The 72,089-nt window shown below is 39.1% G+C and overlaps 1 protein-coding gene across 1 annotated transcript; it reads left to right on the top strand.

The window, feature by feature from the left end:
• Positions 1 to 37,608: 37,608 nt before the first annotated feature.
• Positions 37,609 to 57,396, top strand: LOC139478981 (cysteine protease ATG4D-like). The gene is made up of 8 exons (XM_071261703.1): positions 37,609 to 38,428; positions 41,781 to 41,879; positions 42,184 to 42,399; positions 43,604 to 43,790; positions 45,159 to 45,235; positions 47,278 to 47,648; positions 48,796 to 48,915; positions 56,730 to 57,396. The coding sequence occupies exons 1-8, from the start codon at positions 37,654 to 37,656 to the stop codon at positions 56,919 to 56,921; spliced, it is 2,037 nt and encodes a 678-aa protein (XP_071117804.1). The 5' UTR covers positions 37,609 to 37,653; the 3' UTR covers positions 56,922 to 57,396.
• The last annotated feature ends 14,693 nt before the right edge of the window (positions 57,397 to 72,089 follow it).

Raw genomic sequence — 72,089 nt, 5'->3', positions numbered from 1 at the left:
AACACATAGGAATTCAATACAAGCTTTGGGTGTGGCACTCGTGGCCACAGCTCATACGGAGACAGGTATTTATGACGCAGAGAAATAGATTAATTATTGTGTTTTTCATTGTGTAATATGTACAATTTCCATTATGTACATATAGTTAAGAATTATAAGATGTAATTAGTCATACATAACCATGTACATATCAAAATGCTGGCATATTGGTTAGAATAAGAATGATATAACATATTTTCAAAATGGTCCCATTTTCACCACTATTTTGCCTTTAACACCCAATGGAATGTGTTTCGACAGATAATCGAGGCTGATTTTTCTCTGCCGTTGACGTTTTATATTTAAATAGCTAGGACATAGTTAGTGTCGCTATGTGGTTTAAACAAACTATTAATCAAATGTTGGTAAAACTATTTGAAAATCACTGGTCTTTAGTTACAAGTATTTTGCATAAAAAGCAGATTTTACCCATGTACTAAGATTACCCCACTCTTGGTCTTCATTTGAATAAATTCGTCTTTAACAACTCGAAATATAATTGATTCAAAGTATCGTATCGTACAGTCTTGGAATATTGTTTCCATTAAATATTGTTTCATTTAAAAACAAGCATCATGACGAATGTGTATAAATTATAAACGTGTGAGTTACGTCATTGCGCCCCTCTAAGTTACAGAAACACCTGGTGAGACATGGCGGTTAGCACATGTGGAGACTTTATTTGACAACATTCTCTCACACAACAGTTAAATCAAACTTTGCCGATTGGATTTTCCCGTAACACTGACGTAACAAATCTTGCAATCCGCCGTCCGACATCGTGACCTTCATCGCATCAATTGTGACCTTGAATCTCTCGCGTTGTTTCTCTGTTTAGACTTCTTTGTTGTCCTAACTTAACAAAGATGGTTTTATGTTTGAATCTCGGTCCCCGATCGATAGCAAAAGCAGAGGCTGGAAGATACTTTGTAATTTTAGATTTCCTATGTGCTTTGTTGAGATTCCTTGTTCAGCTTGAAACATTCTCTGGAAAGCACAAGAAGCAACTTTAACTTTATTTAACTGCTTCTCAAAGCCGATGAAATATAGACAAGTAGATAAGCAAATACACTAATTCAAACAGTGGTAATTTTATGACCCAAGGTTAGTTGAAGAAGAAAGAAAGATCGTCTTGTTACAAATCAATGGCATTTGTTGAATGAATTAGCACACAAAAACCTCACGTACCCATTTCTAGTGTAAGTAACATAAACGAAAAAATGCATTTTAATTTGACCACAGTCTGATCAATATCAAATCACGATAAAACACAAATGTAAAATTGTTGATGATTGATGTTAGCTGAACATAATTGAAAGTACTTCAAGGATATCATGTGACAATTTTTTATTTCACCACTTTACCTTTTTCATCAGGACTATCATTGGAAGTCTATTTAAATTCTATTAAACACTGCTAATTACCAACAAGTATGTAAAGGGATACAGCAAATATGAAGCGCATAGCAAAAGACAGTAATTTGATGTCTTGCGGTGACCTAAGAATTAATCAAGACGGAAGGAGAAACCATTATCAGCCATCGGTTGAGACAGTTGCGTGAATCAAACAATTAGCCAGACGGATTATAGAACAAGATTCTTAACAGAACAGTATCCCTTTCACTTGGGTGGTGCCGAAAACTGCCATGAAACTGTTTCAGCAGATATTTACATTTATCATTTATCAATTTGTTGAAATATGGCTATGAAAGCTATGATCAGCATGATACTATTTTCATAACCTTATGATACATGGAAAAGAGACTTCTTTGACAATATTATATATTCTTTCACAGGTTTATATGACGGCGGTCTGTAAATAATCAAGTCTGGACCAGACTATAAAGTGATTGATGTCATGAGCATCGATCCACGTAATTGGGATACGATGACTTGTATCAACCAAGTCACCGAGCCTGACCACCCGATCTCGGTAGGCGCCTCTTACGACAAGCATAGTCGCCTTTTTTTTACAGGTTGATAAACAGCATACGGGATATGGTTGGTTGATGGACTGGGAGTCATAACCTCTATAAAGTTTGTCAGTTATAACACCCCAGTTATAATTAACGTTACAATTCGTGTATATTTTAGCGATGAAACGGGCCATGCTGTATGACATTACACAGAGAAATCGACATCACAACACCTGTCAAACAATCTGAATTAACAATAATAGGATTCGATCGAATTATTATTTTTCAATTTCAAATTTAAACTTACAGTAGAGTAGTTTGATCACAAGCATTTTAAGGTTTGCTTTGACAAATAGTTCTTATTGCAAAGATAAGACTTGAGGAAAACGAACACTGAGCCAGTCGTGGGTAATTATTGACATATTTCACTTCCTCTTGCTAATTTACATTTTCTTTGACTTACATTTGTACAAAAGTAAAACATTCCTCAAACGTCCACCATTGCACGTATAATCACAAGTATAAACACAGTGAGAATATTTATTCAAATTAAGCAAATTTACAACAAACGGCCTCCGTGGCTGTAGTTGCACAATATTTGACCAACAGAAAACCCAAATGTGTTGGACGTACAGTGTGGGGCTGGTCATCACCAAGTTCTCCTGATGTCTCTGTCCTCACTAATGATAGTTGTCCGGGTAAGGGTTTGTTTGTCTGTATGTCTAACGCGCATGTCTGGAAAGTAAACAGTCGAAAGGAAACCTCATTTACTGTTGTCGTTAACCCTTCAGATCAAAGGTCGTAACCTGAAGGTAATAAGGTTAAGGTATCTTTGAGAATTTGAACAATTTAAGTTGTCCTTATTTCGTCAATAGATTGTCTTTAGGTCATTTATGTCGAGAATACACAAGTAGCGTGATCATTATAATTGCATGTTTAGGAAAAGGGGATACACGAGTTAGAATGTACGTCTTGTTTCACAACTTTGTGTTAATATGTATAGATTAAAATCTTATTGGTCCAGTAACCCTTTTCTACAGACGATTACTCTTTGGGGTTGTCTATATGTAAAGATAGATCATTATCGCCTGGCATGATTAGTTAATCCGGACATTTGTGAATCTCGGCGATAAACATATAACTCATGTTTAAGAAGAATTTGAAGGGGGAAAAAGGATATTTTTCTTTTACTTCTGAGAAACAAATTATTTCATTTTTTTAGAATGAACTATTGTGTTTTTGTTCTCAATTTGGTTAACCTCATATTTATTATGCAAAACAACAACAACAACAACAACAACAACAACAACAACAACAACGTCCTGAAAATTCGCATTGATTGGGCATCTGGTGACTTATTTACATTGAAATATAGTTTCATTTTCTTTTAGAATGACAAATGATTCAAGAGTTGCCAAGACCAGGAATATTAATATTGGTATGCATTGTAAGTTGGACACATGATTGTCTTGATGCTTCAATTCTTAATATGTTATATGCTTTAGGGAAAGAGTTTGGCTAAGATAAACGTTAACTTCTGGACATGCATGTAATTGAACAAATGGCGTCAACAGGAACAGATATAGTGACCGTGAAGATCCGGGGTAGAATAGGTCTTCAGCAATCCATGCTTGTTGCAACAGGCGACTATGCTTGTCGTAAGAGCCGACTAATGGGATCGGGTGGTCAGGCTCCCTGACTTAGTTATAGCTGGGATATTGCGAGTGCAACAAACAACAAACAAGGTATAGTTCTTTGTTTTACTTATATTTTACTTTTTGAAACTAAAAACCTGGTTCTGTATATCATGTAGTAGCATAATGACCTACCTGCACTAAGAAATGCTTTGTATGACGTTAATTATTTTGGAAAATGTCATATTTAAACTTTATGGAAAACGTGAGACATTTAGAAGTAAAAGAGTCACAAAAATACATTTCAGAACAGAAGGACAGTGCATAATGAACACGGGATTATTCTTAAAGGCATAACCTTCAAAAACAGAAATTCTACATTTAGAAGCTTCAGGGTAAAATAGCAAACTGAAGGATGCTTGGTGACTCAAGTTTATTTTGGAGATGGGATTCACAGAAAGGCAAAGGAACCAGAAATAACAGAACTAAAGCCTGGCGTTGGCCTCATTTAGGATATGGAATGGCGCCAAAGTCCACGCAAGCTGGTCTGTCCCGGATATTGGCATGCGGAAAAGACGTTGACAATGTCAAGGCTGTTGTTTTGTTCACACGTTGAAATGTATACATTGCTCGGACCATGTTGACCAATACAATCCTGCTGAGGGGGGACTACTTAAGCAGGGGTCTTATAATACACTGGACAATAGCATAGTGCTGTTATAGTCAGACAATTTGTTTCTAAATATACTTCGTGTTAAGTGGGTAGTTTAGTGGATGGAGTTAGAATGAACTTCTGAAACCCTGAAACACGCTCAGCCAGTAAACCTTTGTTTATACTCATTTCTAACAACCGAAATCACTATCCTACAAATTGTACAAAGGCAGGTAAGATCCAAAGGTAAAGCCAAAGATAAAGGCTTTTATTTGTACTATGACCACCGTCCCCTATACAATACATACGTTTGAAATAGTGGGTTCAGATAGAAACAGGTAATGCCAGGTACAATTTTACAGATTTAAATGTTTTTCATAATTACGGTTTCTTTCGTGACTGTAACATATGTAATTACATAGTTTTCCAAGTAATTTTTTTCATGGGGTCGACAGCAGCATTTTAAATTTGTAAAGTGGTAGCTGTTATTCGAACTCCATGAGACTGGAATCCTCGCTTTTCCGAATGATCCTTACAGAAAACGATTGTCTACGTATTATTGAAATGACAAGGATGTTCTTTATGGTAGATGTAGCCAATTCAAAAGTATTATGAAATAAGCCAAACACCATTTTATAAATTCTGATTTATTGTCATCTGTTGAAATTATTACAAAATCGTATCACTTTACGATTAACTTATCGATAATCATTGATTGTAGTAACAGATGGGTTGGATTGTCACACTGGTTTGTACAGGGGACGTGTTGCTTCTGTGCTGCTATGTCATACATACAGAAGACCTTGCCACGAATAACTGCAATGCTGCTGATGTGGCTTAAACCAGTTTTATTCACTCATACCCTTTACGATCTTAGGTCGTGCACTCACTTAATAACACATTCAACTCACTCGCTTACAAAAATTGATATTTATGCATGGATGAATGGTATTTAATGTACACATCATTATTGTGGTGACCATAGTTATATTGGGGTAATGCTTTGGTTATGCTTATTAACCCTTAGCGTTTCAGAGATGTTGAACATTTGAACGTGTTTTCAAGACGGACACTCAAGACAGCTATAATATAAACTAGACAAAATATACGTGTTTTGATGAGGTTTGCTACATACTTATATGTGTTCTACATTATTGCACAGGGAAAGTTAAAAGCGGGGTACCTTAGCGGGTAAAGTGTTCGTTCGTCACCAAGGTTTGACTCCCATTCTGGTTATCCGTCGAGCGGCGTTAAACCATACTTATTCAAACTTAGAATCAGTTCATATTCTGCCTAGTATGTACTAATGTTATAAGAATGATTATACAAGCATACAAATGGTCTTAGATAACTAAACCCTTTCCATATTCATGAGAGTTGAGAGTGAAAAACAGACTATATCATAAGCATGCACATGAGATGATGATACATGATATGATAATATCACGTTCATTTATGTATCAACAATATATTTTGTTTCACATTTTTTCTATAATCGTTTTAAATACATATCATTTTTGGACCACCGGATATATTACAGGAATTATTGTGACTTAAGAAATGCCTGTTATCAGAAATGTCTAGATATATTTAATTTAAGTTCTACAGGTCCTGAAGCCAGGAAAGTATTATCAAATACTGTAAAACGCATTAACCTAATATATAACTGATTGATCATCGTTGAAACAACTAATGACAAAAAGGTAATACCTTAATCTTAACGTATTGATAACCATTAGTCGCAGTAACAGATGGAATGCATTGCATCACCGGGATGGTTGATGTCCGAGATGGGAACCTGCTGTTCTGTTATTTCCGACACAGATAGAGAAACACGATGGGCATTTCCTATTCACGTGGAGTGTTGCGAAGTAAAATGATTTTGTTTGTTTGATATAATCGGATGGATTCATTAGTGTGTCATTTCGGTAGATTTTATCATTAATTAATAATAGTGATCACATTGAATGTCATTCATATGCAAATGCTTGTTTGATGGGTTTTTTAACAAAACTAATAAAATTTGATTATGTTTCTTCTTGTCATCCTGAAGTAATGAAAACAGGAAATATATAATGTAATCTCATTCTATGATAAATTAATAACTTATTAATATATTTCGCTGCTTTAACAACTGCTCAGCGGTTCTTGACATGAAAAGATATAGATGAGATTTAATAGGCTGTGGAAAGTTTATTTGACGTATTTGAGAAAACCTTGAATTAAGATACAAAGCTTTGGATTTCCAAATGACAATGAGCATGCAACCAATTTTGTTTTGATATTTTGGGGAACAAAAGGTTGGTGGTTTTTTCCCCACAGCAATGGCCGCAATGGCTTGTAGACGTAAAAAAGCTCATTTATTTCGATTGAGGAGGTTGCAATATGCAAATCTGTAGAGGTCAAGGGACAATATCTTGGCATAATGGTACGCATAAAAATATCCCATCGAAACCACCCCAACCTGTAACATTCCTCTACCATAGCACATGTAGCACTTTCGGGACATTTAGGAAGCATCAGGTAAAAATGATCATCACAGTAACTATAATGAACCTTTTTCAGTCCCGGCTCATCTTCTTCAACTGGAACGTTCAGAAACGATGGGAACTATGTCCACAGAAACGCACAATTTTCAAAATCGGATAGTGTCAATTCAGGACAGCCTGAAAATGAGGCTAAGCAAAGATGAACTCACGAAGAATATGAAAGGTGACCGACAATGTGACAATCCACATAATTTAGTAACCTGCTCGACCTGTCTGAGAGCTTTTGAAATGTATATAAACAACATTGATACACATGAGTGAAATTCGTCGCTTTGTCCACTAACATTTCAACGCAGGTGTTCGGTCAGAGAGATACCTGTGTCGCGCTCTTTAAGACTCCAATTAGGTCAACAAGAAATCTTGGTCAATGTTCTTCACTGTGAGTGTTTGTCCCGCCGCGAGTGTCAAAGTGATAGTATAAATTGATTGATGGAGATAGGCATTTGTAAATATCTACAGTGTGATACCTTCCTCCGATTGACCTGGATATGCCGCATCAATACATTACTTGACATACTTTACATATATCGTACAAAGTTCTTTGTAGTTTTGATAGTTGTATAGACGGACTTGAGAAATACATTTATGTCCAGGGATAACACCTGCTGATATGAGACGGTCTTTAAAGGAGAAATACCCTTTTCCTTCAACTTTGTCCTATACCTACACTAGTATATACATTATAACGTAAAAGTGTCTAAATCACTTACGTATGTCATATGACGTCTGGATAGGACAATCCAATTATTGACATTATGAGCATCTATCTACGCAATTGGGATACGATGACATGCATCACCCAAGCCCGCGAGCCTGACCATCCAATCCCGTCTTCTCGTACACATTGGTTGCTAAAGACCAGTTTTAACCCAGATCTTCACAGAGGGTACACTAATGAGTATATCCAATTGTACTGATATCTATTTTAGTAAAAATCACCTTAATTAATATTTTATGTTTAGTTACATATATAGCAGCGATAAAAAGAATGAAACCGTCCTTTAATTAAATTCTGAAACGTTTTTTTCTTGGTTCATTGTACATGTTGCTTTCATGTAGATTTATTATTTTTCCATAGCTGTTACTTATTTGAACAAATAAGTGATCTGAACAATACCATATTTCTTTAAAATGGATTGTCAACACCCGCAATGCCTATTTGAAGACCTCTCCGAGGTTAAATATTTAGTTTCAGGATTTAAGGACTCATTTTTATTCCCATGACATGTTGGTTGACCTTGCGTTTTGATTGAGACTATAAATATCTTATTTTGGAGCGAAAAGCAAACACATTCACGTGTAAACCAAATGGAATGGTTCTTTATGGGCAACCGTATATTTTATGGATGCCAAAGAGGTCGAAAAACTTGTAAGTTTAGGAACAGTGCTTTTAAAATTTAAATTCTGAAACCGTTTCAAGCGGTGTCGTGATATTGACATTGAGCCGGTGTTGAGGACCAAAGGCCAGTGAGACAATACAAATCGATCTCACTATGTACATTATACTGGCTTACTTCTATGGCGCTTCTACCAGGCTTGTGTTTGGCAAGGACGAGCAGCGATTTACTTAGACAACAGAAATCCACATTGAAAGGTCTTTGTGAGGAAGGAAAAGCAGGAAAAAAAGATTTCTGGCTGCATCAAATGGGTCATGTTTGCCCTTTGGCTTTGAAGCTCTATTTCCAGTTGAGAATTCGGCATTTTTATGCCTTTTCCTCATTCATGCCTTTTGGAGACACATTTTAGCTCCAAGCAGACTCGGAAGAAGATGACTGTGGGATTTAGCATGAATTACTGATCTAATTGTTGCATTGAAATCTGTTTGCCAGGGACTTTCAGGACAATGGAAACCAAGAGGTGACATTGAAAGAACACCTGACTATGTCCTCGATAAGGGGAGCCCATTGGGTTTAGGGGCTTCTTGGAACCCGCTTTGCTAGGAAATATGAAAGAATCTTGTCATGTCCAAAGTCTCGCTCTCTGTTTTAAGTTTGAATATTACTATTTCAATGAGGCTGCCGTACCTTGGAGATATGATTGAGGTTTTCTTCTTCATTCTTGACCTGCTCAGTATCCAACTAGCTTCTAACTTGCATTAAACGTCCTAAACGAAAGCAATTAGTAGGTGGTGTTTATTTGCGTTGGTGCGTCAAAGGAATGAAGTAAATGTTTAGTTTTTATCGTATTACGAACTATCAACATGATGGAAAATCAAATTCCATTAACATAAGAATTTTGTACGATTCCGATTATAATAATAATAATAACTATTTATATTGCACATATTTCCGCACCACTCAGGGGCGTGCTCAACGCAGTATTATTAACCCGGTCAATATGCACTCAAGAATAATTCTCAGCTCCCTGGGGAGTATACAACCCAAGCTGCCTGTTAGGTGCTAGAAGGCTAACATCCACATCTCATCCTACCGGGTATCCATTCACTGCCGGGTGATTAGTGGCACATTCCGAACACGGTCACCTGCCCAAGGAGACGCCGCTTGTGGTCATCCATCCAAGTATTCAACCCGACGGACGTTGCTCACCTGATTTGTGACCCTTTGCGCTGTGCATGTCACATACACACACAAAGGCAAGTCAATTGTTCACCCGACAAAAAAACTGTCACTGTTGAGTCAAATGTTGAATGTCCTCTATAAAACGTTTTGAAAGCCTTTATAACATCACTGGAGGGTGTAACCTTGGTACAAAAAACTTTTGAGCAAGAGTGGTATGACGCTCTTTAATATTTTCGTTAACAAAACATGCTCGATTGTATCTCAAAAGTTCTGTGGGCTGGAACTGCTGGAAAATTGCCTGACATTTAGGGAAAGTTGACTTTTGGAAAGTTGAAGTCATCCCTCTTGTTGCATAGGCTGTGGATAGTCACAGCATAAATATAAATATGAAACAGATGATGCTTATTCACTTTTCACTGTCTCTTTTATTTTTTAGTTCAGGTGGGTCAATCATTGGAAGGGAATTGGCTATTTGACCATTAGTGAACCATATCATAATACCTGAAGCTTAAGTTTAACTTCTTGGTCAAATTACTATGTTTTGTAGTTGCCAAACCAAGCAGAAATTCTGACCAAAAGACATCAACATTGGCACTAAGTTACGTCTCTACCCAATAACTGACAGCTAAGAGATGTCGTGCTGAAGCCTAAGTAATACCAGTATCAATAGTAATTATGTTTGGCGAAGGTCACAATAGGATTCTTCAGTCGTCCTTGGCAACTATTGTTCACCTTCTGAAAAACAAAACTGCATCTGTATGCTTTTTCATAAGTATGTGATGCTTTAAAAAATGCAATAACTCAACCTGAATATTTTCATTAATGGCTTCGTCTTCCGTTCGGCTGAAGATGGACCTTTTTAACTTTGAAAGAGGTATATTCCCTTCAACTAAGTTTAAACAGTTTTTTGTTTCAAATTTACTTGTTGCCCAGAAAATCTGGTTTTGTGTACATACGTTATGAGTGAGTGAGTGAGTGAGTGAGTTGGGTTTAACGCCGCAACGTATTGCAATTATATCACGGCGTGCAAGTTTGATGTGGAGGGAAGGCCCGAAGTGATGCCGGCTTCAGATGTCTACGAAACCAACAAGCACGGGTAAACAAACCTGGAAACATAATTGGAGCGAACCGGGATTCGAAACACACGTTATGGTGAAATATCTAATCATGTTCCCGTTACTGAAGTGGAAGAGTGGAAGTAAGTTTCTTTGATTCTCAAGTGTGTGTAGAAATGATTCCAATATCGAGAATGGTTTGTTGTTTGCACAATTGTAGAACTGACCAAACCTCAATGCCATATTACCCATGTAGCCATCAGCACTTTGCAGTTGTGCAGATTCCATGCTGATACACAGAAGCAACGTAAGTCAGATTGACAAACCAGTGACCACGTGAAGCAGTGTGTATAGTAAATTCAAAACTCAACGCCAGAGGACCGCCTCCGTGCTCTAGTCGTAGAGGGACCGCCCTGAGAGCGGAAGGTCCAGGGTACGATCACCGGCGCGTCATACCAAAAGACGTTAAAAGATGGTACTTGTTGTTATCGTGTCTGGCGTTTGGCATTAAGGGGCTAAAACAAGGACTTGCCGGCTCGGAGTCTGTATACTGTGTCTGAGTGGGGTATTCATGTTAAACCTGCGGCATAGTATCTCAGTGGACTAGCACTATCGGCATTAGTCCGGACTAGTACAAGCTCACACACACACGCACACACACGCACACACACGCGCGCGCGCGCGCACACACACACACAAAAAACAACAACAACAAAAAAACAACAAAAACAAACACACACACACACATGTGCCTGAACGTCGCCCTATAAGTGTAATAATCTAGGACGAGACGTTAAGACGTTAAACCCCATTTCACCTCACCACCTCAATGCCAGAGAACAACCAGTGATGACAACTGGTGTTAGCACAAAGGGTAGGCATGTCCTGCTCTATCGGCAGCAACCGCCACTCACATATTTTTATGAAAATGGTAAGTGTTTGTTGTCGTACGCCGCACAGCCCAGCTGCAACGGCGGGTGGTAAACAATCGAGTGATCAGTATCATGAGCAATGATCCACGTCGTTGAGGTAGGACGCCACGCTGTCAACCAAGTCACCAAGCAACTCATACATGAAGTAAGTGCCTGTAAGGAAGTGTCAACACTCCCTATAAAGGTTATAGTATGAGGTAGCATCACACATCATGATATTTAAAAAATATTTTTTTGATTTGAAGTTTACACGATATACGGCTTTTCCATTGGACGAGAGGTCGGTCACATGACCGCGAAATTGACGTTCACAAGTGTATGAACGACACAATTTGACGTTCATAAGTTTTTCACGAGACCGTTTTCTTGAAATGACGTAAACACTGACGGACTACTTCCACATTCCTGGGGAAACCCCTGGGAATTCCCTAGCACGAAAACATGCATAAGCGTTCTTTCTGATCATTTAGAACCTTTATTCTTGGTCTCAGTATACTTTGCGTTTCAGTATACTTTGAGAAATGTCAGAGAGCGCGACTGCATGATTGTTCACGAATATCCTCGCTACGGCCCATCCTAATGAACAAACGAAGAAATGCACATCTAAACTATCGTAGTATCGACTCGATCCGTGCCTAGGCTGACATTGTCCGCCTCCAGCAATCTATGAATTTACCTTTGTGTCTGTTTGACGCATCTTTATTCACCTTTCAATGATCGGCCAGTTGATCAATGATGACTAACACATGTAACCGCAAAAGGTTCATCAACAACTTCGGAAATCTCTCCCGTCACGTTTATCGTGTCGGCCATTTTGACGTCTTGTACTTGATGTAAATGTATTACGACGCGTTGTCATTGTGACTGACTTACTGAGGTAGTTCTTTACATACCTCTCTCATCTAATGAGGATATGATTTGAACACATGTGCTGCGTAAGATACTTCTGGAGAGCAAGTTGTGCATCCATACGTCCATGTCACCTCTCTTTTTGAGGAACTATTTTACTCCGCGATTTAGCTGGTTGTTGTATGGCTGTCAGTGTAAACATGAAGTCACACGTACTAAATAAAATTGTGTTTAGATCTAGGCCTACATCTTTTGAGGTAAGAAATTGTGATAATTTTTTTTATAAGAATCGCAGGTTCCGACGTTCATACAGTTTGGCCCTGACTCTATGAAGGTTCATACGCCAATGAACTCTAAGTGAAGGTCAATTCTTAAATAATAACACAATATTCCTATTTTGACATCACTGATATTCAGAGTATCATTCTTTGCGTTTATGTCACATTCTACCATATTTAATATATGTAAGCGTCATATAGGTATTTCTGAAGCTGTAGTATTAATGTAGACAGGAATGACTTAAAATTGCTTTAGAAAGGTTCCAGCATCAGCACCGAAACATCGCATTGAAATAATATGGCCTTTGAAATCCATGTCACCACTGTCATCGACATACGTAACATTGTCACATCTACGGCTCACGTGAACGCTTTTACAAAGATAGATGCCTTAAGCGATGTAACATGAGTATCATTCTTCATCCAACACGGATAAATAGTGCATCCTTCAAACTACAAGGATAAATAGTACACCCTTCAAACTACAAGGATAAATAGTACACCCTTCAAACTACAAGGATAAATAGTACATCCTTCAAACTTCAAGGATAAATAGTACATCCTTCAAACTTCAAGGATAAATAGTACATCCTTCAAACTTCAAGGATAAATAGTACAATCTTCAAATTGCAAGGAAATATAGTATATCCTTCAAACTGCACGGATATATAGTACATCCTTCAAACTACAAGGAAATATAGTACATCCTTCAAACTGCACGGATAAATAGTACATCCTTCAAACTTCAAGGATAAATAGTACAATCTTCAAATTGCAAGGAAATATAGTATATCCTTCAAACTGCACGGATATATAGTACATCCTTCAAACTACAAGGAAATATAGTACATCCTTCAAACTGCACGGATATATAGTATATCCTTCAAACTACAAGGATAAATAGTACATCCTTCAAACTGCAAGGATATATAGTACATCTTTCAAACTACAAGGACAAATAGTACATCCTTCAAACTGCAAGGATATATAGTACATCCTTCAAACTGCACGGATATATAGTACATCTTTCAAACTACAAGGACAAATGGTACATTCTTCAAGCTATAAGGAAAAATAGTACATCTTTAAAACTACAAAGATAAATATAGTCGAAGGAAAACATCTCATTAAAATGATTCCGTCTATTCAAAGCCACCATTGGTTTGATATTGGCTGCTATACCGTCTTGAATATGCCACAGCTACGTAAAACTGGTGCTATTCTAAGTATTCTGCTATAGCATATATTCTGCTGAGGTACGAGATAGATGTAGTTAATTAACGGGCATTTGTGGATTGATGTCCCCGGTTCGATACGTCTTCAAGTGGTGACTTATACAGCACAGGGGATAAATGTATTTTTGGTCTCCGAACACGCAAAGGATAACGGGCTGATTCACGTGAATTGAGTTCACGTGTGAGTAGACCTAGACTTTCATCGATTTCGTATAATTGGTAACTAAATAACGATTAAGTTTGATTGTGGATGGTAAATGGTTAGAATGACTTGGTCAGTAAATAAGTAGTCGAAAATCGACATTCCTGTTATTTATGTGTATGTATATATATATTTACATACAGAAGGTACCTATTCCATGTGTGTGTCTCGTATGTTCTTACATAAGCATGCACTAATAGTGTGAGACTGATTCATTAGGTTCTGTTCAACAGTGACACAAGGGAATGAATAACCTCAGAAAACCTACGTCAATGCCATATGGTTAAGGTCGTGCCATTTGTCATGAAGCCACGACCATGACATATCACAGCTAGTTACACAGAAAACTTAACATAAACATACACAAGTATTCAGCTTGTGTAAACATAAGATCTGTTTTCCATCTATAACATCCACATGCGTATGTCTTTAATGTTAAAATCTATTAATATAAATAATATCATTGTTTCTTAAATTGTAGTGAGTGAGTTAAAATGTAACTCCACATTGTCAATTAATCTCAGAATTCCGTTGTAATATCGTGTAGCCATGTTACGGTAAGGGTGAATATATCCAAATGAAAACATTGTTTCAAACAGAAAATCAACCCAAAGATAAATAAAAGAAAATGCAAAGCAGTATTAAAACATGCATGAACGGGACATGTTACAGTCGGTCATCCTGTAACTCTGATTTTATAATCTGTTAAAACACATCATGATTCCGTTTTTAGTGAACATCTATGAACACTTCAAAAGCGCATGGATTCAGATTTAGACAAACATCATACCGTATCAAAATAAATTATGCCTGAATCAGATACCAAACGTTGGAAATAAACAGAACATCCATTGCTTATTTTACATGTAACATGCCCATGTCGTGACCTAGAGTATTGTTGGCGACATCGTTAGAACAAACAAATCATTGTTTATCTCTGAAACTTGTATCCACACACGAACACAACAGACAACAAAGACACAACAGCTTCACAGATCGACCATAGCCATTCCGCGTTTGTCAACGTTGTTTGCTTTTGCGAAGAACTTCAAATTTTTGGCGGGTTTCAATAGGCTCTTTACTCTTCCGTCAAGGTCGCCCAAGGTCAGTGTTGGCTTCCGCGTTGGATTGAAGAGAAGCCAGTTCCTTGTTTCTTCCTCCAACTGGCTGGCAGGTAGTGCAATATTGAATCAGAACTCACAGTCGGAAAGAACAACATTGCTATTCAGGGGTAACGCTAGCTATAGCATTTGCTGCGTATTAGCGATATGAATATGCAAATATTGTTTCACCTCAGTTTAAGATGGCGTCGTTCAAACAGACAGAATTGAGTTAACTATTTCTGTTATGAGTGCCATGGTCGTTTGAATAAATGCTTTATCTGTGGTCGTGATAAAGTCTCACCACAGAAGACACCAACGAAAATTGAATCTGATTGAAATCATGACATTATTGTCCTTTATGAAACCATACTGATTCAAACTGGTGCAGTATTTTTGCTGTTGGATCCCGATTCGTTGATGTCTTAGTATCCCAATAAGCAGGTCATTTCGTACGTGTGATTCATCATTCCAACTAATTGGTTGTGAGGGTATTACTGGACAGATTCACCTATTTCGCAGTCACTTGATGACGTTAAAGAACGGGATCAACCTGACACTCCTCGCCGTCCACACGTTTGACATTGAGCACGTGAGAAGTAATCACTTACATTAGATCGATCTACAGAACATAGCTCAAGCACCATCTAACGCATCAGTTAGGTACGGAATGGCGGATTGACATGTGCTGATCTCATTATACTGGCGAACGTTGATAGGAAGTGGCTTTTACATGTCATTTGTCTGCTCACGAAACAAGCGTTATGTATGTGAATATTTGCTTTGATTACACTTATTAGACTGAATTGATTCTACACAGTCTTTGAAGAATGTGATTCATGTTTTAAAAGTATTTAACATTTTTTTTAATTTCGGTATATATATATATGTATTTATTGTGTTCTTTGATTTGATCAACAAGTGGTATGTTTATTGTTATGCCTTAATACTGACATGATTGCATCTATGAATGTATGAGTTTATATTAGAGATTTCGGACACCTATTATTGCATTGGAAGAAATAAAATTGGTTGTTGTTGTAATTTCATATAGCATTTTAAAGATTACTTTCCCTAAAATAATCAATGTTCTTGATGTTCTTTAGCAGGCCCTTGTTTTGATGCGCAAATGTTAGTTAACCTGTCCGTTTACATGTTGCGGTGTACGGCAACGTTTGTCGTCGTTGTCAACTATGTAGCATGGTAAATATCTACAAGTTCCACGCCTTAAATGTCAACGTCGAAGGATATAAACGTTGTCACTGGCGTCGATCCAGTTAACATGGACTCGATAAAGCCAGATTGAGAATGCCCTTAGTGTTTTGCTGGCTTCTGGCCATGCTATCACCTGTAAATATTGCATCGAATAATCTTCCCTCGGGGACTATTTTCAGCAATGCTAAATCTGACAAAATGTATTTCGAGTATGTGCTTTGTATTTTTTATTGTGTTTTGTTTCAGCAAATGTTCTGTTAACATTGATTTAAATACGGGTATTACATTGTAAAGCTTGTGTGTATTTACAATGCATAGTTCTTGAACAGCTCTAGACTTCAGGCTCGTATACGAAAATAGGATCTTTAAGATTGTGGCATATTTGGTGCAGAGATCCGTCCATTCAGAAAAGAATATATACGTGAAACTGCCGAAGTTGCATTTTTCTATGAACAAAGCTTTTGCTGATTTTTTATGTTAACGGGAAAAACGTTTACCAGAATTAGTTAAACGTGTATCACCACATTTGCAATTAGAAAGCATGTTCCCTAGCTTTCGTGGACATTATTAGTATAGTGCAAAACCAAACAGTTAAATCTAGAGCCGCTTTTGGTGAAATTGCGTTAAAACTTCCGAAAACATATTTACGGATTAACTAATTGTTGCCGAGTATTCCCCTTTGTATAAATATAAACATTCCTGACGGTAACCATCCTGTTGGGTTTTCGGATTAATGGGGTTCAGATTTCTGGGATTTCTTTGTATCTGTCAACACCTTTCCATAACGATAAGAAAGCTTCATGCTAAAAGCCATTGCACGATTACGGCTATGTTATAAGCATGTGTTTATGAATTACTATCATACCTATGATACCAGATGTTCGCGAAATTGTGAGCGTATCCTGCTCCACCGGAGGCACCCGTCACAAACACATGTAAAGGCAAGTTCGCCTGAACAAATACGGAAACATTTGGTACAAGTCAAAGGAGGGAATTGCATCGGACATAATTTTTTGTCACAAATAAATTGTGCTGATTGGTTGTGTTTGTTTATTTGTCATACTGGATTGTTATATGCTTGCTGCAGGAAAGTAAAGGGCAATTATAATAAATTATCACAATAAATTAAACAAAATGTAAACATTCCGAACACCAATCAAATTCAACTTTGCTATACATTATTGTAACATAACATCTTAGGATTCCAGTCACTGCCGGTTGACAGTGCGGCTGTGCATCGCCTGGCTTTGACTACTCATATATCATATATTAGTTTCAGTGTTTTTACATTAATTCAATTTAATGAAATAATATTTATTTTACTTCTTCTAAATGGATATGTTAGATAAAATCAATTAATTACATGTCCGTCTTGGTATTCAAAATTTGTGTATATTTATTATTTATCTACCTTCATACATATTACAATGAAAACAAGTAAATAGATGCCTGTTGGAAGCTTAAGAAAGTCGGATTGTCATTGCATCTGGTATTTATTCAGTAATAAAAGAAGGTTTATAACAAAACAAATTTTACAGCCCAACAGAATGCATGCTGATGCAAAATGTGATAGCTGAGCAGCGCCTTATCAAACATCCGTGCGACACGCTCAGAGCTATTTATTGAGGATCATCTGATGATAAAATTTATGACCAATTGTCTCTTTGGCTCTTTTCAAGGCGACGCAGCTCTGACTCAGATTTAAACGACCGGAGATAAAATTTGTCATTATAAATACGACACATACATTACAATGTATCCGTGTAACGTTAAAATGGCTTCTGTGTCCGTCAAACGTGGCGGCCATTTTGTACGCAAGTGACGTCATCGTTTCTTGTGTAGAACACATCAACGGTAAAATGTCGTACGTAAGCGAGTTGTAGGACATACGTTCTGACCGTCTTGCTGATTCATTAAGAGATTAACAGGCAATGATCCTTAGGAAGCGTTCAAGTTATTGTAAACACATATGCTGGGTGATACACAATTGACCTGAAGCTCTGTTCATTTGTCCTCATTCTGGACTGGGGCAAACTCTATCAACTATCGGCTCAGATCTCTGTCCCAGTAATGAATACAGGAAAGATTGCTGGCAAACTCTGGCGACAAACACTGTCACCAACCTGTTTGATAAGGATCCCATTTTGGTGGGAAACTCACGTACAGGTGACTCATTCAGTGTAGATGCATGAAGAAAGACTAACCTCAGTTTTGAGAAAGTTAAACAGAGTCAATGTCCAGTAATCAGCGGCGTAAAGTGGACATAAAACAAACATATTGTTAACGTTCTTGACAGGATAATGACAATTAATCCGGCTGTATGATTGAATGTCAGGTAGACATTAATGAATACCATAACTAGTTTCATCAATTACCATTGTCATTTCACTCCTCTGATACAGATATTGTTAGTGGACGAAATAATCACCCCAGAGACAGATGGCGAATTGGTTTGTTTGTGGATGGGCTGTTCGTGGATAAGATGTTAGTTAGTGATGGAAGTGTGGTGGATGAGAGGTAAATTTGAGATGGATGTGTGGTGGATGCGAGGTGGATGTAAGATGGATGTGTGGTGATGTGTGGTGGATGTGAAGTAGGTGTGAGATGGATGTGTGGTGGATGTGAGGTAGGTGTGAGATGGATGTGTGGTGGATGTGAGGTAGGTGTGAGATGGATGTGTGGTGGATGTGAGGTAGGTGTGAGATGGATGTGTGGTGGATGTGAGGTAGGTGTGAGATGGATGTGTGGTGGATGTGAGGTAGGTGTGAGATGGATGTGTGGTGGATGTGAGGTAGGTGTGAGATGGATGTGTGGTGGATGCGAGGTAGGTGTGAGATGGATGTGTGGTGGATATGAGGTAGGTGTGAGATGGATGTGAGGTGGATGTGAAGTAGGTGTGAGATGGATGTGTGGTGGATGTGTGGTAGGTGTGAGATGGATGTGTGGTGGATGTGAGGTAGGTGTGAGATGGATGTGTGGTGGATGCAAGGTAGGTGTGAGATGGATGTGTGGTGATGTGTGGTGAATGCGAGGTGGATGTGAGGTAGGTGTGAGGTAGGTGTGAGATGGATGTGTGGTGGATGCAAGGTAGGTGTGAGATGGATGTGTGGTGATGTGTGGTGAATGCGAGGTGGATGTGAGATGGATGTGTGGTGGATGTGAGATGGATGTGTGGTGGATGTGAGGTAGGTTTGAGATGGATGTGAGCTGGATGTGAGGTAGGTGTGAGATGGATGTGTGGTGAATGTGAGGTGGATGTGAGATGGATGTGTAGTGGATGTGAGGTAGGTGTGAGATGGGGTGTGTGGTGAATGTGAGGTGGATGTGAGATGGATGTGTGGTGGATGTGAGGTAGGTGTGAGATGGGGTGTGTGGTGAATGTGAGGTGGATGTGAGATGGATGTGTGGTGGATGTGAGGTAGGTGTGAGATGGATGTGTGGTGAATGTGAGGTAGGTGTGAGATGGATGTGTGGTGGATGTGAGGTAGGTGTGAGATGGATGTGAGGTGGATGTGAGGTAGGTGTGAGATGGATGTGAGGTGGATGTGAGGTAGGTGTGAGATGGATGTGAGGTGGATGTGAGGTAGGTGTGAGATGGATGTGTGGTGAATGTGAGGTGGATGTGAGATGGATGTGTGGTGGATGTGAGGTAGGTGTGAGATGGATGTGTGGTGGATGTGAGATGGATGTGTGGTGATGTGTGGTGGATGTGTGGTGGATGTGAGGTAGGTGTGAGATGGATGTGTGGTGAATGTGAGGTAGGTGTGAGATGGATGTGAGGTGGATGTGAGGTAGGTGTGAGATGGATGTGAGATGGATGTGTGGTAGGTGTGAGATGGATGTGAGATGGATGTGAGGTAGGTGTGAGATGGATGTGTGGTGGATGTGAGATGGATGTGTGGTGGATGTGAGGTAGGTGTGAGATGGATGTGTGGTGAATGTGAGGTAGGTGTGAGATGGTTGTGTGGTGGATGTGAGGTAGGTGTGAGATGGATGTGAGGTAGGTGTGAGATGGATGTGTGGTGATGTGTGGTGGATGTGAAGTAGGTGTGAGATGGATGTGTGGTGGATGTGTGGTGAATGTGAGGTAGGTGTGAGATGGATGTGTGGTGGATGTGAAGTAGGTGTGAGATGGATGTGTGGTGAATGTGAGGTGGATGTGAGATGGATGTGTGTTGGATGTGAGATGGATGTGAGGTAGGTGTGAGATGGATGTGTGGTGAATGTGAGGTGGATGTGAGATGGATGTGTGGTGGATGTGAGGTAGGTGTGAGATGGGGTGTGTGGTGAATGTGAGGTGGATGTGAGATGGATGTGTGGTGGATGTGAGGTAGGTGTGAGATGGATGTGTGGTGAATGTGAGGTAGGTGTGAGATGGATGTGTGGTGGATGTGAGGTAGGTGTGAGATGGATGTGAGGTAGGTGTGAGATGGATGTGTGGTGATGTGTGGCGGATGTGAAGTAGGTGTGAGATGGATGTGTGGTGGATGTGTGGTGAATGTGAGGTAGGTGTGAGATGGATGTGTGGTGAATGTGAGGTGGATGTGAGATGAATGTGTGGTGGATGTGAGGTGGATGTGAGATGGATGTGAGATGGATGTGTGGTGGATATGAGGTAGGTGTGAGATGGATGTGAGATGGATGTGTGGTGAATGTGAGGTAGGTGTGAGATGGATGTGTGGTGGATGTGAAGTAGGTGTGAGATGGATGTGAGATGGATGTGTGGTGAATGTGAGGTAGGTGTGAGATGGATGTGTGGTGGATGTGAGGTAGGTGTGAGATGGATGTGAGATGGATGTGTGGTGAATGTGAGGTAGGTGTGAGATGGATGTGTGGTGGATGCGAGGTAGGTGTGAGATGGATGTGTGGTGGATGTGTGGTGGATGTGTGATGGGTGTTTGGTGGATGTGTGGTGGATGTGTGATGGATGTGTGGTGGATGTGTGATGGGTGTTTGGTGGATATGTGATTGATGTGTGGTGGATGTGTGGTGGATGTGTGATGGGTGTGTGGTGGATGTGTGATGGGTGTGTGATGGATGTGTGGTGGATATGTGATGGGTGTGTGGTGGATGTGTGATGGTTGTGTGATGGATGTGTGATGAATGTGTGATGGGTGTGTCATGGATGTGTGGTGGATGTGTGATGGGTGTGTGATGGATGTGTGGTGGATGTGTGATGGGTGTGTGATGGATGTGTGATGGGTGTGTAATGGATGTGTGGTGGATGTGTGATGGATGTGTGATGGATGTGTGGTGGATATGTGATGGGTGTGTGGTGGATGTGTGATGGATGTGTGATGGGTGTGTGATGGATGTGTGGTGGATGTGTGGTGGATGTGTGATGGGTGTGTGATGCATGTGTGGCGGATGTGTTATGGATGTGTGATGGATGTGTGGTGGATATGTGATGGGTGTGTGGTGGATGTGTGATGGATGTGTGATGGGTGTGTGATGGATGTGTGGTGGATGTGTGATGGGTGTGTGATGGATGTGTGATGGGTGTGTGATGGATGTGTGGTGGATGTGTGATGGATGTGTGATGGATGTGTGATGGATATGTGGTGGATGTGTGGTGGATGTGTGGTGGATGTGTTATGGATGTGTGATGGATGTGTGATGGATGTGTGATGAATGTGTTATGGATGTGTGGTGGATGTTTATTTTAATAGGTGTTTGGGTGGATGCTTGCGAGCATGCTGGATAACTATGGTAAAGGGATTGGTGTACGTAAACTTCTTATATAGTTGTATTTAACAGTAAAGATGCTCAACATCGTACCACAACATCGACTGTTGTTACCATCCAGTTGATTCATTGGCACGTTAACTGGATAGATGATGTAGTCATAGCTTTGTGGATTGTTTAACAACAAAAGCACCCTTTAATATCACCATAATGGAACAATATAACCACTGTTTCGCTATAAAACATCTGTCTGGCCAATGGGCCCGAACAGTGTGGCGACAGAACATAGTTAAATAAGGACGTTTACAGTGTATTCACCTTTAATCAGAGAATCCCACAACTCCGTTTACAGGTGGACAATGGAGATCATCATGTCTCGAGATGTTCACTTCTTCTTAACGCGACAACTCTCTTCATGTATTCTAAAGATGAGTCTTTTATTGTAACTGTTCATTAATTTTATTGACAACTCTTTCTAATTATCGCGCGCTAATCCGTTTCATTGAGTACGGCTTTTAAAAACGTCATAGCTCTCGTTCTTCAAGGGGAGTTGATATAGCGAGGAAAGCTTTTGTCCATTTACAATGCATCAAATACAAGACTCCCCTCATCAAATGGCTGGAGAGATTGAGGTTAAAGCAGAGTAAATTGAACGCTTTTCTGCGCCGTGCTCCCAAATAAGCCATCGTGCCGTGACTGGATTCAACATATGATTCAATTAGAGCCATAGTGAGAAGCACCCTTGTGAACCGCCATACCAAGAAAGACAGGTGAAAAAAGGAGAAACTAAATACAATTTCACGTGGGGAAATATCAGCTTTGTCAGTGACCTTTATAAGGGTAACGGGCCCAGGAAACAGGCAAGTCTGCCAGACCATCCCCTAAACCTATGTTAAAGCACGTAGACGTCCCGTTGTCCGTTGAAAGCCATCATCCCGTAAGCGTACCCTTTGAACCAGAGGGGAAGGGGGAGTGTAACGGGTGGAAAGAGGGAGGAGGGATGTATAGGGGGTGGAGAGGATGTAAGGAGGTGGAGAAGATGTAAGGGGTGGAGAGGGTAAGGTGAGGGCGACTGCGTGGGAGAGAGACAGGTACCATTGAGGAGTTATATATAGAATTGTTCCTCATCTTGCAAACAAGTCTTTAATCAAGCTGTACACGTAAAGCCGATGGGTATATAATGCCTTCGCTAAATTTAGTTTTCGGTTGCAAAGGCCCTATGTTTGGGTGTTTGCTGACTTGACTATGTATACTGTACTTATACGATTTCACCGACCTGTATGTGTGTACGCGCTATGACAATAAGTATGGACAGGTGGCACAGGTATTCTCTGTGTACCACCCATGTCCATCTCTACCTGCTTGAGAATCTCGTTATCTTTTCCTGTTGTGCCTGTATTAGCATCAGCACGATTTATAGTAAACTACGGTTATAACGAACTCGAAGGGACCACAGATAGTAGTTCGATATAAGCATATATACAGCACATATACAGCAAATGGTCAGGACCAATAAATATGTTCGTTATATCAGTCAGTTCGCTATAAGCGTTTTCGTTATGAACGTAGTTTACTGTATATTGACAGTTTAACATTAAAGCTTTAAAAAAACGATGACCAGGTGTTATAACAGCACGATAAACATGTACATTGTACATATGCCGCGTGGTGGCGAATAATCAATCACGTAACAATGGTCATTTTTTCTCTCCCTGAATTATGCACAGGCAGATACCACGCGGTCAGACTGTCCTGATAACGCTGGAAACAAGGGCGAATCATCAACCTATTTTTTCTAGGTAGTTTCACTGCACATTACAAACCAAGAAGCATCCCATGCATAAAATATGTTAGCAAATCATTTCAAAATCGGTTGTAATAATAATGGTGAATTAAGCGTATTCAATTCCGAAATAAAACACATATACATTCACATTACAAGCCTGTTGACTGTGAATATTTATCGAATTTATGCTGGTGGTATACCAAGGTAAAACAAACACTCAAATCGCAGATTTCCAATACAACTTTTTAATGAGTAGCAATATAAATGGCAATAATGACATAAATAAACAGCTTAAATCTTAAAGTGTATATCGGGCTCATGCTGAAAGAAAAAATCTAATGCATTTGTTATAATGTTGTTGTTTTACTGATGTTATCATTTAGAGACATTGGCGGATGTGTCCATTTCCGCATTGTCGACATTTTGTTATTTTCGAACTCTTTTGTTTCGTATCCTCGTTCTTTGTCTTTATGACGTCAGGGTTTATCTAAAAATCTTCATTTTAGCACATCGGGGACAGACAGAATGACTCGACGAATATTCTAAAAAACAACCATAGGTCTGATTCACGGCTGATTGGGTTGAGTTTCGAGACACCACTGTTTGGGACATATACCATAACGCAGCACTGTTGGATACCATATACACATGCGCCATCGGCGGTAATAAATATTGCAAGGGAAGTAGAAAAACTGTACTGCTGTACTACTAATCTGAATGTTAACGAAAATATTGTTGTAAGATTTCGACTGTTAGTGAAAGGTAGAATTTAAAAAGATCGCGCTTTCGTTTGATTTTCGTAAGCGAAATAGATTGTGAAATGAGGTGTGACTATTAGATCTAATTGATATCAGGTAAATATGAAAATGAGAAAGACGCTTGTCAGTCTTAAGTGGATTGCTTAATCACGAACAAGAGGAATAATACGGAGCCGTTATACATTCTGAAAACTTATAAATTGCTAGATTTCATCGATATATGCGTGTCAAATAAACGATATGAAAAATAATTTAAAGCTAATTTTTCAAAATAAGTGAAATTCAAAATGATCCAATAATGTAGTTTAATTGCATTTATTCCTTGCTTCTACTTATCATTATGATTGCCATCGACACTCGAGGCATCCTTTTCCAGACGCTATATATCGCCATAGGCGTGTTTCAATCAGACAACTAAAACTTAGACGATGAGTCTGCATGCACAAATTAAACCATGCACAGCTGTTGTAACATGAACAATGTGTGCCAATAACCACTTTAAACCACCCTTGTCAATTTCAGTGTTGGTACATGTCATTGATTGAAACATTTCTCTCCAGCAATTTGAACATAAAGATAAAGGATTGATACCACAAGCTTTGTCAACGTTCTATAAATCATATGTAACGCCACGTGGCTATGCAACTGACCTTATATGGTGAATAAATCCTTTGAAAAGAGAATATTTCAATATCAATAACACCCCTGATATCAATGCTAATATCAGTATCAGATCTCCTTAAGCTTGTTGTCAATTTCAACCCATCAGTGGCCAATTACAAGAGCCAGATGTCCGCTGGCTTGTCATAAACTTGATACACCACATATAGAACACAATGTTATGTACTTGATAAACATTTGATGTTTGCTAGGATCTCGTATTTCAGGTCGGCTGTTTTATATGGGCAGTTATCAGTGGTCCACGTTGTCTGGTAGGGATATGATCTCCTAGGGGCATACCTGAAGCAATAAAGTGATATAAATTTATCCAAAATATATATTACTATATCTCGTTATTTATTTGGTGATGGTATAGCCCTTGTTACACCTTGTAAATAAAAGTAAAATACATAAGAAACGCATGCATAAATTGTGAAATATAATCATTTATTTGAATCTGTGGACAAACTGTCGAATATGATATTAACTCAAACGATATTTGTTCTCGATCGTTTTCTGGAGAAGGGATTTGGTTCAAATTTGTGAAATAGGGCGAATTATTAATTGCTGGAGAAACATGCACTTTGAGCAAGTCTGGTAGAAATGCTCACCTAGCGTCTGTATTGTCCTTTAATCTAAGGCTATAGGGGAGTACTGGCTGATGTTAACAAAATTATTACTTCCAGAAAACCTCGCGAAACCCATTTCACCCACTTCGCTATACCTCTGCACTTGATGTCATTGTAAAATGTAGTTATGTAGGAATTAAACAGATGTTAGATGGTATTACCATAGAAACACTTTGGATCATTTTCATAACAGGTTTTACGGGTTTTCCTTCACTCTGAAATGAGTAATGTTCCCATTTTCAAGTATTCAATATCATTACAAAGCATTATTACTTTAATACTCAATACCTCAAAGTACGTTTTTCACCTTTTCTTTTCAAGCTTCATGACAGGACTCTGATTGAGTGAAGAATTAATGGGCTTTGCGCCATGGTTAGAAATATGACGCTACTTAACGTAACGAAATCAGTCTAGGCCTTGCTTACACAAAGATTTTGGTTTGGTTTTTTGATTAACGGCGCACAAAGCAATGCTCCAACTATGTTTTGGCGGTTTGTAAAAAAATCGAGTCTAACCAGACAATCCAGTGATTGATATTATGCGAACCATCCACGCAATCGGGGTTCGTTCACACGTTACCAACGAGCTTCATCAATCGATCCATTGAGACGCTCGTACGACAAGCATAAGTCAGTGGGGACTAATTCTAACCCGGATTCCCAACCGGTTGTAACACAAAGCGACCTCGAGACCTAGCCCAATGACTAGAGTGATAACTTTATTCAAGCACAGACACACAGTTTGCGAGTGAGTGAGTAATATTTTACGCCGCTTTTAGCTATATCCCATGTACATAACGGCGGGGACACTGGAAATGGGCTTCACACATTGTGGAATCTATCCCGTGTTGTCAGTGTGACGGGTGAACACTTTACCCAATAGGCTACTCCGCTAGGCTGACACTGTTTTGGTTCGTGAGCTATCCGGGGGCACGGGGGGCCCAGTCGTCTAAGGCGCCGCGATTCGCTGTGCAGAGTTGCGTCCCTTGGGCACGCCAGAAACCTATGATTGTGGGTTCAAATCCCGGTTCGCCCCGATTATGTTTCTAGGTTTGTCAGCACCATACCCGTGCTCGTGGGTTTCACGTGACACCATCCTCTGAAATAATAAAAGTTTAGATAAAATATGCCCAAACGGAAATCATGCCATGTTGAAGTGATGCCACAGGATGCACACATTAAACAAGACATTCTAAGTCAGAAACACTTAATACATATTACTTCTTAACTGCCCCGTGTAATGGTTTAAGGTTTAATCGTGACACTCGTCCGTTCATTAATTGCCATCATTCGTGGACTTTATTGTGTGTCAGTGAAAACTTCTAACTCTTAACAGGGGCACGGGTGACCCAGTCGTCTAAGGCACCGCAATTCACTTTGCAGAGTTGCGTCCCATGGACACCGGGAACGCCAGAAACCTATGATTGTGGGTTCGAATCCCGGTTCACCCCGATTATGTTTCTAGGTTTGTCAGAACCATACCCGTGCTCGTGGGTTTCACTGAAGTGGTAAACGTCTGAGACCTGCATCACTTCGGGCTTTCCTCCCACATTAAGGTGGCACGGCGTGATATAACTGGAATAAAGCGGCGTTAAACCCAACTCACTCACTCACTCGTGAGCTATACTGGAGGCTTCATTCCCGGATTCCTCACAGGGCGGAGTCCCCTGATTCAGCATCACGAGTAAGACGTGGGGTCTTCTCGTGGCATTAATCAACCCTGTCTTACACCATCAGGAACAAACAGCCTGAAGAGGTTTTCCATCGGTCCTTAACGTCCAGCTGACAAGAGTGTATTCTTTATGTTCGTTCCACATAGTCAATTTGTAAATTTAATGTGTTTATTATAAAACAGGATTTGCTTTGTTGTGACGATTAAAAACACAGTAGGCTTCATTTTATTGCAAAGGGATCATGGTCTGTGTAAAACGTTGCCGGAAGCAACTTAAATGTTTTAATTGTGAACAAAACCCGCTAGGCGAGTACATGTATGAGAGAAGAGTGGTACATTGTATCGCGTAGAGCCAGGGGCTCAAATTAGTCATGATAATAACAGTGTACTTTATTATGAATTAAAAGTGTTTTAATTTGTCTTTTTATGGAACTAGAGACATTTTGCACGTAAATTGCTTTTGAAATAAATTGTTTTGCGCTGCGTGGAATCATGTTTATTTTGTTTGTTTGTTGTTTAACCCCGCACTCAGCAATATTCCAGCTATATGACGGCGGTCTGTAAATAATCGAGTCTGAACCAGACAATCCAGTGATTGACATCATGAGTATCGATCCACGCAATTGGGATACGATCACTCGATCGTATCCCACTCGACCACTCGATCCCGTTAGTCGCCTCTTACGACAAACATAGTCGCCTTTTACGGCAAGCATGAGTTGCTGAAGACCCATTCTACCCCGGGTCGTGTGGAATCATGGCTTTAATACATGTTATACCTCAGTCTTCAAGACAAAATGTCATTTTGCGATTATTTGGCTTCCTTAGACGTATCGGTTTCCTTGATCAATATCAAAGTATTCTCCTAAATCAAATATCTTCATCCCTCCAAACTCGGCCTTCTCACGCGCATCTTATACATTTTTAAATCAAAGTTTTTCCTCATCTTTCATGTAGGACAATAATTGTTATCTCGGACACTGGGGATGAAATGGGTAGAGGTCAGAACTCGAGGTGATTTCCCGGATGCTCTGTTATATCCCTAGCCCACTACACCCGGATCTCATATCGTCATAGACGAGCTGTTTAACGTCCGGAGTCTCGACTAGGAGTCTCTCAAGCGGGTATGACGAGGGCATTTAATCTGCAGGGATCCGATCGCAAGAACTGCGTCAGGCCAACCACAAACAGATTCTCACTTTTGAAATATGTTCTTATAATTTCATCACAAACAGAAATAGATATACGGTGACATTCTTTAAATTCCCGGCTCACGGATGTATCAGTGTGTACACAATACACACGGACACGTCTTTCCACCCGTTATAGTATTTGAACATCCATTTTCATCCTACCCCTTATAAAATCCAATTGCACCTTTTTTCCCTGCACTTGGGTGAAACGTGTTGACATCTCACGTGATTAAAAAAACAAACAATCACAACACACGGGAGGCACATAAAACAACAGAGAACATATTCCGTCCTTTTCCTTAACTTAATCGTCGTTTCTTCCCAATGTGAAGTTTATGTTTAACATGAATTTCGTTGTTAATAGCAAGAAATATATTTCATAATGAAATGAATGTGTGTTGTTCAAATTATTGGGTTCGTAGTGAGTGAGTGAGTGAGTATGGTATTACGCCGCTTTTAGCAATATTACAGCAATATCACGGCGGGGGACACCAGAAATGGGCTTCACACATTGTACCTATGTCGGGAATCGAACCCGGGTCTTTGGCGTGACGAGCGAACGCTTTAACCACCAGGCTACCCGACCGCCCCTTTGTGTTCGTAAACCTCTTACATAGGCTATGTAAATATACGGACATGCAACTTTAGACAATATTGTGCACATATAACAATCTCAAGGTGAAATGTCTTTAAAACACTTAATAATAAATATATATAAGTTTCCATTGATAAAAAATAAACAAATAGTCGCACAAACATTATGAACGATGTTGCCTCACATAAACTGGCCGTCAAAGGAAAGTGTACATCCATGTGTGATGTTGGCTAAGCTTTAAATATACAAGAAATGGTTACACGTTGGTGATGCATTTGATATCATAGTTATGGTTTGGACCTTAAGTTTGCAGTGTTTCAACGTCTGTTTTCAGCCAAGTAACGTCTTGATAACGTTGTACTTTTTGGGACCAATCCAATTTCCAAGTGTACACTTTCTTTTGTCCGACACTTTATCAACGTTTTCACTGATGAAAAAATAAATATGAGCACAAAATATGAAGTAGGATGTAGCCTTACAGATGTATTGCTACCTATTAAGTGATATACTGGTCACGTTTGTGCTCTTTTGAAAATATGTTCTTGTTTTTAAAAATATTCAACAGGAACTTTAGAAGATGTACACATATTTATCCACGTGTACAGAAGGGTTGATGTTCTTTGACATGCCTACATCCATGCACTCTTATACCTACGACGTGTTCCCCGACCAGAGCGCGTGCGTGGGGCCGAAGACGAAGTCATATCATATCTTCGTTACCCGTTAGAGTAGGAAGGGGCAAATACCATAACGTGACTACAACAAAAGCATAGCGTTGGAGGAAAAACACGGCCCTCGGCGTTCAAAGGTTTCCTACTTTGAAATACACACAGGTGTCGATAGGGCACTTAGTATCAGTGTAGGGAAAGGTGAACGTATTTCTTCATCTGTCGTAAGTGTGAACGAGGTCAATTTCAAGTTATCACTTTGACTGACAGCACTGACCTGTCACTCAGCAGGAAATGCATGTTTCAAAAGATAAACAAGTTGACTCTTGGTTCAACTGTGATGTGCTAGTGTATTGTTAAGTATATTAAACATGACACATCATCGGAGAAATTAGACCGCTGTCGGGCCCGGTGTGTTCCAGTACAGGTGGAGTGCAACGACAGTGACGTGTTGACCCCGTGGAGGGTCAGTCACATGGACGACATGTACCTCGGCAGTAAGGGTGTATGTTTCGGGTGACATGTGTTACATATGGCAACAGATCCTTTCCTTGTTAATAAAGGAAATGAACCGAACAAACAGACTGCGAATACCAGCAATGATCAGTTCTAATTATTTACAAGTTACTTTTAATATTTTATTTCTGGATAAAAAAAAAGATGAAAAAGATATGGGACTTTTGTAGTGTATTCGGTGGTGGTAGTCATTTGAGACACATTTTTCATTACATTATTTTGGATGAAATTCATATTTTCAACATGGCCTCTGGTAGCAATGTTTGATAATGATATATAACTATACTGAACCGCAAAAGAAACGTCACCATGGATAGATATATGAGAAACTTTATTTGTCGAAACACTGTAAACATACTTTGAGACATATTAAAAATATGAAACTTGGCAAAACTGATCATCAAGGTTGAAATTAAAGTGCCAAATGTTCTTAAAGTGAAACACAAGACTAGTCTCTGAGAAAATGGCATCACAAGTCACTATCTCGTGCGTCCGCCATGTGCATTGATAACTGCCGTGCAACGTCGATACATGGAATGGATGAGGCGGTTGATTATGGCCATAGGCACACTCTGAGGAACGCCTGACGCAGTTCAGGTGCAGTTGTCGGCCTTGGTCGGACGTCATTCAGCCGTCTTTGAATCTCGTCCCACAGGTGCTCAATGGGATTTAAATCGGGACTGAGGGCAGGCCACTGCATGGTTCTGATGCCATTCTGCTGGAGGAAGTCTCTTGTTGCTCTCGCAGTGTGGGCACAGCTGTTATCATGCTGAAACTCGTGGTTACGGCGACGTGCCAAATGAGGTATGACGTGGACCGATGTTCTGGAAGACCACAGGGCCGTCCCTATGTGCAAGACCAATTCAACCCCACACCATGATGCTCGGACCACCTCACGAGTCTCTCTCAACAACACAAGCATCCGAAAAACGGATGTCATATGTTGTTGAGATACAGTAACGGCTCTCGTCTGAGAAGAGGACTGCTGCCCACTGAAGATGGTCCCGGCGATGACGTTGTGTCAGAATGGGTCCTCGGTGTGGCCTGTGACAGTGGAGGTGTCGTCTACGCACGGTGTCCGCACTAATGTGTGGCTGGTGTACCCCCATGGTCTATCGAGCAGTTTCCGCTGCAGTAACAAAGCGATCTTGAAGATGCTGTCGCACAATCTGCCGATCCTGACGTCGGGTGGTGACCCTTGGTCTTCCACTACGTGGTCGGTCATCAGTAGTGTTGGTGGTCTGGTACCGTGCTTGAGCCTGTATATGGTCCTTACGTGGACTTGAAATGCATTGGCTACATGCCGGACGGTTTGTCCAGCTTGCAATCTTCCAAGGGCTTGGTGTCGCTGATTTCTTGTCAATCTTGGCATGTGGTAGCAATTCAATAACGAATGAATGTTATCCGATCTGGGTGAATTTTATAGGGCAAGAAATGGGGGAACGCATGTGCATTTCAATTTGCTCGGAACTCACGTGCATCAGGTTTCCATGGCCGTTGCCACGATGCGTTTGGGTGATCGGTTGTATTTTCTTATCATCAAATTTCATTTTTCCGGACAAGGTCATGTTAAATTTTAGAAACTATGACAAAAATGTCCAAGATAATGACAACTTTTCATGCAATGTTGGGTGACGTTTCTTTTGCGTTTCAGTATATTATGTTAAAATTACGAATCTTGTTAATTCTAATTATTTCAAAATGTTGAATGATTAAATTGATCGAAAAGAAACGTTTACTAGTACACACTTACAACCTTACAACAGTTGAGTCTGTCATGGTCTTATTAACCTTGGACACCCTGATACCCCTGGGGACATCGGCAAAATTAAAGTGACTATTACGATTTACAAAATAAATATGTATCTCGTGCAAATATAAACCACCCCGAATCTTCTGTGGGTCGAGGATTCAGAGAGAGAGAGAGAGAGAGAGAGAGAGAGAGAGAGAGAGAGAGAGAGAGAGAGAGAGAGAGAGAGAGAGAGAGAGAGAGAGAGAGAGAGAGAGATTGTTCCCCACACCACTACCTCATGTCTCTGCCTCATACTCTTTCAATATGTATAAGACATACACTATAAACTATTATTTCTGCGATGATGACAGACTTGTGTTTCTCGGCAGTCACAAATGCTTGTGTTATAAACAACTCAAAAGTTGAGGACCACCCGATTCTTTCTTGACATGACAGATTAACTATAGTGATATGAAAGAATCGGGTGGACCTTCATTTTTTTAGTAGTATACGACGGCATCTTGTTGATAGTGGACCCGGTGTTCAAATATATCAGGATTACAAAGTGTGCAAGTTGAAATTAGACCTAGAATTAGAACTACCAACATTAAACAACAATTAGTAATTATTAGATATCCATCTGGCTATTTGGAAAAAAAATGTGTGAAGGGATAGGCATTTAAGTTTTTTATATTTTATATTTTTAAACAATCCGTCCAAAGCATGGTGTATTTACTCAAGTACCTACAGAAGCAAACATATGTAGCGATTTTCCTTTTATGCATAATGTAGGTACTTAAATATAAATATGTGAGACGGGGTAGCGATGCGGGTGGGGACGAAAATCTAATAGAATATTCATTATAGCCTAATCATAGCCTAAAACATTATTGTGAGTGGGTGATTATTGCTAAACGCCGCATCAGCAAAATTGCATCTATTCACGACGAGGCTACCTTGATGAAAAATAATAGTTTTACACTACAGGATAAAACAAAGTGAGAGCAATGTTCAGACATGGCGTCAGTTGAAACTCAACCATCATATTTAAGGGTATAGAACGTTTAAAACTCCTTCGAGAATGCGAGTTTTGTGTCAGTAAAAGTTTCCAGATCTGATCGACAGCTGGTGAATATGCCATCATACTTAACTGTGAATATTTACACAGATAACACCCGACTATCAACATTACGTCTCGGCAAAACACGCCTGTGAGGTTACATAAATAAATTAAACACGTGCACTTTTAAAAGAAAATACAAATCCTTATCAAACGCACTGATGGGGCATTTTCATGTTACACGAAATATGTTAAATCTTGTATTCAAAAGCTTTCTGTAGCAGTCCTACTGTTCATAATCTCACACTTCAAAATAGCCTGGTTTATTTAGGGAGCAGGTAGGTGTAGATTCTCATTGGCAATAGGAAATGTAATCACTTTTATTAAAGTTGTTTAAAGCGCAGACAAGAGCGTTCTCAAACTCTGTCCTTACTAGAGGAATCAAATTTTTTTTCTATTCATATTTATTATTGTGTGTCGCCGATAGAGACGCATCTCATACACACTGCCTATTCTGTGGGTTATATCGATCTATCGGGCTCAGTCGCTTAGTTGTCAATCGTATCAGCGTTCGCAATACAATCAAAGGGAAGTAACTCATGGTGAACCAATGGCTGCTTTCAACACAGCAATACTTGAACATTATAGTGGTGGAACCTTGTTTTTAATTACAAGAATGTTTTATTTTAATTCTCTATGTTTTCAGTTAGAAATAATGAATCATTATATTCTTATAATTTGGAAATAAATCTTATCTTAAATGACACAGCTATATATATACTATTGCCTTAAAAATGTGGCTTTGGCGCCTGGTATGTCAGTGATATCGCCTTGTCATTCCTTCTATAGTAATCTGGGTGTGAAAAAGATTGACCAACACCAACTCCACTCTTCATTCGGCAGTTTGAAATGAAATTAATCCGGGAGGAAAGTACAGCACACCTCTACATCCCGACGTAATGGAAATATATAACAGTGTCTCGTTCCTAAGCCCTATCGTATTTCCACCATAACGATGGAATCGGAAATAACATATACATATGTCATCAATGCGAGAATATGACACCACGGTAACTGTTAATCAAAGCTGATTTTAACACTTGAGCCTGTCAAAATGTGCAGAGCGTTTTAAAATATGACAAATGATGAGCCATATTTATCATGCGTTGCAACATAATCCCATTGAGGGTGTTAACCGGGTAGCATGTCAGACGTCACAGGAATTTTATTTTATGGTATCAGTAATTGTAAATTTTATATTAAATAAATTGATTACATTAATTATTTTAAGAAAGGGGTGTCCTTACACGTCAAAGAAAGGCGAATTTCTCCATATTTCGATTTAGCTATGCCAGGATTACTCGTGTGGTTTATTTTATTACTGCTCTCCCAGGTAATCACTTGAAACACCCAAGTGGAAGTATTGCCAACTCATTTTGCAAGAGGAGCACGTGGAAGTTACTCGCTATTCACATATGTGAAACTGTTGAAACTTGAGTCAGTTTTTGAAGTTGTTTGTTTTCATTGTTATCGATGTCATGAAATTTTGATACGTTCGGAACTACTTGTATGCCTAGATGGGGACATCGTGATATGAATATTTGAATCCGAATTAGGTCATTCAAAGTACTATTATTATTCATTTCCACTCATTAAATATCAACTATATTATTAAACTTGTTGAGAGAATATTTCTGTTAATTCATTCAAATGATTCATAAGGCTCTGCTAATGTGATTCAATTTTTCCTGTTTAAAAATATTTTATCCACGACAGACAAGCATGACATTGATTTGCATAATTTTATGTTTGATTCAAAGTTTAAAACAAACCGTAAAGAAATTCTCAAAATTTGATACATGAAATATTCTAGTAGATTATAAACAATAATTCATCCTGCATATTAATTTGATCGCAGAGATCTGAATTTCTGATAAAATTAATAAAATTGCATGTCATTTTTACTATCAGACTTCTACTCTAATATTCTGTTATATAGAGAGGGGTGATAGTTAGAATGGCACACACGTATTGCATTCCTGGGATAAAGGTATATATTTAAAGAGAACTGACCCGCTGACCCGATTCCTATGAAATGTCTGCGTTTCCATGTATGTACATCTCACTCAAAAATGTTATTTTTCAAAACACAACATAAGTTCATATATCTTAAAAAACTATCAAAATTGGTTGCTAAAATTTATCCAAAGCATATACTAGGATTGAATCAATTCTATAATTTCTTTGAGTGCCATTTAGAAGTTGGAGTGATGAAGTAAGACGAGTTCTTTGTAATAAAGAAGTTGTTCATCCATATAATTCGTCTTACTTCAATTCTATAATTAAAATGTACTGGTACCACATACCTACGTACATGAGTATAAATCATGTCGACAAAAACACATGAAAAACATCTTTTCTAACACACAGCAATTAGCGCGGCAATCATTACAGCCCAAAAATACTAAGTTACGTCTAATGCAGCTGCCGAACGCATTGATCATAAAGCAGGTGTTCCAGCAAGCAGTACGGTCAAAGGGCGGTAACTCTCACAAGTGAAATAGTTTCAGCAAAGATTGCTTATCAGCATGGAAAGGCAAACGTCGAAATTCCTTCACTATCTGGAATAAATTGAACTGAAGACGTCAACATGCATGACGTCACATGTAAACAGGTTTACGACCTGTTCGTGTAATAATGCTCATTGCTGTATACTATGTATTTGAAGCGTCTTAAAATACCAAATTAGTCACCGTTCCGTTTCAATGTCACAAGTCCGTGACTAATCACTGTGACACAGCATGACAAGACCGACCGTTTCATTGCAGCGTGTATATAGTCACAGTGTATTGTTTCAAAAGTTATTTTTTTATCGAGGGTCAAGAGATTGTAATTCGTACTCTGTGTGAATTCCGACGTTTCTCAATATTAATGTACTCAGTTAATTTAAAGGGAACTTGGTTTACGTAAAATGCCACTCCTGTGTGAGTTTTTTTAAAGTTTTTAACTCACATATATTTACAATGTATATGTACCTACAAGTTAATAATTTCTTAATTACGAAGATACCAAATCTCAATTATATTTAAAAATGGTCTTCAGCAACCCATGCTTGTAAGAGGCGACTAACGGGATCGGGTAGTCAGACTCACGGACTTGGTTGATGCATGTCATCGTATCCCAGTTGCGTAGATCGATGCTTATGATATTAATCACTGGATTGTCTGATCAAACACCGAAGTCCCACAGCTGGAATATTGCTGAGTGCGGCGTTATTTAAACAACGAACAGACATGACACTAATCACAACACGACCGAGACCAGACTACCGAGCCACAGGAACTTGCTGATAGTGTGTGTAGCATAATATATTCGCATAGAAAACAATCACAAACTATGAAAACAATGTATTGAAGAGTGTGATTTTTCTATACACACTATCATCGAGTTCCTGTGTGCCGATCATCTTCACTGTGACTGAAATAGGCCTAGGCCATCACCCCCCCCCCCCCCCTCCCCCTCCCCCATTATTTGAATAATTTGCTTGACACTCCTCTTTTTCTTTATAAACATTCTCTAAGCCTAGGGAATCTTAAAGGGCATTATCATTATGTCAGCCTGTTGCAAATGTGACATCATGATAATAATACTCTGAGATCGTATACCAACTAGGTTTTTTTATCAAACATGCTGACTTGTCTCGCATCCAAACACGGGTCTGTGTACTGGCGAGCAGTTGAACACGGAGTACACTGATCACTGGGGCGCCTCTTTAATGAAACCCATTCAATCACTACCCCAGAACACATCTTACACAATATCACACGGGGCGCCCCTTTAAGGAAGTTCATTCAATCACTACCCCAGAAAGCATCTTACAAAACATTTTAACCGGCGGGTTATTGAAAGTTAAATTCAAGAGGGGATCTACTCCCTGATATCAGCAACGTATATATTATTTCTTTAATTGACAGTAGAAGTTAAGTTAGAAAACAAAATGCAAGGCTTAATGAATTTGCTAATATCTGCACCTCAACAATGTCGATTACATGATGTAATAATTCAAGCTATTTTTTATGCCACAGTGTCACACGACCAATACAATAACAAACGTCTGTATTAGAATGCCAGGAATCGGTCAAATCATGATAATATAAGTTATTTGAATCCGATTGTAACTGCCAAATGTATCACTATCAGAATGCATATCTTTCTTCATTCCTGAGACTTGAAGGCCTTGGAAAAAGGCAATGCTATAAAAAAGGTGTTGACGAGCTTGAACTGTAAACTATTACAATTAGAGAGGACACAATTGATTAATAAAGGAATATGAATTCTCAATGTATTTCTCAAACTGCATTTGTTAGTGTTTATTGGTGTTCATTCTTGATTCGTTTTTCTATTATTGCGGTTACAACGCAATTTATTACGTTTCGTTCTTTTCAGTTCGCCTTTTGTACATTTAACCGTGTCATGTGATACAATATGGCCCCCAAGTGTTTTGATTTGGGTGTTGACGAATTACGATGACGGCTTATGAGAGACCGGTCCCGACTGATACTGGTCAAAGATTTGCCATGCATGGTCAACAACATCGGAGAATATCAGACGACGTAGCTTCACTCGATTCATGGACAGATGCCCTGAATTTGTCCTCATCACTAGAAACGTCAGGCGCAACGGACGAAAACCGGCTTTCAGGAAGTGGCCGAGCCCCTCATGTTGTGAATGTTGAACCTCATAAACAGTTTAAACACCACACGGAAAGGGTTTCATCGGTTAACACTGATGCTGCTAGCATTAATTGTGACGTAGCTGATGGTGCTGGCCCCATTACCCGAAGACATTTAGATAGGCCAGGGAGTGGAGGTCAACCAGTTCACATAAATCGAAATACACAGAGTCAAATGAGGTATTCTAACCACCCTCGGACCAACTATGTGCAACCTGACACATCCAATTCTAGAGGGATGGCATCATGGTTCAATAATATCACACAGTCAAGATCACAGTCACCAAATATCCAACAATACAGACCTCATGCTTTGAGCACGAGCGCTTATGAAGCAAGAAATGTCACCCATTTTGGCATCTCTGCCCAGTCACGTTTAGGCTTACCACACACTAATATAACTAATGCTCAACAAACCAATGTTTCTAGTAATATCCATGGTCACCAACAAGGACGAAGAGGAAGCAGTGGTGGGGAGTTTGGATCTGAAAATTTGGTGGATCAGTTGGACAGAGAAGGAGAAAAATTAAAGACAAGGTTTTTGTCGGCTTGGAATAATGTGAAATATGGTATGCATCAGTTTCTATGATTAGTTCCAACAGTTTGCATGATGGTATGAAGTTATTATATTTCAATTGCCTCATGCCAGGCGTAATGGTTAAAGTGTTCACTCGTCATGCCAAAGGCCTGGGTGAGATTACCAAATTGGGTACAATGTGTGAAGCTCATTTCTGGTTTCACATAACAATATTGCTGGAATATTGCTAAAAGCGATCTCATTATAATCAGATCTAAGTTCTGGCTGTCGCTAAACAAAGATCTGAGGACATCTCATTACGTGTCTCGTCAGAACGACCTTTCGCAAACTTTGACTGACCACTGAAATGACTAAAAGAAGTCGACATCAGCCGTTTAGAAAGCAGCTTTCTAGAGCTTTACAGCACTCGTTTCAAACCTGGCAACTTCTATTTCAGACTACACTTGAAAAATATGTTGACACAGTTTTCGATTAAAACTTTTGAAAACTGAACAAACGAACATTCCGGAATGTTTAATATATGGTTGAGATTGTATAGCAGAGCTTCCCACATACTGTGCAACGCCTCCTCCATTCAAATGTTTATCCCACGGAAGCGAGAGATAGACAATAATTTTGATGGAATCAGTCGTACAGGCCGTAACCATCGTTCGGAATACCCTGTGTTAATATTTTGAGGTTGCATGATTAGAAAACACATTCCGACTGTCACTTAAATGATCTGGTAAGCGACGCTTTGATTGGTCGTATGAAAGGTCGTTCTGACATGACCCGTATTGGGATGTCCTCAGAACTTTGTTTAGCGATAGCAAGAACTAAGATCTGATTTTAATGAGATTGTTGCTAAAAGCAACGTAAAACCCAAGTCACTCAGTGTGCATGTTCATTTGGTAAGCAGGCTGGGAATTGTAAATTTGAAATACTTTCAACAAAATGGTCATGTTCTCAAATTAGATATTAAACTCTTGGACTTGTTTGACACGTTCCAGTGAGAACTTTGGAAGTCATTAGCTAATGTTATGTAATAGGGTTACATCAGTAACCTTGCTCTTGGTTTGACACAAGCATTCGTTCAATGCTTGTGAACACAAAACATGCAAAGTTTGGTACATGCCGTAAGATCAAGTATGCTCCTCTAAAATGTATTGATGTTACGTAAAGCGTTATTCTGAATTGATGTGTGGATTAGATGGAACATTTGTATCTAACCCTTGCAAATTTAATTTATTGTATTGAATTGACAAAACTATTGCATGTTATTGTGATTGTTTGTTTCACTTTCATCATCATTTTCATTGGTATGGACAAAATGAACATGATGAAGCAATGATAAAAAAAATATAGGAAAGTAACTGAAACCCAACTTGTGTCTGAACAATCTAACCCATAGGGATTCCGGGGAAGAATGTAGGTCCACATTCCCAAATGTGTTGATTGATGCTCATTGTGTCAATCACTGGATTGTGTGGCCTAGACATGACTATTTACAGACAGCCATCATGCCGCTGGAATATTGTTGTTTGTCACGTGTTTGTTGTTTATCATGTTTAATGCTGCACTCAGCAATATTCCAGCTTTATGATCGCGGTCTGTGAATAATGGAGTCTGGACCAGACAATCCAGTGATCATCATGAGCGTTGATCCACACACTTGTGATCGATGACAATATTGACATGCATCAACCAAGTTACCCACCTGATACCGTTAGTTGCCTCTTACAACAAGCATAGTGATTGCTTCGTGCAGTGTTAAACAACCAACACACAAACAACATAAAGAAAATGGGAATAATCTGATCTATGAAAAACCGAAGTCTTGTCCTGATATCATGGTTTGTCAAGGTTATTTTTTCACACACAAATCTTGCATAAGTTGTGAAGCCTATCATCATGATCATTATATGATCATATATTCCTTGAAACCTCTTTTTAAATACACATCATATGCATGACACATATATGCCAAAGCACTTCCTGTGACCATGATGACTGAGGTCCTTAAAATTATATGGCATTTTGCCAGAAAAGTATTTTTGCAAATTGCTACATGATCATGTGTATCTGCTTCCTGGCATGTGTCGGTGAATGTTGTACAGCAATACTCAAGAACCATGCTCATTTATTCTTCTTCATTATATCGATACTTTTGTTCTACATGTTCAACATCTACTTCCAAAATGAATTATATTGAATATGCTTTTGTCAGTCCCAGAGGATTTCTGCGATTCCGCAATCATGCTATGTAAGTTATTGCAGAATTGCATTAAAAAAAGCAGATTTAGTCTTTTTCTGATCAATCAATACACTCATTTTCATTATTTTCAAGTTTTTCTATTGAATTGTGGACTTGAATGCTGCCCAAACATTTAACATGCAATTCAAACAAACAAAATATGAATACTATAATGAAAAAATTTTTGAAATGGTTAATTCTCACTTTTACATGTTCTTGTGGTATTATGACTACATAAAGTTGACATGTTAAACCAAACCTGAAATGTTTAAGTGCAAGAGATTCAGTTTAAAAATTAAAGAGTTATATTTATTTATTTTATATTGTCAGAGACTGTTTTGTAAACAATTTTATAGAGGGATATCAACATCATAAAGACCCCTTGAAATATCACTCACTCAGCAAACATCAACATAATCAATGTTATTATTAAAAAAATAATAAGTTATTATCTTACAAAGTGCACATCACGATGATGATTGTAGATGTTCATCATGATTTTTGATGCACATTGTAGTTATCATGGTTATGGATGCACATCTTGATCATGGTTATAGATGCATATCACGAAGATGGTCATAGATGCAGATCATGTTTGGTTGTATACATGGTATATGCACATTGTGATAATTTTTAAAGATGCACATCACGATTTCTTTGGTAGATGCACATCACAATCTTTGTTGTAGATGCACATCGTGGTTGTAGATGCAGTTCACGATCTTTGTTGTAGATGCAGTTCACGATCTTGGTTGTAGATGCAGTTCACAATCCTTGTTGTAGATGCAGTTCACGATCTTGGTTGTAGATGCAGTTCACGATCTTGGTTGTAGATGCACATCTTGGTTGTAGATGCACATCATGTTTGTAGATGCACTTCGCTATCTTGGTTGTAGATGCACTTCATGATCATGGCTATTCATGCACATCACAATGTGGTTTTAGATCTTGATCCTTAGTAATTTGAATATGTCATTATCACTGTTTGAAATTATGCAAGGCCCCTGGTGCTTTTCAGGTTGTTTCTATAGTGTTTACATTTAAGGATTCCCCAAATCATTAATTTTTAACATAAGGATTATCAAGAGGACCCCTTGACCTTCTTGCTTAATTTCCAATACTGCATCCTGGTTCTGATCTGTCCCTGTAGGCTGGACCCTGAAGACCAAGACAAACTTCAAGTGTGACAGTCCTATCTTCCTGCTGGGCAAGTGCTATCACCGCAGAGGGGAGGGAGCAGGCAGCAGTGGTACGTCTTGCATGGCTTACGTGTAATGTAGCCTATGCTTCAAATTGGATTTATATTATGTGGAAATTTCATAAGTTATCATGTCTGTTTTCATAAAGAGGCAAATGTCTATGTTGCTGTTGCTCTCCAATATTTCATGGAATTCCATGATATAACTGAAATTCTGTTTAAAACGGTGTTGAATAAGACGTTACTTGACAGACTCACTGCTTGATTTGTTCTTCTGGTGATATGACCCAGCTTTAAAGTTGTTTTAAAGTGACATGTTCATTAAATCGTATCCCTTCAACACTGACTGCTTCAGAGGAGGATGGCGAGCAGAATCAGAGAACTAATATCAAAGTCTCCAACATTGAAGAGTTCCACCAAGACTTTTCCAGTCGGATGTGGTTCACCTACAGACGAGAGTTCTCTCCCTTGCCTGGCACCAAGATGACGACAGACTGTGGTTGGGGATGCATGCTGCGGAGTGGACAGATGATGTTGGCTCAAGCTTTAGTCTCACATTTCCTGGGCAGGGGTAGGTACAGTTTGCCGACACCTGGATCTTCAGCTGTTTGTTTGTTTGTTTACTTGTTTGTTGTTTAACACCGCACTCAGCAATATTCCAGCTATATGACAGGGGTCTGTAAATAATTAAGTCTGGCCCTGACAATCCAGTCACTGACGTCATGAGCATCGATCCACGCTTTTGACATTCATCAACCAAGTCAATGAGCCCGACCACTGGATCCTGTTAGTCGCCTCTTACGACAAGCATAGTCGCCTTTTATTGCAGGCATGGGTTGCTGAAGACCTATTCCACCTCGGATCTTCATGGGTTGGATCTTTAGCCTTGACATTTCCCTGTATACTGCCATGGCATACTCTGTCAGTATCTGTCAATCTGCTGCAGTGATTGGGAAGGGAATCTGCTTTGGCTCATTGAAAATTATTTTAATTGGCCATTTTTGAAAAGTATGGGCCATTGGTTCAAACAAGTGATCCCAAATCACTTTATTCCGTGACTGTCAATTATTCTGCCTCAACTCTTTACTTGCCATGTCACATTTACTGTTTATCACATAAAACATCTGAACATATTCGTGTGTATTGTGTACACCTTTTTCCAATTGAAACAGCTGTGTAGAGGGTGGGGTATGTGTGTGCAGATGTTTTCTCTCCAAAGTAAAGGCATAATAACATAAGACATAAAGACATGTCAACATTTCCTGAAGGAAGCAAACTAGTACTGTTATTAAAATATCCGGTGAAAAAAAGTTTTCATATGTGTATCTGGCTGTTCTAGTTTTAACATATTTGATCAATTTTATGCCAAATTTCATTTAATAATATTAACATCATTATCTCGGTGAAATTGTTTGTGAACTTATTGATAGATTGCACCAGCTCACCTTGTTTACTGCAAACATGAAGAGTTGGCCCTCAGTTGGGTATGTAACAATGTAGGTATAGACACTATACAAGTATAGGAATTGAAAAAAATGCCTTCAAGGGATTCATCTAACATATCTAAAAAATTGATCTCGCCCTCAACAGCTTTTTTTTGATCAGTTTGATTTTAATCAGTGAAAATAATCATTAACTATCTGGAATTATTTCTAATCCTGAGACTTTTATAATGACGTATTTTATAGACATGTCACTTGAAAAGGAAAAAAACTGTCCACCGTACTAACAACCCTGCACGCCATAATTCCAACACACAATCTCTGACTTTACAGACTGGCGAGTGTATCATGAGCCAAGACCTCAGCAGAAGGCATTTTACAAGGAGATTATCCGCTGGTTTTCCGATCAGATGTCGGACCAGATTCCGTTCTCCATACACAAGCTGGTGGATGCCGGACAGAGGCTGGGAAAGTCCCCCGGAGACTGGTATGGTCCATCATCGGTGGCTCTCATACTCAGGTGAGGACGGGCTGCTCAGTCATCCTATCACAGTAGTTACCATGGCCTGTAAACTGTCCACGAGTCTCCACCCATGTCATCTGAGGGACTGGTGGACAATGGTTTTATCTCACCGCACACCTAATTATGTTGCAGGTACCGTATTTGACGTATTAGGCGCCCAGGGCGCTCTCAAAATTAGAAATAGGGGTTCTTATTAAAATATTATTTTGGTGAAAAATAACCTGAGTTGAAAGATCATAAATTTTGTGGTTTATGCTGACAGCCTTAAATGAAACGAAAGAAAATTTTGTGAGTACTATACACGACAGATATAATTTTCCAGAATATAATTGCCCATAATTAAGGGTGCATATAACTCATGAGTGCGTATTATACACGAATAAATAAGTCTTGTGTTCATTGATCAATTGGAAGGGGTGCTCATTGGGATTGTTAATTAGCCAATATATTAGCAAATATCACCGTGGGCTCTTATTACGTCGAATACGGTGTGTCTTATCATGCATGCTTTGGTCCGAATCAGTAAGAATACCACAGTTAGACATTAATCCACTTAGCAGACTACAGAAAACAAACTTACATTTCCCCCTTGATCTATTTCATTCGGAAACTATCGTAAATATCCCGAGAATGGCATCTTACATCAGTAATTTGAGGTACAAAAATGTGGTTGGGATGTTGCAAATGTAATGTGAACAGTTCGGCAATTCGAGTGAGAAACAAAAGAAATTTACCTTACATGCTAGTGGGGTACAATAGAATGGGAATCTGATCCTCATGTATAAGGTTAGATAAAACACATTATTATTAACACATGCTACATCTTCAGTATTTGGAGCTACCCTATCTGTTTCTGCTGTTGATCAGTCGTGGTTATTGAAAAAGGTACACATCAGTAGTCAGGGAAGGTTGTGTCTCCTTGATAATGTTGATAATGTTTAAGGTGAAAAAGAAGAAACCCAAATTCTTACCTCCTCTAATTTCCCAGTTATCAATCGTTTACAATTAAAAGATGCCACCATTGCTTGCCAGTGCTTGCTTGTTCTAAAACAAGCCATGGTTGAGAGCCAATAACCATGAAAACCTTGGTTGTTGCACTTCATTGTATCCCAATTCTGTACGTTGATGCTCGTGATGTCAATCACTGGATTGTCTGGTTTAGACTGAATTATTTCAGACCACTATCATATAACTGAAATATTGCTGAGTAAACAACAAACAAACAAATAAGCCAACAAAAGTTTTTTTTTTTAATACATATGGTGAAAACAAAGAATAAAAATAGTTAACATATTAAAGGTTGTCCCCCCTAGAGAGTTATTTACCATATTCATCAATGTGTAACTGCTATTTCTTCTATTACAGAGATGCCCTGATCAAGGCCAATAGCAGCCTGCCAGTCCTCAATGATGTGTGTATATATGTGGCACAGGACTGTACAGGTAGGCCACTCTTGAACACTGTTTTGTTTTTGTTTGTTTGTTGTATAACGCCACACTCAGCAATATTCCAGCTATATGACGGCGGTCTGTAAATAATCGAGTCTGGACCAGACAATCCAGTGATTGACGTTATGAGCATCGATCCACGCAATTGAGATACGATGTCATGCATCAACCAAGTCAGCGAGCCTGACCACCCGATCCCGTTAGTCGCCTCTAACGACAAGCATAGTCGCCTTTTACGGCAAGCATGGGTTGCTGAAGACCTATTCTACCCCGGATCTTAACGGGTCCTTGAACACTGTACACATCATTCACCTCATGTGGGCAGGGGCCAGACAGGTGAATATTAATACTTACAGTGTTTTCAACATGAATTTGTTGGCTGAAGGTGTTGAATTCCCAGGTGTCATTTATAAGTTCACAAAGATATAATTTTTAACAGCTTACCATGGCTGAAACAAAGAATTTTAATTGTTGATTTTTATTGGTGAAAGAATGAGTTGACTTTGCTGTTTCTAGATTCAGCGTGTGAAATGTTACAAATTATATTAAATATGCTTGTAAACAGTCAGAAATTGAATCATGAATACATTCTGTGACTTAAGCCACTAGTCAGAAGCTGATAAAATGTCTTCACTACTGGCAGGATTGGCTTATTCATGGTACTAACATATACTGAAATAATGCCAAGTTCGTGGAAGTTCAGGGAAGTAGATTCGAAAGCATTTGGCACAGACAGTGAATGTTATATTTCAGAATCTGATGGAAGAGTTAAAATACCGGTAGCTGTAGTGTTAACCAATTGCACAAGACCTATGTGATTGTAGCACAATTGTGAGAGACTATTGTGACTCGCATACCAGAATCATTAGCAGACTTATTATAGCTGCAGCTCAGTTTTCTGCATGTGACCTAGATGTACAAGTGTTGTTGCTATGGGCTTTCTGAAATTGGACCTAGATGTACAAATGCTGTTGCCATGGGCTTTCTTCAAGTGACCTAGATGTACAAGTGTTGTTGCTATGGGCTTTCTGCAAGTGAGCCTAGATGTACAAGTGTTGTTGCTATGGGCTTTCTGCAAGTGACCTAGATGTACAAATGCTGTTGACATGGGCTTTCTTCAAGTGACCTAGATGTACAAGTGTTGTTGCCATGGGCTTTCTGCAAGTGGCCTAGATGTACAAGTGTTGTTGCCATGGCTTTTCTATAATTGGACCTAAATGTTTTGTTTAACATCTCACTCAGCAATATTCCAGCTATATGATGGCGGTCTGTAGATAACTGAGTTTGGACCAGACAATTAAGTGATTGCCATCATGAGCATCGATTCACACAATTGGGTTACATGCATCAAACTAGGTCACAGAGCCTGACCACTTGATCCCGTTAGTCGCCTCTTACGACAAGCATAGTTGCCTTTTATGGGAAGATGTGCAAGTGTTGTTACCCTGGGCTTTCTGGAAGTGGGACGAGATGTACAGGTGTTGCTACCATGGGCCTTCTCTCCCGTGAAGATACCGGATTGGAATTGGCCTTCAGCAACCCATACTTGTCTTAAGAGGCAACTAATGGGATCAGGTGGTCAGGCTCGCTAACTTGGTTGATGCATGTCATTGCATAAAACAAACAAACAAACCATGGGCTATCTGCAAGTGAGCCTAGATGTACAAGTGTTGTGGCTATGGGCTTTCTGCAAGTGAGCCTAGATGTACAAGTGTTGTTGCTATGGGCTTTCTGCAAGTGAGCCTAGATGTACAAATGTTGTTGCTATGGGCTTTCTGCAAGTGAGCCTAGATGTACAAGTGTTGTTGCTATGGGCTTTCTGCAAGTGAGCCTAGATGTACAAGTGTTGTTGCTATGGACTTTCTTATTGGTGTAAATGTTCATTGTTATCAATGAAATCAGTTGACAGTGTTGAGATGATATGGTCACACCTTAACTGTACCAGCCAGCTGTAATATCATTGTCTAAATTACTACAAAGCCAGGTGATGATCAACTGAGATTCATGCCAGTAAAAACATTTGTTCTCTATTTCAGTGTACAAACAAGACGTCTTCGACCTCTGTCTCACCCGCCCCAAGTCCAACAGTCAGCTCAGCACTTGCGAGGAGGAGGAAGAAGGGAAGGCACAGGAGAAGGCAGAGGAAGAAGCTGCCGCAGAGGATGGAGAATGGAAGAGAGCAGCTATCATCTTCATCCCCATGCGTCTGGGTGGCGAGAGCCTCAACCCAATTTACATTCCCTGTGTCAAGAGTCTTCTGACCCATGATAACTGTATCGGCATCATCGGAGGCAAGCCGAAACACTCCCTGTACTTCGTGGGCTGGCAGGAGGACAAGCTCATCAACCTTGACCCTCATTACTGCCAGGACGTTGTGGATACCACCACTCATGATTTCCCTGTTCAGGTGAGTGCTGGGAGGGATGTGGGTGGAGGGTAGTAGTGACTAGCAGGGTCATTTTACTGTTGCAGTACTATCTAAAGTATCTTTACCTTTCTGGGAGTAGATGACATCATTCTGAAACCTAACACGTCCACCATATCCTTAGTTCAGAAGGTAGTTGAATTTGGGTATAACATTTTGTTCAACATTAATGGACTTAATAGTGATGTATGTGTGACTGCTTGTGCTGGTTTACAGTGCTAGCCCACTGAGATACCATTCTGCAGTTTAATATGGATACCCCACTCAGACACATCATACTGACTTTGAACCAACATGTCCTTGTTTTATCCCCTAATGTATATAAGACCACGTCATTCAAAGTAGATTTGTTCTTGCCACAGTCTTTAATCGTAGTATATATGTTATTTTAATATGGCTAAATATGTTAATAATCGCCAACACCTGAAGGGATGATGTAAATCCGGCTGGGGTCCATGCAGGTAGCAAAAGTACTGTAAGTCCCAATGGACCCTAGCATGGTGATCTACCTTCAGCTGCTGGCGAACTATAGCCCATTTTTCTATTGTACCGTAATTTATAGTGCTATCTTTTTATAGTTGTATGCTAGTTTTAAATGATAAACTGTGATATTCTAGTAATTTTACTGTCCATCGATGACATGTTTTAATTGAGTTAAAACTGTATGTATTAACAATGTCACATTTTTCGTCATGATATGGCTGAAAATATTGCCGATGTGACGTAAAGCATTAACTCACTCACTCATTATCCCCTAATGCCGATCGCCAGGCAGGTAAACAAAAAGTACCATCTTTTGTCGTCTTTTGGTATGATATGGCCGGTGGTCCAAGCACTGACCTTTCGCTCTCCGGACAGACTCCCTCCCCTAGACAATGGAGGCGGTTAATATTAAGCAGAAACCAACATTATATTAGTACCACTAGTTATAAGATACACCACCTAAGACAGTGCCCTTCAACATTTCAGGGGAAATAACTCTTTTCAGAATAAAATAAATAGAGCTTCACATCAAGTTGCTTAGAAACGGAATATTGTCCCTAGGTGTTAAGATTTTCCCTTAAAAACATATATTATATGCATAGAATGATGCTTGATTCCTGATGCTGATATGTGTTTTCTCTTTCAGTCTTTCCATTGTGTCTCTCCAAGGAAATTGTCTTTCACAAAGATGGATCCAAGCTGTACTGTGGGATTTTACATCAGAACTAAGGCAGAGTTTGACAAGTTTGTCCAATCAGTCAGTGGGGTAAGTATCCCACTCTAGCAATGCAGCGAAGGGTGAAGTAATCTGTTGGTATTGGGATGTTTGTGGATGTTTATCATGTTTATGGTTGGTATAGAGTTAGACCTGATCATTGGTGTTAGATGTGCTCTTCACTTTGATCCCTGTTGATGTGTAGCAGCGAAATAATCCCAGTGCTTGTTGCCAGTCTGAGGTGTGGAAATGAAACAATGTTCATTTTTGTACTCAATTTAATTAATAACAGATCTGTTACTCCAATACGATATGTATATGCAGGGAGTTCTGACAATCCTTCATTAGGCTAAGCACCGCAGCATCATCACAAAGTCCGCTGCACGTTTCGTTTTCATTTCCATTTTAAAAAAAAATAATCCTTAAATATTCCGCGTTTTGAACACACGACCCCAAAAGTGAAATGCTACAATACTTAAAAACAATGCGATTTTCCAACTTATCATGCAGTTACTTCTCTTTTTATGCGCTCTGCTTTACTGCGCATCTTGTGTGTTTTCATGGTTTGGGTCAGGGCGGCAATAGGAGTTTGTGTGATTGTTTTGCTGTTTGCAAATTTGGTTAATGAAAACATTAAATTTGTGATAAAACATCCCCAGACATAATGATTTACAAATTCAATGGTATTTGTGTACTATATGCAGGACAATGTTCCATACGCAGAGGTTAAGATTTACAATTACATATGTAGATCTATTTGTCTCGTAAAATAAGCGGGAAATGCTAATTTATATACCCCGTCTGTAAAGCGAATCAGAATGAAGCACATCACATACAAAGTCCCTACATTTGCAATAAAAACGTATTTGTCTTCCGCAGAAAAAATTACTTTGTATCCCTTCAGCGAATTCAGGAAAACAAACAGTTTATAACAATTAAACTTTGCCAATACAAAATTGAAATTTGAGATAAAACATCACCAGACATGATGATTTACCGATTGAATTGTAATTTCTGTTCTGATTGGCATTGTTTTATATGCAGAGATTAAGATTACCTCATGTCTTGTCTCGTAAACTACGCCGGAAGTAGCTATCAGCTGTACACACGTTTCTCGGAATCTACCGGTGATTCGGTAAAAAATGACCTAATAATACAACTTTAAAGGTAGCGGAAGAATTGTATCTGAAACTATTATTTTATCAGGAATAATTTATTCCAATATAATGTTAGCTGCAGCTTTACTATCATAACTATATACATGTGAAATAAATTAATAACAATAAGCGTAGCACTTTGGTTCAGCTGAACGCTATTGCCGGATATGTTTTCGTATGAAAGAAATTGACCAGTCACCGTCAATGCTCCCGCGGCCACGCTTGCAAAAACTTTATGTTCACATAAAATAGTCAAACTACAACAAATATGACTTTCAGCGATTCAGTGTATGGCATTAATGATATATATATATCCTTTCTCTATCCACTAAAGTTCGTTTCAAGGCGTCAATAGCGGTAATATGACCGTGGTTGCTGTAAATAACGGTGAGTTGTGCGATCTTCTGATCACTTCACATACGATTTCGCCGAAATGAATTGAAACAATATTGAATGATATGTTGAATAAAATTAATAAAATAGATTACCGGTACAGATTTAAATCCAGAAATATTATGAACTCTTTTTACAACCAGATAGTGTAATTACATGATTAATTTGCGTACTTCAGCACAAATTTGCTGACATGGTATTTCCAGTGTTATATGTTTTGTGTTGGGGAAAAAAACTTTAAAAAAACCTCTTCAACGACCCCCCACCCTTGCCTTATACACAGTGATATAAGGATTTGGATTCTTACTCTTTTGTACACAACCTAAAAAAAAAAGAAAAAAGCCGCCCGCGCGATATTTTCAAAAGCTATTGCTTGAGAACCAAGGCATTAAATCCAGCTCACTCACTTACTCATTTGGAGCGGTCGGGTAGCCTCGTGGTTAAAGCGTTCGCTTGTCACGCTGAAGACCCGGGTTTGATTCCCAATGTGGGTACAATGTGTGAAGCCCATTTCTAGTGTCCCCTGTCGTGATGTTGCTGGAATATTGCTAAAAGGGGCGCAAAACCATACTCACTCACTCACTCACTTACTCATTCACTTGGTGTAGAATGCCTCCTCTTGGTAGTGTAAAAAGTCCTCCACCGCAGAAGTGACATCATCAATATTTACACAATGCAACAACATACTTGTACACCCATGCTTTGTCCTGGTGTAACAACACACCTTCAGTGAGTGTTCAATGATGATAAGCATTGTACTGGGTCATATTAGTAGTACGGCCTTTTGGAATGTAGTTTGCTAATAGGATTCAAGAGAACTGAAGTTTTACCAGCTGATGGAACAGACTTTGCCTTCTTCAGAAGAGGATATATGGTTCTGCTGCTTTGACTGTTAATCCCTGGCTGATAGTAGTGAACACAAGACCCATCAATATGAATCGCTCAACCAAATTAGCAGGGTCTGCTTCAAAATGACGTAAATTCTCATGAGAGATGATGAACCTGGAGCGTTTTTGATCGAGAGTCTTGGAACCCAGCTTGCAGTCATTATGGACATGCCCTGTTCATTCCTCCGAATGATCTCAACTCTCTCTTGAGAGATGCAGAGTGTATTGGCAATGTGACGTGTGGTGAGTTTTGTCGATCATCCATAATCACATCAAGTATTGTATCATCATTTTCCATAGTGGTGTCAGTTAAAGGCCTACCTGGCTCTTATTTTCGAGGCCCTCTCTTCCCCTGTGAACTCCACTGCCCACCTCTTGATGGTGTCAAGGAAAAAATGTCTTGGATGGCTGTTGGCGATACTTGATGACAGGGCAGTACCCAGGTGGTCTGAAAAAAACAAATTTTGAATACCAAATGTTGTATGTTATAGACAACTTCCCCCCCGCTCCCCAGGACGCCCTGTTGATGGTACACATGCATTGCAAAATGACCGTAATCTGCACGGCTATCGCAATGTTGTTTATGAGAAGCATGTCGATTTCATTATGCGATTTGATTGGACTATGCAGAGACTAACGGGACTTTTATAGTCAGTTAACACCCTTGCTTCTGGAAGATGGTGCTCAGGAACATTTATTTTGACATTCTTCAATACCTAAAACTGCTTGAGCCATAAACACATTTGGAAGATTGAGAAAGCATTGCAACCAGAATCATTACGTTAAAGATGTGTTGTCTTGTCTCCAAGGCATAATTTGAACATCCATATGGAAACCCCAAACTGTCTTGTGATAGGTCAGCACTGTGAATGCCCACCATGTACTTCAATGCAGGCAAACATCTGTGTCTTGCTGAGGCAATTAAATGTTCAATTCATGCCAGTGGAATATCATTCCAGATCGGGACAAGAGGGTTCTGCAATTCCTGCTGCACATTTGACATATTGGGTAACGTTGAAAACTTGGCTCCATATTGTACCATATGTGCTCACTGCTCTGTAGGGGAAAGATCTGGTGTACTGGTGGGTCATGGCAATACATTCACGTGATTTTGTTGCAAATGGTCATGCCAGGCCAACGTTGGTTGAGGGACAGAAGGGCGACACAGTCTGAATAATCTCATCTTGGCAACACACAGAATTAGCATTCCCCAACCTAGACTATAACATACCCCCCCCCCCCCCCCAGTTAGCAACCCATTGTACATATTGTACATGTTGCCTGCACCAGTGGATACCAATTGATATCCATTGGTGAGAAATCTTGATGTTCAAATAAGGTGTTTTTCTGGTATGCAATAAGTCTTTGAAACATGCTCTAGACGATTGATAAAAAAATGTTTTTTTTAATACTCCCAACTACCTTAACATTCACAATTTTCACAAAAACAACAACTTTGCGCTAAAAACATGACCGACCAGCCTGGATGTGTTTGTGCACACTGTTTCGTCAATAAGATTAAAGACTTGAACCCAAAATATAGTGTTAATGCAATATTCTGCAAACATCAAAAAGTCAATATCACTGGTGTGAAAGAAGTTTCCGGAAGATGAATGTTGATTGAGTTTTTGTAACTCACAGATGTTGTAATCAATATTATAACCGGCTCAATCGGTCAGTGTCCGGAAGGTTGAGGTGAAAGGGCACTCAAATGACCACACTACCAAAGTGGTTTCAGGATGATAACTCTTTCTGCAGGATATGATCCAAAGTCTGTCTATGTATATGTATGTAATTTGTTTGTCTTATTGCAGTATACCAATACCCACTTCAATTGATTATAAAACATAGGGTTTCACACAAATGATAATGTTTCATCATTGAAGTTGCTTGTAATGTCAATCTGTCGATTGTCATGAACAGACGATGATTCACAGGCCGCCGTCATACCTTGGGGCATTGCTCATAGTGTCAATCAAAGGATTGGTATGTACAGACTGGATGATTTACAGTCAGCTGTCATATCGCTGGAATCTGGTTATCCTTTAGGTGTTAATCATGTTAAACGACAACACAACTCATGACATTTTGAAAGTGACAATGTACAGCTTGCCAATGAGACAGTTGTAAGTATGTCAATCTTGGTCAAGTCGAGTGTGCTTGTTATCAGCTTGGCCAGTGATGAGGCTTCAGTATTTAATCAAGACACTTGTCATTAATCATTTTGATTTGATATTTGGGCTCAGATGTCATTGTGATAATTCACTGAATGGCATCAGGGAAATAGGAGGTTTTAGTATTCCTCTGAGTATTACTGAAACCTGCCAGTAGCATCATGATGAGGCTTCAGAAAATGACAATTTTAAGGTTGAAAATTAAATTAAAAATCTGTTCTCAGGCAACAACTTTTCTGGGTGGAGTGGAGGGTTGTCCAAACTAGTATGTAACAAAATAAAAGTGTTTTCCTATCATTGCTTATCCTATCATTTCCTATCATTCCTATCATATACTACGCGTAGGTCAGGGGAAATTGAGTATACAGCTGATGGCAAATTCCGTCATATTTAGACAGTTACCCACATAATTTTAGTCTCTAAGTATTAAACAATGCTTAGAACTCAGGAAATAAATACCAGTGAATTTGTGAATTTTCACTGGCCAAGTTTGCAAACGACGAAACAAGCACATAAACTCCTACAACCACCATCATCATAACACGTGATGCACAGTAAACCAGGGTGGATGTAAGGGGAAGTAACTGCATGCTATTTTGGATCATGTTCTTTTTAGAGAGCCAGGATCATGAGTTGGAGTTGATTTAAGAAAAGAAAAAAATGAAAACAAAACATGACTTTTTTATGATGCAGCGGTACCTGAGAACCAACATTTTTTGTGTTAACCTAATACTTCATTGTCAGTGCCCAGAACAGACATGTTTATGAGGGCTATGTACATCTTCATTGACAACCAATGACAGACACACTTAGAAATGTCTTTCACTTAATCTCACATATCCACCGACTGTCAAAGAGATGATTGTGGGTTAAATCGGCATTATCGCTTCTGAAGCATTGTTAATAAAAGGTATCTTGTAATGTTCTACATCATACTTGGGGGACTGTTATACTACTGGGTTTACAGATATTGACTGATTGCTACCAAATCCATCAAGAAATGGCGTAATAATAGTTTGAAGTTTTATTATTCCATGACATGTCTATCTCTGATGGATTAGAATTTGAAATGATACACCTACAAAAATGTAAATTGATTAATGATTAACGAATAAGAATTTATCGAAAGCATTGTATGTAAGTTTCTTGGGAACATTGTTACGACAAAACTTATGAATACCAAACATCCTCCACTTGATCATGTTTATCATTTTTTTCAGATTTGCATTTTTTCAATCCAATCAATTTCATGCAAAATAGAATAAAAAAATATTGAGTTACACTTATTTGTTTGTATTTCAACTGAACCAATCTACCAGTAATTAGTTACTAAAATCACATGTGTAATTGATTTAATTATCTCCAGATGTGGTTCACCTGTTTCATGATAAACTGGATCCGTCTGTTTTTTTATTATGATTATTAATTTATTATGTAGATTCTAATAATATATCTAACAACAATCATGTCAATTATTATTATTTTTTTATTAGAAATCTTTTCCTGGGAATTTTCATTCAAGCTGAAGATACCAAATCATGCATGTCATGTGAGAAAAACAATTTCTTGAAAATAATATTTTTAATGTATTTTTTCGAAAATCATTTTGGGGATATTGATTCTGGTCTAGCTGAACTGTTGTGGGAAGTGATAATGTGGATTGAAAAAACAATAAACAATAATTGACATTTTTAAAAAATATGTTTTTTAATCAATTGGACTCCAGTCATGGTACAACTGAACTGTAGTGAAAATGAGGACTGAGTGTGGTGTCGTCTATGTCCATTGACCCATATTTAAGCTTATGGTAGAATGATTTTATTAGCGTTAGTGTGGGGAAAACACGATCAACTATGTAGAATAATTGTTAATAGTTTGATATTCATTTCGTCATGTTGTAAGATACATCATGATACATCCTGTGCATTATACGGTGCCTTACAACTGATTCATGAAAAGCAGAAAAAAGGCAAGAGTCATCGTTGTTTATTTCTTATCAAGTTAAGATGCTGATATGGCTGACAAGTTATCCAGATTGATGCTACATTAAGAACAAAGAGGTTTATCATCGTGATCTTGTGTTTATTCTGTTAAATTTGTAACATTTAAACATTTTTTTTCTGTTTAATTTGTATTTTTTCCTCATGATCATGATGAATGTACACACAAAGATAACACACTTTTTAAATATTTTTTTTATACAGTGGTAAAACTGCACCAGGTAATGGGATCAAGTGTTTTTGCCACTGTCACACATTAAAGTACTGTTTTACTTCCTGTTTTTTGTTCTGTCCAAGATCCAAATATTTCCAAGCTGCCATCATACAGCTGGTACATGACTGACACAAACAAATGTAATATTGGTGCCGTGTAAAACGACATTCACTCACTCACAACTACCCCTACCATGAAGATGATCTGGGTAGAATAGGTCTTAAGCTTCTCATAGACATCCTCCGAAGGCAAGTGAGTTAACTGACTATGAAAGTCCAGTTTCCACCCTTGCCGAACTAAGCTGGTATTATCTAGTTACATTTTGGCTGGACTAACGAGTCTATGCATAGTCCAATCAAAATCGGGCACCGAAATCAAAATCCGGTTCGTAAAGTGTCATGCATATTTTGGTCGACTGCAGGATTTGCAAAGCATGTGCACCGCTAACTCGTTGTCAACAGAGATTTTCTAAATCTTTTCATGTTTTTAATCAAGGTGCTCACGTGATTTGATGCACTTCGCGATGTAAGACTCGTTTTATCACAATATAGATCTTGATTATCGATCAGATTGTCTTGACTGGGCGCTACCGTTTTGTTTGAAGCAAATGCAAGTGATACGAGAGGTTGAATCTGATTGGTCAATAGGAGAGGCATAGAAAGGACATAACTCGTAATAGCCCCTGATGGCGCTACGATCGAGCCCAGGAATTCCAGCCAAGTTCGGCAAGGGTGGAAACTGGACTTTTAAAGTCAGTTAACTCTTTTGCCTCGGGATGATGCTCATAGAAGGCGACAATGCTTGTTGTAAGAGGTGACTAATGGGATCGGGTGGTCAGGCTCACTAACTTGGTGGATGCATGTCATCGTATCCCAATTTTTTTGATTGATGCTCATGATGTCAATCACTGGATTGTCTGGTCCCGTGTTTATTATTTGCAGAGTATTATCAGCTAATATAGTAATATGAATATAGCTGAGTGGGGTGTTAAAAAGCAAACAGACAACAAACAAACAACTAATTGAAGGTTTGTGTTTCAGATAGTGATACCGCCTCGTCAGAAAGGCCTATACCCGCTCTTCATCTTCTCCGATGGTCGCAGCTCTGACCTTGGCATTGATGATATGCCTTATCAGGAACAAGGCCGTCTCAGAATCCGCCATTACCGTGTAGATCGTCAGGGAAATGTCCGATCTCCAACAATAGAGTCTGAGGATTTTGTGATATTATGACATTTCCACTGCAATGATAATGATAGTTGATGTTTATTTGATGTAAAGCCCGGACCTGTCTCGTGGGACTCTCGTGAGGTGAATGTGGCATAGGTTTGTAGATGTGACACAAGTATGTTGGATCATTCATATTGGATGGGGATGTCTGTGATACATTAACAGGAGACGAGTGGTTATTCTCATTACCACTTAATGTATTTGTGTTAATGTGTTCTTTAGATTTTTATGTCCCACATTAATTTAGGGTTGAAAAATGTTTTGTTTAAGTGTTGGTCTAATAAAAATATGGCAATTGTTTTTTTTTACCTTGTATTAAGATATTCATTGTTAAAACGTGTTCCTGGGGAAAACATTTAACAAAGTGGGTTGAATGAACAATTGATTATATATAACAGTGGGTGTTGAATTAATTTTGGTTTTGATTTCTTTAAATCAGTCAGGCTGTAGATTGAATTCAGACAGAGGATCCGGTAACTTATGGGGCAGGGGATATGGGGCAGGAGTGGGTCAGAGGGGGTGGGGAAGGGTACCAAAAAATATGACAGTTTCTAGGAGGTGGGTGTGTGTCATGAAACAAATACACATTTTGGGAGTTCATAAAAAAATAGACAATATATAATAAAGTATATAGTGCTTTTGTATTTGTCTTTTCAGAGAGGGTCATGAAAAACATGTACAAGGTCAAGAACATTAGAGTCATCCAGAATATGACAAGCATTAAGGCAGGGTCATTGTTTTCAGTACATAAGTGCATCAAAAACCTCTGACCCTAGCCCTTGTAATTAATGACAAGTTAATATTTGTTTTCTAATTTGGTTCAGAAATAAGATGGTTCTCATTTTGTGTGATGTGAAATGTGAAAGTAACTGAATGATCACGCTGATTAAAAAGCTGCACCTGTTTTTCAAACTAGAAAATGTAAATATCTTATGTAATAATCAGTGATGATCCAACAGTTTTAAAAATCTACATATGTTTTTTCAAGTTAGAAGAGGTCTTTGGAATGATCATAATAATAGGTTTTAATACTTTTATAATAATGTTTTATCATTTGTTGATCATGTGTTAGTGCCTGTGATTTGGTTGCCCATTCTCTTGTGATGTTTTATTGAAATCAACTGTTACCATGGTTACCAGCTAGTTGCATGTACTGTAAATCTTGAAATTTACGTGAGTGTGAATTAAATGCATAAAATGCGAGTGACCTTTGCTCGCATTATTCAACATCGCATTTATATCAACAATAAGACATATTGGATATCAGAAATACCTACTTAGACATAGGCTGAAAACAAACAACTATGTATTCCACATCACTGTTTATTGAGCAGCGCTTGTAACAAGTATATAAACAATGTCATTCAAACACTAATTACATCCTGTGAGTTGTCACTGCTTGGGTCAAGACAAGAGTTCTACTCACTTTTGTCATCACTGATCACACCTGCAAGTCCAGACAGACGCCACCCACAAAACACGGAGTCTTTGTTCTTTGCGACTGCGTCAGAGGCCGACACGAGCCAACGTGCATGTACTGTTTTAGCGAAAGTACTCTACTCAGCGCTAATAAGCGGTGCTATTTGGTGTGTGATTGGATTAATGTAAGGTTGGATTAAGGTGAGGATTCTCCTGTAAACGTCAACTGACAGAGGACATTTTCTTTAGACATAAATCCACTGATGCCTGAGAGGAGGGGTCTGTCGCATTCATATTGAGTTGCATTTTTGCCTTGGGGCAAGCAGTCGCATTCTTTTGGAGACGCATTAATTTCACGATTTACAGTATTAATCTTAACATTGACTAGGAATGCACTTGAAGCATGAATCTTTCCTGTTGAACACGTTGAAACATATCTTTAGTATTGTATTACCAGCATAGGTCATGATATATTCCATGTATACATAACTACTCTGCTACTATTTCAATTTCAGGGTGTGTTTCTAGGACATGTAGGATATTGAACCAATTTGATGGGAAGGAATCTAACTTAATGTTTTCCAATTGTAAATTTAAAGGATTTATTCATTTATGTTGAATGATTGTTATATTCATATTGATCATGGAGATTGTGTAGAAAAGTACAGTTTTCCTGATCTGTTTCTATGTGATTGCCTTCAATGTGATGTACATGGATATTTGAACTGTGCAATATGACTGTGATAACCTTGTTACGATGTTTATATATCAGATATTAAGTTCTCATGGCCAGGCCTCTGAGTTCAGTGTTATTACAGGCCCAGTTCCATCTCTAGATCATGCTTATTTCATGTTTAATCATGATTTCATGATTTGTATGTTCATGTTGCTCCCTCTGAAACTTTCCCTTTGGTTGTCATCATTGCAGAGAACTTTTAATGAATAATCATGATTAAAAATTAGAGTGTTACAGGATTCAACAAATCAGCTGGTCCAACAAACAGATGCCAATAATTCATGTGTTGCGATCGTAATGTGCATGTGAGATGGGTCTCACGTTACGAGTACGAGTGACTGCCTCAGATAGGGCCACTGGTATGCCTGACTGGCTGGCAGTGAACCATGGATTTAATAATAATAATTATGATGATGAGGATTAGATGGTCACAATGGCTGTGTTTGGCAACACTGATTCTTCCACACCACTAAACTATAGCTTATTAGCATGAGGATTTAATGCGGCTGTGCTATGTTTGGCAACACTGTTGTTTCATGCTATTTCACTGCATCTGATTAACATGAGGATTTGATGGTCATAATGGCTGTGCTATGTTTGGCAACAATGTTGCTTCATGCTACTACACTATGGCTGATTAGCATGAAGATTGGATGGTCATAATGGCTGTGCTATGTTTGGCAACATGGCTGCTTCATGCTATTACACTATGGCTGATTAGCATGAGGATTGGATGGTCATAATGGCTGTGCTATGTTTGGCAACATGGCTGCTTCATGCTATTACACTATGGCTGATTAGCATGAGGATTGGATGGTCATAATGGTTGTGCTATGTTTGGCAACACTGTTGCTTCATGCTACTACACTATGGCTGATTAGCATGAAGATTGGATGGTCATAATGGCTGTGCTATGTTTGGCAACATGGCTGCTTCATGCTATTACACTATGGCTTATTAGCATGAGGATTGGATGGTCATAATGGTTGTGCTATGTTTGGCAACACTGTTGCTTCATGCTATTACACTATGGCTGATTAGCATGAGGACTGGATGGTCATAATGGCTGTGCTATGTTTGGCAACACTGTTGCTTCATGCTACCACACTATGGCTGATTAGCATGAAGATTGGATGGTCACAATAGCTCTGCTATGTTTGGCAACATGGCTGCTTCATGCTACCACACTATGGCTGATTAGCATGAGGATTGGATGGTCATAATGGCTCTGCTATGTTTGGCAACATGGCTGCTTCATGCTACTACACTATGGCTGATTAGCATGCAGATTGGATGGTCACAATGGCTGAGCTATGTTTGGCAACAATGTTGCTTCATTGGTGAAATATGGTATTAACTATTACCAAAGCAGATTTTGTACTGCACTATATTATCTAGATTTCAGATTGGCCAAATATAAATGAGATTATTGCCTCTTTCTTCCTCTATAATTCATGCTATTTGAGAGGTGAATGACTCTAATGGTTAATGTGCTGGCTCGTTATGCTAAAGACTTGGATTCAATTCAGAACATGGTTACAATTTGTGAAGTCCATTCTTTGTGTCCCCAACATGATATTGGTGGAACGTGGTCCTGTGCACAATATAGTTGGATGGGTGACCTTGGTCGGCACCTTGACTCCTAGAGCTTCAGTCCTGGCCCACACATTGAGTGCTTTGAGCATTTGAGTGACTTTGTTTGAAAATACCTCTGGTCACCAAACTGTGAATTGGTACCTGGTAGGATGAGATGGTAGTGTAGCTGTTAACCTTCTAGCACCTCACAGGCAGGTTGAGTTGTACACTCCCCAGGGAACTGAGAAAGAAAATGAAGTGCACACTGATCCATTGACTGGGTTAATAATGGTATTAGCACTTTGAGCATGCTTCAGCGGATGGACTACCAATTACAAATATCCTACACAATACTCCATCCAGTCTTCAATCATACAATAGCTGCCTTCCTATTTCCAGATACATCACATTTGTTGCATTGAGAATCTAAGACCCACTAATAGCACACCTTATCTGCCTTTATCCCCTGCGTATGGATCAAAATCAGAGAGTTTCCCTGGTTAATCACCTTGGTCAGCAACATGCCCATGCCTGTGGGTTGTAATCAACTGTGGTCATTTGTCCACATCATGCTTACAACTTGTTATATGGAGAATCTCATCTATGTGTCTTTTGATAGCAAATATTAACATGAGTTGATACAATTTAAAACTCTGAGGCTTGCAGAGGAGTTTTAAACATTTATCGAGGACTGTTGATTTCATTTGAGTCTAAAAAGTAAAGCCAAGTAGCTTCAGAGGCAGAGAGATTAGTGATGTCATTTCATAGTGATGTCATGGAATCCGATGTCACAATGGTCTGCAAGGCATTGTGATGCAATTTCATGAAAGCAATGTCTCCTTGGAGATATCGCTTGATCTCACCCATGTCATTTATCTTTTGGATGATAAACAACTGTAATACCGTTGTCATCCTCACTTGATTGTTCCCAACTTTCAGTAGTCCCGTGTTTGTCACCAAGATTACTAAAACTTCAGTCTTTGTGTGATAACAGATTTAGTATGTTGAAATACCTGCACAGTTTGTCATGTTTATTAGCCTCTGGTTGAGTTTGACCAGATTTTCAAAAGAGTATTACTACTTGTTAACCAGTTGTTGAGGCCTTCTCTTGGCTCCCCAATAATTCTTGTCTGTCTCATGACATTTATCTGGTGTCCGACAGCCCCTGATAAAGCTTTGGCCTTTCACTTAACCTATAAGGTTAAGGGATTTATGTTGTGTATGTCAATATTGAACAATATAATGTTTCAATCAAGATATATGTATGTTTTATATCTTGCTCTTGACTTTTTGATCACGGAACAATGACATCCAGTAGAATTGACATTTGTCCTAGCCATGGTTGGACACTACATTTTCCTACTGACAGAATATTGAGGGAAGTTCAAATTTTAATGTTGGGTGATTTGTAGGGTTAGATTGTTTTTTCAAGATTAAATTCTTTTATTCGCTATATCTATTCCAAATTGATATTTCTATAATATAATTTTCAGTTGTTTTGAGTGATGAGTGAGATGGATTTTACAGTGCTTTTAGCAATATTCCAGAAAGATAATGGAGGGGGACACCAGAAATTGTCCTTGCACCTTGTTGGCTACAGTACCCATGTGGAGTCAATCTTTTTTATTTAATCTTAATACAGTATAGTACTGCATTAGTATTTGATACCCTCTTCATTAAGTCATCAAAATGTTTTTCAAAATAGTAACGAGGACACATTAACAAACATTTTTGTTTCATACATAATTCATACAGGAAGTAGCTTCGAAAGCATACCAGTTCTAAGTCCATGTCAAAAGATAAAAACTACCAATTTCACTGACCCAAATTGATAAACAGAATCTACTTAGCTTGTGTTAAATATGTGACAGTATTATTGTTTGTTGATTCCCATTATCTTTTCCTACAAAGAAATCTTTTTGCTACAACTATCATATTCCTGTCACGTAGGAGGCCACTAATGGGATCGGGTGGTCAGGCTCGCTGGCTTGGATGATGCATGTCATCGATCTCAATTGTGTGGATTGATGCTCATGATATCAATCACTGGATTGTCTGGTCCAGACTCGATAAGTTACAAACCGATGTCATATAGCTGGAATATTGCTGAGTGCGGCGTTAAACAGGAAACAAAACAAAAAATATTCCTATCACATAGGCTTCAGATATTCCAAGTGCTGTTGTTTTGTAGTACTTGTCTAAGGAGGGAAATTTGATTTTTCTATCATGTTCATATGTGTCTCAGAGTTGCACCCTTAGGCATGCCAGAAATATAAAATCTTGGATTCCATTCTCGGTTCAGCTTGATGTGTTTCTAGGTTTGTCAGCACCATACCCATGCTTGTGGGTTTCACCAAAGAGGTCTTGTCAGAGACCTGCATCCCTTCAGGCTTTCCTACTGCATGAAGCTGACACAGTGATATTACTGCAGCAGTGTTCAAAGAGGTGATCAAAATCACTCGCTCATAGGTCTCAATTTTCATTTGTTATTTACATGAGTACAACATGTGAAGATCGTCTTATGTATCAACTGTAAAGTGACTGTGAACTAACCCGGGTTGAAACACACCTCATTCAGGTGATGACTACAAATAACACATTTGACTAAATATGGTATACCATGTCATCAATTAAAGAGATTTATTTTCGTACTGTTTTTGTTTTTGTGACAATAAGGTCAACAGCATATTGTATAAGTCCCTGATTTCACTTGAAGTTTGTTTCTCAATCTTGCTAATCCTGGAACCTCTGGGCACTTAATCAGCCATTAGCCAAACCAGATCCCAATGGCAAATCAAAACTACCCTTACAGATGGCAGTTTGACCTAGTAAACAAACATGCCTTGTTTTGTGTATGGTGAAGATAATCATCCCATTGTTCCTCGTTGTATGTAGTTTTTTACTTATATTGAAATATTCTAATCAAAAAGTTCAGTTTTAAATTAGGTTTGTTATAATTTCAGAAGGTCAACCTATGTAATATTTGATCAAGTTTTATGTACATGTCCTTATGTCCTAAACTATGTAAACTGGCAAATGGCACTTTTATGTTGATTATCATATTTGTGTGTGATAATCATGAATTATTTATGTCTTGAATGGTGAAAAGGACATTTCTGTAATTTCTTTGTATATATTGATAGGTTATACCATGTTGATTTTCACAGATGTGAACCAATGAAATTCCTACCATAAGGTATGGCAGGATAATTAATAAAATGTCCAAAGTTACAAATGTCTTTTGCTTTCTTTATTACACAACTGGTGATAGACCAGATCACCTTAATACAATGGCATGACCTATTGATTGATATCAACATGATTTGGTTCATGGAAATATTTAAGATGATGGTTTGTCACTTATTATCAATCATTGTTCCAGTAGGGCTGTGAATGGTGTTTTTCGCATTGCCATCAGTAGTCCCTAATACTTGTCCTACAATCCCTGTGTGGTTGTTGGTGAGGGAGTGACTGCATTTTGCAATATTCAAGCTGACAGCCTATAAATAATCAAGTTTAGAACAGACAATCCAGTGATAGTTGATCAATGTTAACAATAGTGTGAGCAATGATCCACTATCCACGCCATTCATTTGATCTCTTACGACCAGCATATCTTGTTGGAGACCTATTTTAACCCGAATCCCCACCAGGAGAAACCAACTGTTTGGTAACAATATTCTTGAAGATTATGTGTTGTTGCACCCAGATAGAGCGGGTCGTGCTCATTCTATCAACCACTGATAATCGTGGCCAAAATACAATTCGGCTGTAACAAATTTGGCCGTCAGCTTAGTTTTGTTTGTTTGTTGTTAAACACCCAACCCAGCAAGGTTCCAGCTATGTTACGGTGGTCTGAAAATAAGCCAGTCTGGAACTGACAATCCAGTTATTGATAACCCGCAATTGGGTTACGATGACATGCATCAACCAAATCAGGAGCCTGATCACACCATTAGTCAAGCATAGGTTGCTGAAGACCTATTCTACCCGGATCTTCACAGGTCGGCCGTCAGATCAACACAAGGTACGATCTGTGCGATTGGTCTGTGTTGTTTTGGGGCAAAGAACAGTCAAAGCGGTTAATAGTGTTACCAACAAGTTAAAAAGGTAAAACGACAGGTTGTGGATACGATGACGTTCTGACAGGTGCACAGGTGGCCCAGTCGTCTCAGGCGCAGCAGTTCGACGTACAGAGTTGCATCCCCTTGATACGCAAGTAACGTGGGTTCGATTCTCGGTTCAACCCAATTATTTTTCTAGGTTTGTCAGCGTCATACCTTGCTTGTGGGTTTCACCGAAGTGGCAAAGGTCTGAGAAGCAATAAGCTGACACGCCGTTAAATAACCGGAATACTGTCCAAAGGGCCTCGTATCTCCGCTTGTGCAACCTACCCAAAGCTCCCTCCTCACCCGTGACACCTTCCCGGTAGAATATAGAGCTCCGCGAATGGGCTGTAGCTGTGAGGAGCGTGCACACATCTAGATCATGTTTAGCAGTGCTTGAGGTTCGATCCTAGTTTTAGTTACAGTTAGAAACATGCAAGGTCATTAGGTTCTGGGCCGTACTCCCAAATGTACTCTGGGTGTACATTTATAGCTGCTCGCTGAATTGGTTGAGGCATGTCATCGTATCCCAATTGCGAAGATCGATGCTAATGGTGTCAATCACTGGATTGTCTGGTACAGATTTGATTATTTACTGACTGTCGTCATGTGCCCAGAATATTACTGAGTGTGGCATTCAACAAAAAAAACCCCAGACAAACAAAACAAATTACATCTGCTCTCATATGAACAGTGTGTCCCAGATACCCCTGAATTCTTCACTTTTCGGTGATTACACTGGAAACAATACGTTTATCCGGGCACTCTTCACGTGAGCCGGCTACTCTGGATTAACTAAACATTGCTGTAAGCATGACCACAAGACGGTGATATCGCTAAGGCTGATAAAGCTTCGCAAAAGAACAAGAAGATAAAGTTTCTAAATGTAGAACGAAGGCACAGTTTACTGTTTATGAAACGTTTGAAGTCTTAAAGAGGGGTACAAGCGGGATATAAAACTGGCTCCTCGAGCGATTGAATTGGGAAATGCTAGCCTTTTAAACGTTTTAATATTTCTTTCTGAACGCCGATATTTTCCAAAACAGGTAATCACATCAAAAGTTTCCTGGATTGCTGACAACTATTCCAAGATGCAGGAGTCAGAAAGGGGTTTAGTACAGTCGAGCATATATAAGTCAATAACTAAGAGTGAGTGGATGAGTGAGTATGGTTTTACGCCGCTTTTAGCAGTATTCCAGCAATGGGGGTGGGGGACACTAGAAATGGGCTTCACATATTGTACCAGTGTCGAGAATCGAACCCGGGTCTTCGACGTGACGATCTAACACTTTAACCACTAGGCTACCCGACCGCCCCTAATAACTAAGAGAAACAACCCTTGATATTGTAAGCCTCATCCTCGTATTATAAATAAAACATATTTCCAAAATGTAGGAATCCAAAATAGGCTTCGGTTCAATGAGAGTTTTTTGAAATTTATTTTTCATGTCGGAAAATCGTTGAATGGTAGTATGAATTCAGCGTATGAATTGAAATTTTATGAATGATCTCCCCTAGACTGCTGAAGTTATATTAGCAAGGTCGTTTATAGTCATACTATGTTATCTCCCTTGACTTAGTGTCACAGACAATCGCAGTCAGTAGCGGACTCAAAATGGCGAAGCTAACCACAGCTTTCATCAACGTTCATACATGCCTGAAAAGGTCTTGAATTCTAAGGTCCTGATTTTTAGAGTTAACCTTGAAAAGCTTGAAATCACCGAAATAGCTTGAAAAGCCTTGAACTTGTACAAAATGTGATATACTTGTTTATGAAACTGTAAACATTCATGACAGACTTAATTTATTTCTTTTCGTGGTTGTGAAAATATATGTTCCTGGAAAATTCGTTATTATCAGGCTGCTTTTTAGGGTCTTTCTACTAATATAAAGTATGCTTGATTAAAAACATATTGACAGACTATGGCCTCCAACCCAACATGAAAAAAACTTCAAAATGACAGTTGAAAACCTCCAAAAGCCTTAAAAAACGTTTGTTTTTTAGTCTTCCATATCTGTATGAACCTTATTCATGCCGCAAAAAGCTGTTTTGTGAATGTTTCTGCGATATGCCAAAGTATGGTGGCCAAGCTTAATGGAAGGGATCGATAAGCTGAAGGGATACTGGATGCAGAAACGGCTGGTAGCGATGAATTTCGTGATGGATTTCTTTAGACGTCTGACTATTATGTCTGACTATTGTTGAATGGTACCGCAATTCTAAATCATTCTATACCAGAACATAAACACACAGCACCACAACAGATTATAGCTGTCCACTGGCTACCACACGCACGCCATTCTGTTCTGACGTGTTGTTTGTTCTACAAATACTCGAGTGGATTTATAACCGGTATCAGGTGTCTCACATAAAAAATGAAGAACCTTTCAGCAATTTTATGTTTGGAACTCCAATAAAATATATTATACTTTCAATACCATATCTAAGCCACTATTCTTCCAAAGCAGTATGCAAGATTTCACAATGAGGTCATTACGGCTTGCACCAATATACCTTTGGAATTACTGATTCAGCTTATTGAACCTTGCACTAACAATTTCCATGAACTTCTTAGAGACCCATGACCGTTCTTCAGTTTCGATCTTGTCATTTCAATATTTCACAAGATAAAGAAGGTCTTAATGAACCATTTAGCTGAGAATCTTAGTGCAATATTTCTTCCGATTGTCGGGAATTGTTAATGTTAAAACGACAAACCAACAGAGCTTTAGACATTTTATTGATGTATGTCGTTTTAAAACAGATGCTTTCACACTGAAGTAGCCACTAACAGTTATTTAGAGCTCAGAAGCACAGCAAAATGGCTCGTACTTTCTTTATGTGTCATTTATCACCCGAAGTAACTTTGCTCCCACTGTTTACTGATAGACAAAAATGCGCGTTATCGCACAGTGCACGCGTCCATTTATTTATTTTCCCAAACCATTTCATTTAAGAAAAGATTACAACTCTTTACCATAACTGTCCGAGGAACGTAATTTGAAAGGTTCTTAAAAAGGTTCGTTTGGTATTTATTTCTATGGTGATGTCATTTTCGAGAACAAGTCATGGCATTTTCCTCAGGTAAAAGTAATACTTCACGACAGTGAAAATGCAAGTGATGCTTTCACTGCAGTGGAAACAATACATTTTCACTCAACCTTAGCGTGTGAGGTGAGGTGAAATGGGGTTTAACGTCGCATCCAAGATTATTGCACTCATATAGCGACTTGCATGCATATGTGTGTGTGTGTGTGTGTGTGTGTGTGTGTGTGTGTGCTTGTACTAGACCGGACTAATGCCGATTTCAAGTGCTAGTCCACTGAGATACCATGCCGCAGTTTAACATGAATACCCCACTCAGACCCATTATACTGACTCCGAGCCGACCAGTCCTTGTTTTAGCCCCCTAATGCCGAGCGCCAAACAGGGTAACAACAAGTACCATCTTTTAACGTCTTTTGGTGTGACGCGGTCGGGGATCGAACCCCGGACCTTCCGCTCTCCGGGCGTACGCTCTACCACTAGACCACGGAGGCGGTCCCTTAGCGTGTGAAAACCCCGAGGCGAATCCGGGCAAGAATAAAGTCCCACAGCAGCCTATGCTTGTCGTAAAAGACGGCTGAACGATTCGGGGAGTCAGGCTCGATGTCGTTGTTGACGGCTGGTCATCGTATTCCAATTGCATTCAATCGTGCGCGTGATGCCAGTCACTGTGTTGTCTGGTCCAGAATCGATTATTTACAGTAAAAAAAGTAACATGGCAATTCAAAGACGACAGAAACCACCAGCTCTCGACGATCGTCGTCATTTTATCAGTTAAACAAAACGTCAAAGCCTTGGATGTTATCATACATATATCTCTGTCACATAAAAACAGTCAAAATGAAGTGTAAATGAAACATTCCTATCACAGATAATGATATGATTGTCAGTGTCGTTACTACAATGTAGTTAGCTGTCTTATAGGTTTCAGTGACATTATGTTTGCGTTGATAACGATTAACGAATACCGGATATGACTTTCTAACCAAATAGAACAGGCTTGGTAACAACAGTACGGGATTATATTGTGAAGAAATATAGATTCCATCTTGGACATCCAGTGTGTTATATCATTCGCAAATCATTTTTATCATAATAAATGGAGATGTAATACACTTGATAATGGAGGACATATCAGAAGTCAGTGGTATGCTTGTCCGTCGTCGACTGTTAACATCGTCTCAGAAACCACGTACTGGACCAAAAAAGTTGAAAGCTTATTCCACCACGGCAGCCTCATTGAAAAAAGCGATATGTGTTCGTTACTCAGCAATTTTCGTTCAAATGTAATACGATTTCGTATATGTCTAATAGATAGTGGAGCTCAACATATATGTTTCGTTAAAACGCGATAGTTTCAGTTTTGATCTTGATTTGACCTTCGCACTTTGCTCTTAAATTCTACATTCTAAAATGTACTTTAGGCTCTGCAACGATCATCCCCTAAGAACACCGAAACATATTTTCAATATGGCCGTTTCTCAGTCATTTCTGTTCAAAATGTGATGAAAATTGGTTTGTGTTTAGTTAGCAGTAGAACTCAAGACGAATGTTCCATTTCAGCGATATTTTAAAATGTGATCTTGTTTTGTTGACCATGCTCGTAAATTCCTTAAATGTATTTTTTTGTATTGTATGAAATTGCCAGACAGAAGAATCTAAACTTCATGTGCTGTGCAAAAGTGGGAAAGTGATCTCATGAATTAATTGAAAAGTCACTGGTTATGACAATGTCATCTATTTTTAGTAGCTATGTATCATCAATGATGTGACGTAACCCATGCTTCCTGTGAAAGGCGACTGTGCTTGTCGTAAGAGGCGACTAACGGGATCGGGTGATCAGGTTCGCTGACTGGGTTGATGTATGTCATCGTATCCCAATTGCGTGGATCGATGCTCATGATGTCAATCACTGGATTGTCTTGTCCAGACTGGTGTATTTACAGACCGCCGTCATATAGCTAGAATATTGCTGAGTGCGGCGTTAAAGACCAAATAAAGAAAGATAGTGAGTGAGTGAGTGAGGGTTATGGTCTTTTTGAGCTTTGCAGTATTCCTGACATATCATGAGACCAGAAATGGTCCGATCAGGGGAATCGAACCCGTCATCGATGTAACAAGCTATAGTTTTAACCACAAGGCTATACCACCTCTGCACGGACATGCTCTGGCATCCCTTGGGATTCTGGCATCCCTCGGGATCTGTGTCTAAGCCTCTTACAGAGTTGCAAAGAGTTGGTCCAGGTAATGAGGTACGTGTGGAGTTGGCAAGATAACACCTAAGGTGTTCAAAGGGTGGGTTCGAATCCAGGTTCGCCCCTATCATGTTTCTAGGTTTGGCAGCACCACATCAGTGCTAATAGGTTTCACCAAAGTAGTAAACGTCTGAGAGTGCACCATTTCGGGCTTTACTCTAAAAAAACCCCCCTGACACGCCTTGATATAACTTGAATACTGTAAAAAGCGCATCCAAACAAACGCATTCACGCAAATGGTTCAGGACAGACCCTTTAGCTGATCAAAGCAGTAGCGGGATGTTTACATTCCTAAACAACTCCACTGATCCACGAGTTGGGTGTTCGCGAGCGCTATCCTGTTTTCTAGCTGATGACCAATCCTACGCGCAAAGAGTACTGCGGATGGCCTCAAAACCTCTTTCCCTCATAAAGACGAAGGCAGAGGTTTAGTGCCCAACATGGGCACAATGTGTTAAGCGCATGAATGGTGTCCTCCGCTGTGATATTGCTGGAATAGTGGTAAAAGCGCTGCAAAACCATACACACTCACTCTTCCGCCTTGCCTGTTCTACTTAGAGAACTGTTCGTTTGGTGAGTCGTTAATGTCAATTTAGAACGTGCATAAATTGTATATTCTATCCTGAGTTAGAGCACAGTTTACAGACAAACGCGCAAGATGTAATGGAAAGAAAATAGAGAATGAATACTAAAATATCTTATCATTAAATCTATTTTGTTTTGTCATTACTGCGACACATGAGTGAATATTTTTGTTAGAGTCAATGCTTGAGTGCTTGGAATATGGTCCCTAGCGGCATCTATCATCATTGATTAGGGCCAAACGCGCAGAGTGTACTTCAAGACACGGTTATTGCTAGTTTATTCAGTTACAAAAATCCAATCTTCAGCGATCTTCTTCAACATTTTTAGCATGAAGACCCGAGAGGCTTCCTGTTATGGAAAATAAGTGTTGCTATACATTAGTGTAAGGTATCTGAAAAAATATTATTTATGAATACAAACATATCTTTAAGTGGATATTTAAGAAACACTACAAGAAGTACTTTCTGACTGATAAAAAAGGTTTGACAAAAAACGACTGTCACACCTTATAAATATTAATCTCCTCACAACATCAGTTTTCTTGTGAATATAAAGAGACGTTTTTGACAGTCTCATAATGAATAAAGTTGCCACGGGGCTTCTCTGTGAATGTACAGTTCAGGTCTTTTCATTTCAATCAAGACTGTGCATGTATCACAGTAGTGTTAATGATAACGGAAACGGAATAAGCAGTATTCTTCACATTACAATTACATCATCATTACTGTCAAAACTCATTATTCCTTCCATTATTGAGTTAGCGATATTAAAAGTTATTGTACATATTGCCTAATTCTTATTTGTTGATGACTGTAGTTATATAGGAAATCACCATGTTGTATAAAACCCAATTGCTGTTAGCACTCATTACTTGTATCTCATTCTGTCAGCTCTGCTCAACTCATTTATTGAGACCGCCTCTGGTCTAGTGGTAGAGCGTGAGCCTGGTGAGCGGAAGGTCCGTCCGGGGTTTGATACCCGGCCGCGTCATACCAAAAGACGTTAAAAGATGGTACTTGTTGTTACCCTGTCTAGCGCTCGGCATGAAGGGGCTTAAACACGGACTGGTCGGTTCGGAGTCAGTATATTGTGTCTAAGTGGGATATTCATGTTAAACTGCGGCATGGTAGCTTCAGTTATATCGATAACGGTCAAATAACCAATTCCGTTCCATTGATTTACCCACCTGAACTAGAAAAGAAAGATACCGTGAAACAACCTCATGTTTCCCATTTATATCGATGCATAAAGATTCAGAGTGACGAAAACCTCTCTACAAGGCTCTATGACAAGAGGGATGACTTCAACTTACATTGGTCTACATATAACACTATATTAAATACCCCCCCCCCGCCCTACCGTCAGTTCGAACAATTTATTAAGCAATTACAATTAAAGTTCATTATTTCGTGACTTATGGTGGAGACAAGTTGTCTTTTATTTGAACGA

Source organism: Haliotis cracherodii, unplaced genomic scaffold, assembly GCF_022045235.1.
Source record: "Haliotis cracherodii isolate W230 unplaced genomic scaffold, xgHalCrac1.p SCAF_4, whole genome shotgun sequence".
Taxonomy (NCBI): Eukaryota; Metazoa; Mollusca; class Gastropoda; order Lepetellida; family Haliotidae; genus Haliotis; species Haliotis cracherodii.
This window is presented reverse-complemented; position numbering and strand designations above follow the sequence as displayed.

Excerpts from the sequence above, each read along its gene's own strand:
- LOC139478981 (XM_071261703.1), top strand. The coding sequence starts at position 37,654 with ATGACGGCTTATGAGAGACCGGTCCCGACTGATACTGGTCAAAGATTT. Across the intron at positions 41,880-42,183 it reads GGAGGGAGCAGGCAGCAGTG|AGGAGGATGGCGAGCAGAAT; the intron begins GTACGTCTTGCA and ends TGACTGCTTCAG. Across the intron at positions 47,649-48,795 it reads CTCATGATTTCCCTGTTCAG|TCTTTCCATTGTGTCTCTCC; the intron begins GTGAGTGCTGGG and ends TTTCTCTTTCAG.